Source organism: Helianthus annuus, chromosome 14 (genome assembly GCF_002127325.2).
Source record: "Helianthus annuus cultivar XRQ/B chromosome 14, HanXRQr2.0-SUNRISE, whole genome shotgun sequence".
Taxonomy (NCBI): domain Eukaryota; kingdom Viridiplantae; phylum Streptophyta; class Magnoliopsida; order Asterales; family Asteraceae; genus Helianthus; species Helianthus annuus.
This window is the reverse complement of record NC_035446.2, coordinates 98,000,555-98,072,643: the sequence shown is the minus strand read 5'-3', so window position 1 is coordinate 98,072,643 and position 72,089 is coordinate 98,000,555. Positions and strand designations below refer to the sequence as shown.

At 37.4% G+C, this 72,089-nt stretch overlaps 3 protein-coding genes across 3 annotated transcripts; 2 read left to right on the top strand and 1 right to left on the bottom strand.

The window, feature by feature from the left end:
• Positions 1 to 26,993: 26,993 nt before the first annotated feature.
• On the bottom strand, positions 26,994 to 27,767 carry LOC110942488. Its single transcript, XM_022184266.1, has one exon. The coding sequence runs from the start codon at positions 27,765 to 27,767 to the stop codon at positions 26,994 to 26,996; it is 774 nt and encodes a 257-aa protein (XP_022039958.1).
• A 2,295-nt stretch (positions 27,768 to 30,062) lies between these two features.
• On the top strand, positions 30,063 to 33,775 carry LOC110939712 (ubiquitin-conjugating enzyme E2 variant 1D). Its single transcript, XM_022181286.2, has 4 exons — positions 30,063 to 30,264; positions 32,058 to 32,197; positions 33,158 to 33,283; positions 33,377 to 33,775. The coding sequence occupies exons 1-4, from the start codon at positions 30,231 to 30,233 to the stop codon at positions 33,515 to 33,517; spliced, it is 441 nt and encodes a 146-aa protein (XP_022036978.1). The 5' UTR covers positions 30,063 to 30,230; the 3' UTR covers positions 33,518 to 33,775.
• A 2,836-nt stretch (positions 33,776 to 36,611) lies between these two features.
• On the top strand, positions 36,612 to 37,488 carry LOC110939713. Its single transcript, XM_022181287.2, has one exon. It carries the CDS (start codon positions 36,723 to 36,725, stop codon positions 37,257 to 37,259), a length of 537 nt encoding a protein of 178 aa, XP_022036979.1. The 5' UTR covers positions 36,612 to 36,722; the 3' UTR covers positions 37,260 to 37,488.
• The last annotated feature ends 34,601 nt before the right edge of the window (positions 37,489 to 72,089 follow it).

The following is a 72,089-nucleotide window of genomic DNA, read 5'->3' as shown; positions in this document are numbered from 1 at the left end:
GGTGAGGATTTGGTGGTAAGTTAGAAATCTCTTTGTTTAGGTCACTTGCATAATCTTCCAGTTTCTTGACTTCGCTTAGTAAAAGTTGCATTCGACTTGAGATGCTATTATCACTCTCTCCCTGACCTTCATACTTGGCTTGTAATTCAGCTTGCTTTGCTTTGAGTTTTAAGTACTCATCCAAGTTCTTAGGAGGTCTAAAACCACAGAGAGATGGAAATTTTCTTTTGGCAGGATCATCCACTGTGTAGAATTGCCTCATTTCATTTTTTACTACAAGTAATTCCAGTGGGTAGTTTGCTGCTAATGGAACAACTCTTCAAGGATCATGTCCTTCAAGTGTTTTTGGGTCAGTGATTGGGTTTGCTAATTTTGGAGAAATGAATGGTTGAGGTTTGATTTGATTGTAGGGTTCAGATGAAATTGGAATAGGTGCAGGAATGTCATCATCATTCACCTGGAACTTTCTTTTTCTTGTATATACCTTTTTAGGAGAAGGTATTTTTGTTTGAGGTTTTGGAACAGAAAGGATTATGGCTTGGGAAGGAGTGTTAGAAGTGGTAGATGACTGATTAACAGCTGTTGAAACAACTGGTGTCTCAACCATCGTTGTCATTACAACTGTTGCAGTGTCAACTGTTGTCTTCTGCCTTTTGGCAGGTGGTTTTTGTGGTGAAGATGTAGGTTTGGGTGTGTCAGTGGTTGATTTTTCTGATTCACCACTGGTTTTGAGACCAGCAGTGTTTAGCTTTTTAGGTGTTTATTTTTGTGGTGGTGGTTTTGAGAATTTGGCAAGTGGTGGTTTAATGCATTTCTTTCTGGTGGAAGTGCCAATATTCTGAGTTTTTATCTCCCATTCCTTTCTTTACTTTTATTCCTTTTTCCATTACCTTTCCTTTGTTTCTTTCTGGTTTTGTATTGTCTTTCTGTTTTTCTCCACTTCATCTACAAGTTTATTAAGGGTTTCATCAACTCCCTTTTTCTTTTCCTTAACAGGTGTTTCAGCAGTGGTTGTTTTAGAAGACTTCTTTTCAGTTTCTGGCTTTTGATTTGGCTTTGCCTGGGAGTAGGTCTGCCAAATTTCTTCATGTCATGTTTGTCCCCCTTTTTGGCATTACCATCATCATCATCATCTTTGTAAATGGATGCAGGGGCAGAGCCAGTAATTTGAACCAAGGCCTCTTTGATGGCTTTGATGTCAGCCTGAGTGTCCTTGTATCTTGCATCAACCATATTTCTGAGTATTGCAAGTTGATGGTTGTGCTGAGTTTCTGCAAGTTCTCTTTGAGCTTTAATGATTGGTTGAACTGCATCCCAGAGCTCTTGAGAATACTGTTGTGGTGTAGGTTGACTTTTGGAAACTTCAACCAACTGTTTGATCATATCTTGCATGCTGTTAATAGTGGTTTCAATTGTATTGAGTCTCTCCGTCAATTCCTAATATATAAACCATCACCCAAGTTAATGGGATCATCTGATTTCCCACCAACAGTGGTTGTATCATCAGTTGGACCAGGAGAAGTCTCCAATGGTTCATCCATTGATGCCCCATTTTTTCTTGGTACTGAGGACTTCCCTCTGCAGTAGATACCTTAGTAAACACACCAGTGGTTAGTAGAAACACACTAGTGGATACCTTGATAGCATCAGCAGTGGTTTCCTTCAAGGGAGTCTGATTGATGTAACTACTGTCCATGTGTAGATCAGTGGATCCAACACCTGTAGTAGCTGCTCCACTTGAACTACTAACAGGAATTTCTTGAAACTCCTATAGTGTAACCTCCTCAACTGTTTGTGGGATAACTGATGGGTGGTCCGTAGGACAACCCTTAAGTGCCTTAAAAAGATTAAAAACCCATGCTTTACACGTTTAATTGTTTGAACTTGGTAACTACTAGTTGTTTGGACGTGCAGGTGCAAATGGAGCTTAAAAGGGAAGGAATTTGGAGCATCAATAAAAAATAAAATATTGGAATGGAAGAACTAAGAATACCACATGATAGAGGATGAAACTACGAGAACGTGGGCGAAAACGGCGAAGAAAACGGAGTTGAAATGAGAAAGTTATAAAGAAAACAAGAAAAGAAGTTCAGTCAGTGGCGTAACCTACGGCTTCTGGCGTAGGTTACGGCCCTCCACCTTTTTGCCTATTTGTCCGCCATAGGTCAGACTCAAGCCGTCGTAAAGGATTGATGAGTGCCGTAAGCTACGGTACCTGGCGTAGCTTACGGCGCTGTTTTGACTTTGTAGACTTTGCTGACTACCGTAAGCTACGGCAGGCGCCGTAGCTTACGACGCTGACTGATCTCAAAATGTAACTTACACATTTATTGGCCATTTCATGAGGATTTATGGTGTCTAATCATGGGTTTTCGGTTACTACTTGAGGGGAACGAGATTGGGAGTATAAGTGAGGCACTTGGAAGTGAAAAACATAGCTTTTAACTATCTTTCATCTAATCTCTATCTAGTTTTTGTTGGTGAACTTTGTAACATTATTCTCTTCTACTTTTTGCATGATGATGTCACTTCAAGCCATGAGTGGCTAAACACTTGATGATTGTCCTAGATTGAAGGTTTGGTTGAGACATTTCTTATTTGATTTTTCTAATTTCTAGAATAACAATTTTTATCTTTATGATTTGTTGTTATGATGTGTGATTGTTTGTTAGTAACTTGTTGATTCTTATGTTGAACTAATTAGAAACCATATGTTCTTGGTGTCGTTGGCAATCGAGATATCATGGGTATAGTTAGGCTTGGGTAAGGGTTGATTGATCATCGGGTAACAACCTCACGTTCTAGGAATCTGAGTACTTAGTTCCCTTTCATCACTGCAAGTAATCACACATGAACTATGTCTATGTAGTTCTTTCTAGTGAAATAATAATATGAATGTCGAAATAAACCGGAAATCTAGGATGGTCATTTGTCTCTAATTTGCTTACAACCAACATTTCTCTTTTGCAATTTATTTAGTTAAATTTAGTTCTAAAACCAATTCACTCAATCAACTCTTGGCAATTACTTTACTTACATTTAGTTTAATTTTAGTTAACATAGTAAACTTCAAATAGCACATTTTCCACAAACTCCCTGTGTTCGATACCCACTTGCCACTATCTATATAGTTGTTTTTGGGATTAAATTTGATTGTGACCACGACATCACGTCAAATTTTGGCGCCGTTGCCGGGGAGTAGTGCGCAACGTGTGTTATTTTTGCTTTTCTTAAGTTTGTTATTTTTCTGGTTTACGCTGGGTGTGTTAGTGTGCAGGTATTGACAGGTGCATGCGTACTAGGAGCTCTCACAAGCTATCACCATTGGCGTTTGATCCGGAAATTGAGCGAACATTAAGGGGATTAAAAAAATGAGTTACCAAGAGAAGTACGATTACGGTGATTATTATGAATATTCCCAACTTTCATGTGAAGGCCCTCAGATGTACGATCAAGACTATTATCATGCTCAGTATACATTTGATCAGTATGGTTATGCATGGGTAACCCAACAACCTACTTTGCACTATCAGTCACATAAATCTGAAAGTCTTGACGAGATAATGAGAAAGAGACACATGGTTCATGTTGAAAAAGAATTAATAAAACCTCATTTGTCAATGGAAGAACGAGTAGAACTTTTGGAATGGAAATATGATTTATTACCAAAAGAGGTGAAAGAGATGAGGCCAGGGACGTCGATATTGGAAAAACGTCAAGCAAAACAACACTGGATATCTGTGCAGATTGAACAAATGACACCTATGGGTGATGTAGAAGAAAAGGTTGTGAGTCATCCCGAACTTGAAACTGAATTATTAGGGCCAAATGAGGAATATACAATTGAAATTATTGTGGAGGAACCACCTATGGAGAGCAAAGTTGAGGGCCTTTTACTTGATGAACCAATCAAAGTTGATTACAACTCTCTGGCTGTGGTGGTTATGGAAACCAAGAGTGTTAAGGATGCATGTTTAGAAACTAGGAAGGTGGCACTTCATGATGTGGGAGATTTCATTCATAAGTTATGTTTATGGGAGAGTTTGGATTTGTTGGGCACAGAAAACGAAGTAGTGAAGTGGAGAGTAAACTACCGAGCATTTGTTGGAAATTCGGTAGGAAAATGTGGATTTAAAGAATTTTGCAAAGAAAGATGGGACGTGACAAAGCACACACACGATAGAAGAATCAAACACCGTGCTTACATCAGCAACGAAAAAGGTAAATGTGCATTAGACCACCTTGAGACATATCAGGTACGGTCGGGCTGAAGACCTAAATTTTAGCGCTGCTTGGGAGGCAACCCAAGGTGTTTTTAGATAAGTGTGAGGAAGATGTGCCGAGAGTTGTGTGAAGGTGATGATAGGAAGTCGGATTATCTACAACATCTGTTGTGTCAAACTTCACCAGGTCAATGTACTCTTTCCTTAGTTTTGTTATGTTCTTTAGTATTAAAATATTGGTATTTGTTGTTAAAAAAAAAAGAAATTTGTGGTTTGAGTGTGGAGCCTTTTGGTTGGTGTTGAAAAGGTTTAGCAATCAAGTTTCCTTAAAACCATACAATGGGGTCAATGTATCCCAAGTGTGGGGATGGGGAGAAATTTTGAGGTTTTTTTTAAAAAAAAAAAAATTAAATCAAGCAAAACATTATGGGAATTTGAACACCTTGGATTAACCCCAAATGATGCACCGGCAACCCTTAATACCCTTTTGTTCTTGGTGAGAGTTGAAGCCACACATGTAAATAAATAATGCTTGTCTTTGATGAGAGTGGCAACGGGTGGGGGTGCATTAGAACTTGTGCCATAATACGGTTTGAGTCCCTAGTTGAATGTGAATGTTAAAAGGATAAGGGCAATTAGGTAGCCTCGTCTTGGTGAGTGCGAGTGTGGGATTTGGGGGGTTGGACCTCATCAATTATATATATGAGCATGGTTGCGAGAGGGGCGGGGGTTTGGAATTAGTTGCCCAATTTTGTGCCTAAAAGCCTATCGTTTGTTACCCCTTAGCGTGTTCCCTAAAAATTTACCCGACTTGACCCAGTCTTATAGTGCTAGTAGTTATTTTAGTAGTGTGTAGATACGTTCGATGTTATGTTGAATGTTTGAAAAAAAAAGTGAAAATAAAGGAGAAACGAAAAGAGAAAAAAAATGGAAAAAGCAATTAAAAAAAAAAGCAATGTTGAAGTTGTTTTGTATATAAGTTTAAGTTTGTTTTGTCTATTTCATTATGTAATAAAAGATCGGGCAAGTACTTCGCTACTTCATATATATTCCATGTCCTACCCATTCGCCTAGCCTCGTTACAACCTTAAAAGCCCCTTTGATTTGCATTCATGTTTGGCACTTGTAGGAGGAGGACCGATTTAGGTACAAGCCTATAGTTGTGCAATCACCCGTTCGCCTATTGTGTGTCTAGCTTATCTTTGCTAGTACTTACTTGTAGCCGAGAGGAGAGATTTAAAGAGGGGTGTATTGTTTTGGGTGTTAAGAACGGTTTAGTAAAAGGATGACATGTTTTTGTTGATCGCGTATGTGTTGAAAATAGTTTTTGAATGAGTTGCTTGGGACAAGCAACGGGTAAGTGTGGGGATGTGATGGGTGGTCCGTAGGACAACCCTTAAGTGCCTTAAAAAGATTAAAAACCCATGCTTTACACGTTTAATTGTTTGAACTTGGTAACTACTAGTTGTTTGGACGTGCAGGTGCAAATGGAGCTTAAAAGGGAAGGAATTTGGAGCATCAATAAAAAATAAAATATTGGAATGGAAGAACTAAGAATACCACATGATAGAGGATGAAACTACGAGAACGTGGGCGAAAACGGCGAAGAAAACGGAGTTGAAATGAGAAAGTTATAAAGAAAACAAGAAAAGAAGTCCAGTCAGTGGCGTAACCTACGGCTTCTGGCGTAGGTTACGGCCCTCCACCTTTTTGCCTATTTGTCCTCCATAGGTCAGACTCAAGCCGTCGTAAAGGATTGATGAGTGCCGTAAGCTACGGTACCTGGCGTAGCTTACGGCGCTGTTTTGACTTTGTAGACTTTGCTGACTGCCGTAAGCTACGGCAGGCGCCGTAGCTTACGGCGCTAACTGATCTCAAAATGTAACTTACACATTTATTGGCCATTTCATGAGGATTTATGGTGTCTAATCATGGGTTTTCGGTTACTACTTGAGGGGAACGAGATTGGGAGTATAAGTGAGGCACTTGGAAGTGAAAAACATAGCTTTTAACTATCTTTCATCTAATCGCTATCTAGTTTTTGTTGGTGAACTTTGTAACATTATTCTCTTCTACTTTTTGCATGATGATGTCACTTCAAGCCATGAGTGGCTAAACACTTGATGATTGTCCTAGATTGAAGGTTTGGTTGAGACATTTCTTATTTGATTTTTCTAATTTCTAGAATAACAATTTTTATCTTTATGATTTGTTGTTATGATGTGTGATTGTTTGTTAGTAACTTGTTGATTCTTATGTTGAACTAATTAGAAACCATACGTTCTTGGTGCCCTTGGCAATCGAGATATCATGGGTATAGTTAGGCTTGGGTAAGGGTTGATTGATCATCGGGTAACAACCTCACGTTCTAGGAATCTGAGTACTTAGTTCCCTTTCATCACTGCAAGTAATCACACATGAACTATGTCTATGTAGTTCTTTCTAGTGAAATAATAATATGAATGTCGAAACAAACCGGAAATCTAGGATGGTCATTTGTCTCTAATTTGCTTACAACCAACATTTCTCTTTTGCAATTTATTTAGTTAAATTTAGTTCTAAAACCAATTCACTCAATCAACTCTTGGCAATTACTTTACTTACATTTAGTTTAATTTTAGTTAACATAGTAAACTTCAAATAGCACATTTTCCACAAACTCCCTGTGTTCGATACCCACTTGCCACTATCTATATAGTTGTTTTTGGGATTAAATTTGATTGTGACCACGACATCACGTCAATAACCAATTGAGTTGTTTCAGACACAGCCATTGTAGTGGTTGTACTCGCAGTAATGTGTTGGTGAGAGGGGCTATTTTGTGTCTGAAGCTCAATGGCATCAAACAGAGGTATGATGGATGGTGGAATTTGTGAAGTGGGGATAGGTGTGGAAAGAGAATTTGCCCCGGGAGCAGGGCTATTGAACATACTCTCAAGTGAGGGTAATGTATCATAGAGTGGTGTCCCTGTGCTTACAACCTGTTCCTTTTGTGAGGAAGCATGAGGAGTTGGGGAGATCTGACCAATTGTTGTGAGGAAGTAGCAACAGTGGTTGTTGGTGACTTTTGTGTTGTCACAGGAGTTACTTCTGGGATCTCATCTTCCAGAAGGTCCTTTTTAGAGGGTTTGGTGGGCTTTTTGGGAATTTTCTTCTTGGTCTTTTTGGGTAGTGTTGGTGGAGGTTGCACAGCAGTGGTTGTGCTACTGTGTTCACCAAGAGCAGTGGGCTCAACAGCAGAAACCTGAGGAGCAGATGTGGACTCATCCAAAGTTTGCTCAGGCTCCTCTGTTTGTGTTTTTGAAGGTTTTGACTCTGACAACCTTGTAAAAGTTTCAGCAGATAAACTATTGATTTGAAAAGAAGCACCTTGGTCAAGCACTTGTGCATTGTCTTTTGGTACTCTCTGCTGTAAATAATAGCTCAAGAACCTTAGAAACAATAGAAATGGTTTCTTTTTATCTTTGATATTATTAACATTTTTAACCAAATCATTGAAAATCTCTTGAGAGTAATTAAAATCTTTTTCAGCCATAATAGCATATCCCAGGGTTTTTATAAAGGTGAAAAGTGAGTGCTGACGTGGCAGCGGTTACAAAGATAGGACGGCTAAGAACTGTCCACGTGACAACCTCTGATGGAAATGGATGACAGTTGTTTACAGTGGTGAAAATGAAAACAGTGGCTGATTTTAACTATCAGTGGATAGCCATCAGTGATTAAAGCACTGATGTTTGAGCAACAGTGATTAACAAGGAAAATGGATAAACAGAGGTTGTCTTTCAGCAGTGGATAAACTTAACAATTAGATATTTGAACAAAAAGAGTGGTTTTAACAGACTTTTAAAGGATTAATGAAAACTTTCATTTTTAACTATTTTTAAGGATGGATTTTTGATTTTCTAAAAACATTTTAATGCTTTATTCATAGAAAAAAAGGATTTTGCTTGTTATTCCATGTTAATCATGCAAATTCTAGAGATCAAGCTTTCAAAGGTGGATGTGACTAATGCCTTTGTTAGCACATCTGCCAGCTGATCCTTAGTTGGAACATGATGCAGAGAAATCAAACCTTTTTCATAGCAATCCCTCACAAAGTGATGTCTGATGTCAATGTGTTTGGTGGTGGAATGTGAAACTGGATTTGTGATGATATTTTCTGCTGCTTGACTATCCAACATGAGGGGTGTCTTTAAAGCAGTGATACCAAAATCCAGCAATTGATTTTGAAGCCATAACAGTTAGGCTGTGCAGCTTGCAGCAGCAATATATTATGCCTCAGCAGTGGATGTTGAAACAACTGCTTGCTTTTTGCTTTGCCAAGATACTAAGCAATCACCTAGAAATTGGCACCCTCCTGGTGTGGACTTTCTTGTTGCATTACATACAGCAAAGTCACTATCTGAGAAACCTGAAAGCTTAACATTCCCATTAGCAGGGTACCAGATACCAAGTGTGGGAGCACTTTTTATGTATCTGAGTATCCTTTTCATAGCTATGAGGTTAGACTTCCTAGGGGCTGAGTGGGATCTTGCACAAACACATGTTGCAAACATGATGTCTGGCCTAGATGCAGTTAGGTACAATAAAGACCCAATCATGCTTCTATATAAAGTTTGATCAACCAAATCATCCTTTTCATCAGTCATAACTAGCTTGGTGGTTACCATCGGTGTACTACATGGTTTACAATCATTCATCTCAAATTTGTTTAAGAGTTCTTTAGCATATTTGCATTGATGAATGAAAGTACCATTTTGTAGTTGCTTTACTTGGAGACCAAGAAAGCACTATAGTTCACCCATTGCACTTATCTCAAACTCAGTTGTCATGTGTTTTCTGAACTCTTTACACATTTTGTTACATGTGCTTTCAAAAATGATGTCATCCACTTAAATCTGGACAATCATCAGATCTTTCCCTCTCCATTTTAAAAATAGTGTTTTGTCAATTTTGCCTCTTGTGAAACCAATAGAGAGAAGAAAGGTGGAAAGAGTTTCATACCAGGCTCTAGGTGCTTATTTCAAGCCATACAAAGCTTTATTCAGCTTGTAGACATGATTTGGATTAAATGGATCCTCAAAACCATGAGGTTGACAAACATATACCTCTTCTTGAATCTTACCATAGAGGAATGCACATTTGATATCCATTTGGAACACCTTTATGTTGTGGTTGACAACAAAGGCTAGGAACAGTCTGATAGCTTCCAATCTTGATACAGGGGCAAAAGTTTCATCATAGTCAATGCCCTCTTCCTGTCTGAAACCATGAACCACAAGCCTTGCTTTATTCTTGACAACAATGCCTCTTTCATCAGTTTTATTTTTGAAGACTCACTTTGTGCCAATAAGACTCACACCCTCTGGAAGTGGTACAAGTTCCCATACTTGTTGTCTTTTAAACTGTTGGAGCTCTTCTTGCATAGCTTCCACCCAACTGTTGTCTTTTAGTGCCTCCTGGTACTTGACTGGTTGATGAAGTGATAGAAAGCCAGCAAAAAGACAGATGTTTTGTGATTGACTTCTGGTGAGAACCCCTTCACTGATGTTGCCAATGATTTTGTCTGGTGGATGAGACTTCAGGAAAATTAAATCTCCCTTGTATGGAACAATGGCATTGAAGGGTGAAGGCTACAGATGTGAATCATCTGAGCTAACAACTGTTGGTGACTTTGGTGATCCAACAACTGTTTGAAATGGAGGTGGAGGAATAGGAGGAATTTGTGTGAGACCATGTTGATTTTTATCCACTGATGATAGATTTTTATCAACAGTGGTTGAGGATATGGAAACAGAGGTTGAAGGGCTACTTTGGTCAACAGCTGTTGAGGTAGCAGTGGCTGAGCTTTGGCAGCTGTTTTGAACATCCGCTGCTCTGGCAGTGGATGTGAGTTTCTGTTGTGGAATTATAACTTCATATCCATTGTCTGGTGGAGGAGTTTGAGGTGGGCCTGCACTGTTAGTCTTGACAGAAACATTTTCATAAGTGAATTTATCAAGATCAAATAACTCAGTAGGGTTTGCAGGGATTTTCAGTGAAGAAAGTTCATTGCACTTTACATTCATAGTCTCTTCCACACACCTCGTCCTAGTGTTAAACACTTTGTAGGCTTTGGCAGTGGTTGAGTATCCCAAATGATAACCACAATCTACTTTGGCTGCAAACATTGAAATTGAGTCTTTTAAGTTTAAAATGAAACATGGGCAGCCAAAGACTTTAAAGTATGAGATCAGTGGTTTTATGTTATACAGAAATTCATAGGCAGTCTTTTGATGCCTGGGGTTTATCAAAACTCTGTTCTGGACATAGCAGGCAGTGTTTACAGCCTCTGCCCAGAAAGTTAATGGCAAACCTGAATTTGCAAGCATGGTTCTGGCTGCTTCAATCAATGTTCTGTTCTTCCTTTCAACAACCCCATTTTGTTCTGGTGTTCTTCGGATGTTGTACTGCCTTACAATCCCTTTTGACACACAAAACTCATCCAACTCTCTATTTCTGAATTCTGTGCCATTGTCACTCCTAAAGACTTTTACTGGCAAGTCAAATTGCTTATCAACCTGTTTGGCAAATTCTTGCAAAATGCCTGCAGTCTCATCTTTAGAATGTAAGAAATAAGTCCATGTAAACCTAGAAAAATCATCTACAATTACCAAACAGTATCTTTTCTTTTTAAGGCTCATGATTTTTACTGGGCCAAACAAATCCATGTGCAGCATTTGCAAACACTTGGTTGTTTTGGACTCTTCAATGGACTTAAATGAGCTTTTATGTTGTTTGCCTTTTAAACAGGAAACACAATGCTCAGGATAGGTGAACAATTTTTTGTGGAAGACCTCTTACAAGGCCTTGTTTTGTGTAGGATCGATCGGTGACCCAAACGAGTCAATCAGAAGAGTTCTTGTCTGTTTCAGAGGCGGAAACAAAGAAACAGACTTGGAAAACAGCTTGTTTCACTCTTAAACGTCTTGTTTTATTGATTTAACAGCAATACAGATCACTAGACGCGTCGGCAGCACTTCGGTACCGGAATCACGAACATTGCAAATGATTTCGCTTGAAGGGGGTATTTATAGTGTTCTAATTCCGCTCGAAACAGTCCCAAGCGGAATCTAATTCCGCACGGAATTACACCAACATCACTTTCAATCGGAATTAACCTCTACAAGCGAAATTACCTTTAATTACCCATTTTCTCGAACTACGTCCCCTGATCTAACATTCTTAGTACAAGACTCGATACAAGACACAACTGATCAAGCATGGGTTAAAAAGGCCTCATACTGTTAAATTCAGGCTCAAAATCATATCATGCAAGTTGCCTGTTCAAAGCTGGAAAGGTTAATTTTTTTGCCTTCTGACAAAGGCTTACGGGCCGTAAAGGTCCTGCCTTACGGTCCGTAAGGAGTGCCCAGCGACAGCAAGTTGGCTGATATAAACGTTTTAACCGACTTAAAACGATTTTTACACTCTTATGGGCGACCCCTAACTGTTCCTAGGCACTAGGAAACACTTGTAATGATCTGCGATCCATGCTAGCCTTGCTTGTCATGATCTTATGCAATCAAGAACACTATAAAAGGACCTTGAGTTGCAACATTGTGCTCATTCATTCCATCTGCTTTCTTGGAGCTTCCTGGAGCATAAGAGCAGACCCAAGCCATTCCTAGTCGTGCATTAGACTTTGGTAAGTATGCTTAACCTTTCTTAGTTAAGTTTTTGCTTAGTTTTAGCTTAAAAGTCAAACCGTCGTAATTAACGGTTGACTTAACGATTAATCATTAATGGTCCAGTGATTAGTCGAATCAAAGGTAGTTATAAGTTGGTAATCATGTGGGCTTTAAACCCTTGAAAGGGCACCCTCTGATTCCCAGTCTAATTAGATCAAATGTCGGGTCAAAGTTGCTTAGAAAAAGTCAACAGGAGCTTAATTTTTGAATTAAAACATAATTAACAATGTAGAAGGCATGTAACCTATTTTGTCACTCATATAACTTGGTAATAAGTATAAGAACTGGTCTAAGCTTGTTTGATCCGACAAATTTCTGTTTAGACCCGGTTCGGAACCGAAAGTCGCAAAACTTTGACTTCAGTTCTGACGCATTTTAGTAGAGTTTAAGAATGCCTTAGGACTTCCTTAGGACCAGGTTACATGATAATATAACCCTCTATGACTGATTCGTTGATTGTCCGAGTCATTTGCACATTTCCGTTAAATGCTTAAAAGTTGACCATAATGCCCTTTTGATCATAAAACGAGAATTTTGGGAATGTGAGAGAGAAAAATTCTTTGTTACTGATTTATAAACATGTCCCTAAAGTTTCATAGAAGTTCGAGGTCCAGAATAGGAGTTATGCTAAATAGCGCAATTAAGAAGCTTTTGTTAATTAAACGGCGCACTTAGCATAAAGCCAATCTAAAACCCAATTTCGACACCAAACCTTTTACACACTGATGTAATATAATATTTTGAGATTTTTAAAGATTTTTAATCATTTTTAACCTGCTCATAACCTAAGGTTATGGCGTTGATTCGGTAAATACCGATTATACCCTTTTCGTACATAAAATGAGTTCTACATAGTCTTTTGATACAAATCCAATTGCTACTGATTTTATATAATAAATAAAGTATTTTGAACTATGTAACCTGATCAGAAAACTCAGATTTCCTGTTTAACCCGGAAATCGCTTAAAATGGCTTTTTACGCGTATTAAACGCCTAGTATAGCTTTAAAACCATTTTTGCCATGTAAGGCTTACTACCTACTGATATAACCTGTTAAAATAGGTGGTTTTACTGATTACTTTAGACCCGAACATCAGAATTATAAATAAACTCTTTTATAATCTTTAAAATGACCAAAATACCCCTACGGGGCTTATATTGGGATTAAACTCGTTTTGGGCATAATGGAAGGTATCCTACTGATATCACAACATATTTAGGGCATATTAACTTAGGAAACCTGTAAATGACTCTCATGGTTACCCGTTACGCTCCCCACGCGTTTGGTTCGGTTTATGTAACTAGTTTACATAAATTGGCCAAAATGGGTCAAACCATATCGTTTTTATCTCAAAATCCAGAAGGTGTTTAGTTCACCCATATTATACAAGTCTTTAAAGTTGTCGGGGCTAAAACACATTCTATTCCGGTCTTCGCCTGATCGTGCGTTCGAACCGTATCTTTCGTTAAAACTAACCGGTCTAAGCTTAGGCTTAATTAAAGACCCGTTAGGATTCTAATAGGTTATTATAAACCTTCGTTCCAGAATAGGAGACCCGGTAAAAGCTACCCGCACTTGCTATTTTTGATTGATACTTGCAAAGGTAAATACTTTTAACTTAATTTCCCTTATAAGGGCTTGGGGTACGGTATATAAAATACCGCTTGGTCCAGCATTGAATCTTTGATCGAATAGAGATTAAATCATTGATATGCTTTGTTTTGAAATGTTTTGTTTGCTTAAAGCCTTTGGGGGGTTAATGACCATGTCCCGGATATCCTTGGCATCATCTTACGAGATGGCCACGACCTGAGCACGGGGTGTAGGCGTACACCCGTCGGTGCATAAATGAATAAATAATGTGGTGTGTCTATTGATCTTTAACCCGGTCTACGGATCGGGCTACTGAACGCATAAGGAACATGTAATTCGTTTACAACTATTATATTCAAAATAATTATCCCAAGTTATAAAAGTTTGTGCCACGTGCATTCAAATCAATTTTATTAAACTTTTCAAAAAGAGTCGGTTGAATGTATTTACCAGTGTAAACTGACGTATTTTCCCAAAAAGGTTAAGTGCAGGTACTACGCGAACTAGGCTGGCTTTCTCCTAGCGTCCTCAATAAGTCTCGCAAGCTTGGATATCAAACTGTTGAACAATGTTTCCTATTTATTTTGGATCCCCTGTGGATTACTTTCGACTGTTGTGATACTCGATATTACAATTTATTAAAGTTGAAATATATCTATCTTTTGCTTCCGCTGTGCATTTAAATATTGTGTTGTTTGACTGTAATGTTACCAACTACGTCACGGTAATCCCCCACCGGGCCCACCGGTGAAACGTGGAAATATCGGGGTGTGACATGACCCAAACGAGTCGTTCAGAGGAGTTTCAATCTATTTCAAAGGCGGAAACAGAGAAATAGACTTGGAAACAGCTTGAATATCACTTTAAACTACTTTCTGATTGATTTAACACTGATTACAATCATAGGACAAACCGGCAGCACCTCGGTATCCAAATCACAAACTGTTACATAAGATTTCGCTTGAACTGCTATATATAGACTTGGGATTCCGCTTGAAAGTGTCAAGGTGCATTTCAAGTGGAATTAGTAATGTTGTGATTCCGCTTGAAACTGCATAATGTCATTTCAAGCGAAATCAACCACCTTCAAGCGAAATTAGATCAAACACTTCTAAAATCCTATTTTCTAGAACTTCGTGCCCTGATCTAACAATCTAGTACAAGACTCGATACAAGACGAAGTCGAAAGATGTATGCACCAACATTCTTGTTTACTCTTTGTTTAATTCTTGAAGAAGTGTACTTATTAGGTTTTCCATCAAGATTTAAATCTTTTATTTCAGAAATATTAATTTCTGTTAATTTGAAAACATGTTTGATCATTTCAATTTTGACACTTCTTATTGGAAATTCCTCATCAAAATATAATTTGTCTGAATCATTCAAAGTATAAGCTACATTAATTGATCCATCATTCAAATTAGATTTTGATAACAAGAATTCTTTATTGTAAACCCGCTTGACTGGTGAACTCGGACTCTTTTCTAATGAACTCGAACTTTCATACTTAGACTCCGGTTTTGACTATTCATCCGTATCCAACACCTGATCGACAACTTTCTTTAACAACTCAGACTCATGATCAGTGTCAGACGTTGTGAATGTGACATCAATATTGTCTGGTAATTCATCAATGATTTCAGACTTTAACTTGATGTTGAGAGCCTTATTTACACGTTCCTCATTTGGCTTTCTCGGAGAATAACTCTCTTAGATCGGGGGTGGACATCTGTTATACTTGACACTTTGTTTCTTACCAGTATCAGTATCTTCAGTCTTTTCCTCCTTGAATGCTTCAAGACCTGCAACAGTAGGATACATACGATCAATCAAATAATCACATGTTGTATAACTCAACAGTAATCGTTTAATCCTATCACTCTCAATCTTCTCAAGTTCCAACTCCTGCTTCAGCTTAGCACAGTCTTCGATATACTCATTGATGACGCTCTGCTTTGTCATTAATATAGAGCTCATCATTGTCATAGCAGGATCAACTTCTCGATTTGTTTTGTTCAAACCATCAACCGTCTTGTTCAAAACATCGTATGACTCTTTCACATACTTCACATCAGACAACAAATTTTCTTTCAACACTTCCAGTTCACTAATCTTCTTGTCTTTCTCATCACAATGTTTGCAAGATTCCAAACATTTCTGACAAGGTTTAACGACTTCAGCTATCTTTTCAATCTTGACAGTCTTTTCAACCTCAACAAGTTTCTCAACTTCAACAATTTTTTCTACCTCGACGATTTTCTCTACTTCGACAACTTTCTCAACTTCGACTATTTTTTCAACTTCAACAATTTTCTCTACCACTTTCTCCACTTCAATGATTTTCTCTAACACTTTCTCAGTCACTGCTTCAACATTAGCTTCTCCAGCTTCCATTTTTTCCTTTTCATCAGCTAGCATTCTTGTTGCTTCCAGCTCCCTTCTTAATCTGGCAATCTTCTTCTGATTCAGCAACTCAACTTTATCTGCAAAGAACAAATTGAAACTGTCAGGATCTATGCCTTTTCTAGCTTTGTTAAGATATTCTTCTTCATCATCAGTATCAGTATCACTTCCTAAGTCTGGAAAAATTGGGATTCTTTTCTGACTAGCCTCATCTTCACCCAGAATTCTAGCAACAAGACCTGAACCTGGTGGAATGTACTTATCCCAGCTGAACCCTTCAGCCACTTTCTCATCATCTTGATCAATGATACCAAAATAAGCTTTCTTATTTGCATCTTCGATCATTCTAGCATGAGCTTTTTTTGGTTGAGCAGGAACAGTTTGTGGTGATTGAGTAATCTGATGAAAGATTGATTTCTGATAATAATTGTTCTTCCAAGACTGATTTTGTCTTCCATCAGCTTCTTTGTTTTTGCACTCACGTTTAAAATGACCTTTTTCATGACAACGAAAACAGGTAACTTTCGATTTATCAAATCCAATTGGAGATGCACTCATTTCACGAAAATCATCTCTACCGGTGATTTGCTGAAACTTTTCTGCCCTTCTTACAGCACTAGCTAAACACCACTTCACATCCATTAACTCAAGTTCCTCTGCATCAATTTGATCATAATATTCTTTTGTAAGCATCGGATTTCCAATCTTGTCAGCTATCCAACTTTCGTAAGATTCTAACATAGCAACGAGTGATGCCATGTGTTGCTTGGCTATTTCTGGAGACAGATTTTGACCATTTTGAATGTTCAAAGTGACATTGCATTGAAGATTTGTTGAGTTCTGTCGTTGAGGACTTGGTGTTGTATGATTTGGATCAAAGCTTGAATACGAAGATGAAGATCCACCACTCTGTGTCACAATACCGCCTTTTGTTCCAGAAGAATTAACAGCACTAAAACCAGTTTGGATCTTTGGGCTGGGGCTGGGAGTAGCCTCAAACTTGTTTCCTTTGTAATGTAAACTGACATCTTGTTGAGCATTTGGATTCTTCATGATTGCCGTTTTTTGGATATCCAACTCACGCTCTTCAATCTTCTGAATAAACTGTGCCAGATTCATATTTTCCGATTTTCTCATGTGTTTTATAATCAACAGATAAGTTCCCCATTTTTGTTGTGGTAATGCATCAGCAAGTTTATCAACCCATTCATCATCATCTTTCTTAATGTCTAATCTTCCCATTTCCAATACCAAATGACAATATCTATCAATGGGCATCTTTGTTGTTTCATGATCGAAAGCTGTAAACGTATCAAACGATTTCTTCAATAACGCCTTTTTGTTTTTTATCATATCTGTGCTTCCTTTGAATTTCTAAATCAATGCATTCCAAATTGACCTAGCTGTACCATCATGTTGGAGCAAAACAAAGATATCTTCTTTAATCGCTTGTTGAAGAATACTGATCATCATTTTCTCACTTGTAAATTTCAATTTGTCACTCTCTGAATAGTCACAAATAGCTTTTTCAATCCCACGTTCATTCTTTGGTTTCTCATAATCTTTCAACAATGAACACCATGCATCAAATTTATAAGCTTGCACCCAGTTCTCAAATCGATTTTTCCATCCTTGAAAATCCTCAATGTACATGAGTTTTGGCGGTTTCTGATAAGTTCTTGTCTCATTCTCATTGTACATAGTTTCAGCAGCTGTAACTGGTGCAATCGGTGTAGCAAACGCATTGTAGAATTCTTCTTCCATGTTTCAACAAATTTTTTCACCAAATTACAAGTTCAAATGAAATATCAATCCAAGCGAAAATACTCTTCAAACGAAATTACCTGCACAACATTGGAAAACAAAATTAAAAATTTCAAACGAAATTGCTAATCTCAAACGGAATTACAGATTCCAAGTGTAATTACTTCACACGGAATTACACTTTGACATGGAATTAACTATTTCAAGCGAAATTAAGTAATTTCGTGTGAAAATGTCAAACAAAATTACTGATTCAAGCGGAATTAGTTAATCTCATGCGGAATTAGGTAATTTCGTGTGGAACGGCTTCAAACGGAATTACACACAGAAGCGAAATTATGAATTTCAAGCAGAATTATGTAATTTCGTTTGAAAATAAGCTGGTGATTCCGTACGGAATTAGGCTGACGTCATCTTTTTCGATCTGTATTTCAAACGGAATTACCAATTTTATCAAATTTTGATTGAATTAAGGTCCAATTTTCTCAAGGATTCATTAAAACACAGTTTCGCACTTAATATGTGAAATTCAAGACATTTTGACCGTGAAAACTAGTTCAATTTCAAAAAGAAGGTGTAGAAGACATAAATTATGGTTGTTTTGGCAAGAACTCTTCTTCCTGAGCTCTGATACCACTAGTAGGATCGATCGGTGACCCAAACGAGTCAATCAGAAGAGTTCTTGTCTGTTTCAGAGGCGGAAACAAAGAAACAGACTTGGAAAACAACTTGTTTCACTCTTAAACGTCTTGTTTTATTGATTTAACAACAATACAGATCACTAGACGCGTCGGCAACACTTCGGTACCGGAATCACGAACATTGCAAATGATTTCGCTTGAAGGGGTATTTATAGTGTTCTAATTACGCTCGAAACAGTCCCAAGCTGAATTAGAATTCCAAGCGGAATCTAATTCCGCACGGAATTACACCAACATCACTTTCAAGCAGGATTAACCTCTACAAGCGAAATTACCTTTAATTACCCATTTTCTCGAACTACGTCCCCTGATCTAAGATTCTTAGTACAAGACTCGATACAAGACGAAGTCGACAGACGTATGCACCAACATTTTGACAAAGCAGTGATTGTCTTGAGATTTGTGTGCCCCAATCTTCTGTGCCATAGTTTTGTCTCTTTGTTAGAGGCGGCTGAGAACAGACAGGCATCAGTGATAGGGCTCTCTTTTGACAAATCAACTACATAAACATTGCCACTTCTTTGAGCAACAAGTTGAGTTTTTCCAGTTTTTATTATTTCTTCAATCTTTTTGACCATTTCTGGTCCAACAATCTTGAAACTCTCCTTAATAAAGAATGACCCATAACCTTTGTCACTCATTTGTGAGACACTAAGGAGGTTGAATTTTAGATTTCAATAAGATTAACATTTTCAAACTTGACTTTTCCAGACTGAACTGTTCCAGACCCCAACATTTTTCCCTTACTATTATTACCAAAAGATATATCACCCCCTCCATGAGTTTTGAATTCTTTGAGTAGGGCTCTACTCCAATCATGTGTCTGGAGCCTCCATTATCTACATACCAAAGACTATCTAAGCATGCAGAAGCTCCCTGCACATCAAGTAAATAATTAGTTTAGGAGGGTCTCCAAAGCCAATAAGGCTTTGGATGGGGTCACAACAGTGTCAGAGTCAAGGCCAGGAACATGGACAGTGGTTAGCTCAGGGGTTTGAACAGTTTTTGAAACATTTCTCTCTAACCATTGTTGTGGGCCATTTCCTATCAGCTGTTGATATCCAAAGGGATGCCTGTTCAGTTTTGGTTTAGAAGGCTATTTGTAAACCTCATAAACATGTGGGACTCTTTGGTATGGAGGTTGACCTTTTCCTCTTTGGAATTGGTTGGCAGGTGGTGCATCTGACACTTGCACATCCTTGGAACAGTGCTTTTGTTCAGCTGCTTTGTAACAGCTGTTTGGACAGATACAAATGGTTGTTTCTTGATTGGTTGATTTGATGAACACATGGGTGTTTTTGCAGTGTATTCTTTCTTTTAAACCTCAAAGGTTTGAAGGTACACGCACTCATGAGTGAGATGATTTGATTTTCCACACATGGTGTAGCTTTTTGAAGGCACAATGGTGCTTGTTTTGTTAATGTCATAAGCTTTTAAGTGAAAGCAATATTTTGTTAAATGATTTTTCTTTTCACAAAAGTCACAAAACAAATTTTTAACTTTTTCTCTCTTTTTCCTCTTTTCAGACTCCTTTGCAACAGAGTTTTGAACCACTGTTGGGATATCCTTGAGAGGAATTACCTTGGCCTTTGGTGCTTTCACACCATCCACTGTGGAAAAATCCATTGTTTTGAAATTTTCAAGGATGTCACACTTATTTGACCAAGTGGGTTTAAATCGGTATTTCTCAATCTCCTCAAAGGTTGAGGACCCCTCTTGTTTTTCAAGAGTGATTTTGTTACCATCTTTATCAGTTATTTTTATTTCTTGACCATCCTTGTTTGTTGGTATTATCTCAACAGTGTTTTGAACAGACTCATTTGCAGCAGTGTTTTCAACTTGGTCATTTTTCTTGAAACCAATGCGAAATTTTACATTGCTTTTGATATGTTTTTCAAGCATAATTTCATAACCTTTGCAGGATTCCACCCATTTTTCACATGTGATTTGGGTGGATTCCAACTCCTTTTTACGGGTTTGATATTTTTCTATCATGACCTGGAGTTGGTCCTTAGTTATGCTATGCTCATGCTTGAGGCTGCAAATTTCACTTTCTTTTTCAAACAATTTATTTTTCAGTTCCTTAACAGATTTTTCAAATTGTATTTCATCTGTTAAAATCTTGTCTCTAAGGTTTTCATTCACCTCTTTAACATTTGCAAATGCTATGATGCATTTGTCTGAACACAAGTTTTTTAAGACTTAGGGTGATACCTTAGCTGCAGCCATCATGGCACAGTCACAGACACTCTCACTTTCTTTGGACTTCTTCTCCTCTTCTTTAACAGTCCATGGGTCAGATAGTGGCTCTATCAGTGGTTCAGGTTTGTCTTCCAACAGTTGTTCACCAACAACAGCAGTAGCCACTGCTTCAGCAATTACATCCAGTGTTTCAGCACTGGATCCCCCTTCTTCAGTTTCCAGCCCTTCTAGGATAGACTCTAATGCCGCAAAACAGAATTCATCACTAGAAACATCATTCTTAGCATATAGAGCAAAGTTTTCATCAGCTAAATCTTCAGGCAAACTACTCCAATCAACAAAGCCTTGGGTGAAGAAGCTTTGCTGATCTGCTTAAGCAGATGTTTGGGTAGTTTGTTGAGGTGCAGCTTATTGCACCTGAACCTGAGGAGCTGGGGCCTTGACATACTGTATCTGTGGAACAGGGGTTTAGACATAGTGCACAGGAACAGGTGTTACAGGGTGTGCATAATGAGCATTGTTTACATGAGCAGTAGGGGCATATTGGGAATAATGCACAGTGTTTTGGTTATTTTGAGGTCTAGGACTAGGATGTGTGATGATTGGTCCATTGTTTTGACTCCTACACTCTCTAGCAAAATGACCTAGCCTATTACACTTGTAACATTTTATCTTTGATTTATCCAACCCTACTTTCAAGTTCCATGTAACCCTGGAAATTTTCTCCCTGTTCTCTTATAAAACTTGTTGTAACTAACACTCAGCATTGCAAGTTGGTGCAAAATATCCATTTCCTCCAGATTAGTTGGATTAAAGTGCTGGAGATCATTGAGTTCAAAGGACAAGTTGTCTAAACTCTGGTTTTCACTACTAGCTATGAAAGCATAGTTAGTTGAGTAAGAATCAGAGTTATTAAAAGCTCCACCAGCAGTTATGTCAATATAATGATCATAACTCTGCTCCTTACTACTACCAGAATCCTCTTGACCAAGAATTGTTGTGCTACCAAATGTATAGTCATCAGCAACCTTCCCAGACTCTTGTAACTTCTTTTTCCGGTTCAACTCTCTCTCATAAGTGAGGAGTCTACCATGTAGTTGAGTCTCACTTAGTTCTTTGAACCCAACTGAATTTATGGTTACAAAAGCAATTGTGTCCCATTTTTCAGGAAATGACCTTTGAAACCTACTATTTAGAGTTGATTTTGCAAATTCAGCATTAACAAGTTTCAATTCACTAATGAGACAACTAAAACGTTCAAATTGCCGTGTTAGTGATTCACCTTTCACATGGCAGAATGTTTCATACTGTTGATTCAGAACTTCCCTGTTATTTTCTATCACCTCTTCTGTACCACTGAACTGTTCCTTTAAGGCATCCCATAGCTCTTTGGCACTGTTACAGTGTAACAGTCCAGCATAGATGTCATTTGGAAGAGCTGAGGCTGCTATGCTAAAAGCCTTTGCATCTAGTTCAATTTTTTGAAAATCTTGTTCTGAATAGTTTTCAGGGCTTTTAGGCACAAAGCCTTTGGGATCCTCAGTACTAGGCACCTGTGGAACATGTGGTCCATAGATGACTGATTTCCAATAGCTGTTATTTGTTGTGCCGGTACATGACCCATCCGACGTTGCCAGATATTGTACTCGGATCTGACAAGCATCGATGGTTTGAAAAGAGTCCCGGTGTTGTGAATGTCTTGTGATTGTGACGTCATTCTGGTTGATTTTCACAAAAGTTTTAGAATAACCAACTTTGTACGTGATTACCTTTTTACTCTGTTTTTATCAACTGATACGAACAACTTAAGTATCAATAACTTTGAGCTGAACTTTTATGTCAAATTGATGGTTAGATCGAATTTTGACTGTCCTAGCTCTGATTCCAATTGTTAGGATCTGAGTTTCTTTAGATTGTGTTTGTTTGAATTAATTGATGTAAAATGAAAGAACAGAGATGTAATAATTGCAGTGGAAATAACAATCAAACTTTGCAAACACAGTCACGGAAGAAAAGTTTAAGCAAACATGTTTTCCATTGAATCGAATGATTGTATTTAATTACAATAATCAAAACAACTTGCATGCATGCACAATACTCCCCCTCAGCCTGAGCTCAGTGATTTGTTCGTACAGAATGACTTGTGAAGAAAGAGCTAACAGAATAGTACAGAGTACTGTTCTATTTATAGTACATCCCAAACCACTAAGCATCTTTGCTGACGTCACCATGAAAGTGACATCTAACCTCCTAACAAACTACAAACACTGTTCTATACAACCACTGATTACATAAACACTGATTACATTTAAACTACTGATTCTTCATTCCATTGTTGTAGCCTAAACACTGATGATGAGCATCAGTGCTTTCTTTATTGAGTCATCAGTTCTTTGGTCTTCAACAGCACTTAGGAGAGAACAGTATATAGAGCTTCAGTCTTTAAACAGATCAGGTCTTTGGCTAACAGATGTTGTGTTGATCAGTGTTTTGGAGTCTATCAGTTGTTAGATAACCACTGTCAAGGGGAGAGTCTTTGTACAAGCACTGTTTATGAAGATCAACTGTTCTGAACCTGTTTTGGCTTTCCTTGTCATCTGTTCTTTTATGTGTTTGAAATCATGAACCAACAGTCATCATTACGGAGAGAGTATTAATTAACTACCTTAATTGTCTCATTTGCAATCAATCCTTTGTGGCTTTGCCCATAGATGATCGTCCACCTCTCTTTGTCTTTCTACTTCACATTGTTTCTGCATTTGAATTGATGTAAGCAAATCATAACAACGAAAGTACAGTAAAACCTCTATAAATTAATAATGTTGAGACCGAGATATTTTATTAATTTAGCGAGATATTATTATACCGATAAATTAATATTTTATTAATTTAAATTGGTTTTACATGTGACCTTTAAATTTCTAAACCTAATGTACATTCACAAATTAATTGAACTTATTAAGTTCATTGTTTTTAATACAAAAAGTTAGTTCATGGTACCAAAAAATAAATTACAAAAACAAGTTTCAATGCATATTTCTTAAGTGCATTACAAGCGGCAATGACTGTTCATAGCTTTTTGTTGTAATACGAGAAGACAATGCCCCAACTCTTATATGCAAAGAGGAGATTTAAAGATGAATTCAAGATAGATTCGGAATTCAACAAAAAACAGATAGATTCATTGTTTACTAGACAGTCTTAGAATTTGGAATCTTTTAGTAGTTATTAATTTATACTTTCGTTGGGATCTATATATATACACTGAGATTTCAAAAAAAGTTATTATCTTATTATTTTATTAATTGAGGTCCAATTTTGTACTAGTCCCAAGTTGAGACTAGACAAATTATTAATTTTATCAAGGTTATTAATTTATAGAGGTTATACTGTAGTGGTTTTGTATGCTCATGCGGATTGATAAATTATGCAATCATGAGTTAGTTTTTTGTATGACACACATGTGTTTTTTTTTCTCAACCTTTTGGTGCTAATCATCTACCTGTGAATACTTCTTTTTTTAGGGTATCAAGTTTACAATTCGGTGCAAGTCTTTATTTAGCTTTATAAAACTTTGTTATAATCTACGTCAATTACCCATGATCCTTATAAAAGATGGTAATTTTTTCATACAAGTTTTAAGGTGTTATATCCGATTCATTTAATACGAGTCATGTTAAACATGTTATGTTCTGGCTCACTTGTTTATCCCATTTAATTAAAAAGTTGACCCACCAAAAGAATCAACATGTTTATAACTTAAAACTATCTGCAACCGGTAATCTACCAACTCACTTGACACGTTTAGTTAAACAAGTTGCATCCAGGTTAAATAATATTTATTTTTTTTTTTTTAAATCAAACTTCATTTAAAACCAAAAAGCACAAGCTTTCACCAAGAAGGGGAAAGCAAGGCGAAAACCACCAATCCAAGAACTTACATTACATCAAAAGAACGCCATCTCTCCCACTCTACAATTTCACCTTTAAATCTATGCTTATACCACAAGAAATCCAACGACTTGACATCCGCAACAATGTCCGCCACAGTCGAGTTCTTACCAGAAAACAACTTCTCGTTTCTGGCCCTCCATAACCTTTAGCCGGCGATGATGAATATACCCTGAAGCAGGCTTTTCTTATGCCCTTCCGCTGCACAGAACTCGTGCAGAGCAGCAACATCCTTCACACTGAAAACATAGATCTCTGGGATCCGGAACCAAACAGAAATGCTATGCCAAACGCCTGCAGAAACACTACAACCTGTAATAATATGATCGATTGATTCTTCCCCTTCTTCGCACCACGCACAAATGTCATTGTCCACACGAATATTTCTTTTAATCAACGCTGTCTTCGTCGGGAGCCGATCTAAGAAGGCGCGCCACATAAAAATATTACACTTATTAGGAACCCACTTGCTTCATTTAAAACTGAATTGTTCCGCGTTGTTACTCTGACCACGCATCCATTTCTTTGTCTCAGAAACCGAAAAAACTACGTTCCTACTATCGTTTCATTCCCATTTATCATCTCTATCTTCCAACACGCAACCACCCAGATCCGCTTCCAATTCGCTCCTTTCTGCCAACTCCACATCCAAACCCACAGCTGAATTCCAATTCCACTTAATCTTTAACCCATCTTCGGACCACTCGCATCTATCCGCAACAACACACAACTTGTTTTTTGCTCTTCTAAACAGGTTAGGAAACCTTTCATTCAGCGGTTGCTGTCCTAACCAAATATCAATCCAGAAACGTATTTGAGTCCCACTCCTAACCCTGCCCCGAATCATAGAACTAACCCCGATCCCTTGTATCATAATTTTATTACAAATAGTGACTATCGTTTTCCAAACCCCCATCAAATCATTACGGACTGGAGCCACCCCCCACCTACGGCTCGACCCATGAAGAGAATCAACAACCTTTGTCCATAACGAATGATTTTCCGTGAAGTACCTCCACAACCATTTTATCAGCAACACCTCATTATCTACTTTCAGAACCGACAAACCCAGCCCACCTTCTTTAATTGGTTTCGTGAGAATCTCCTAAGAAACCCAACTTATCTTTTTCACCTCATCCGAGCCTCCCCAAAGAAAATGCCTCATTAGCCCTTCCAAAGTGTCGATGACTATAACTGGAACCTTAAATAATGAAAAATAATAAGTAGGCAAGCTGTCTAGAACAGACTTGATCAAAGTAACTCTCCCTGCTATAGACAAAGTTGACGCTTTCCACTTCGATAGCCTGCGTCTAAAAATATCAACCACAGGATCCTAGTTTGCCACCCTATTCATGTTAGCCCCCAACTTAATTCCTAAATACATAAACGGAAAATCACCCGATTTGCACCCCAAAGCATCAGCTTTCGATCTCACATCCTCACTATTGACTCTGACCCCATAAACATCCGATTTATGAAGGTTGATTTTCAAACCGGAACACAAAAAAACACCCGAAGAATCCTCTTCATATTTTTAAAATTGAAATCTGACGAATTAGCCATCAGCATGGCGTCATCAGCATAAAGCAAATGGGAAAGAATCGGACCATTTCTGGGTAACCGAACCCCGTGGAAAGCCCCTATGCGCCCCGCCTTATTCATTAAGCCTGAAAACACCTCCATAACCAAAATAAACAAGAAAGAAGATATAGGGTCACCTTGACGAATCCCTTTTTCACAATCGAACTCGAAAGTTGGTGACCCGTTTACCAAAACTGAGGATCTAGCCGACATCAAAACACCCTGAATCCAATTACACCACACTGGAGGAAACCCCATCTGATCCATGATCGCGAACAAAAACTCCCAATTAACATTATCATAAGCTTTATCAAAATCTATTTTAAACAGAAACATCTTTTTTCTGCTTTTTCTCGCCCAAGACAAAATCTCATTAACCATTAGAGGACCATCCAACATATACCTGCCTGGCAGGAAAGCCGTCTGCGACTCTGAAACTAACTTCCCGATGACCATCTTTAATCTGTTCGCCAAGACCTTCGACACCACCTTACTTATGATCCCAATGAGATTAATTGGTCTGAAATCACCTAAAACCGAAGGATCCCCTTTTTTCGGAATCAGTGTAATGAAAGAAGACCCTACCCCCTTGCTAAACCTGCCGCACTAATGAAAATACTGCATACAATCCACAAAATCGAACTCGAATAGATCCCAAAAAGTTCTCAAAAACCTGAAATTGAAGCCATCGGGCCCAGGCGCTTTATCAGCGCCACACCCAAACACCGCTTCCTTAATTTCGTGAAGCGAAAAAACACTCACCAAGGCCTCGGCATCCTCGTCACTCAGCTTCCTGAAACCATAACCACACAAAGATGGCCTAATACCCATGGATTCTCTAAATTTATTTCGAGAAAAAACTAAGAACCTCTCTTTTGATCACTGCTGGTTTAGTCTCCCAACCACCACTCACCATAAGGCCCGGAATATGGTTCGCGGCTCTCCTTTTATTGATAAATCCATGAAAGTATCGCGTATTATCATCCCCATGCTTCGCCCAATTGTTCCTTGATTTCTGATTAAGATCCCTCTGATGAAAGTCTTCCAATTGTCTAAGTCTTCTCCTCGTTTCTTCTAAAACCCATTTTTCCTCTTCTGACAGATCTCTAGATTCCATATCCAATTCCACATTATGAAGCTCCTCTTCTAAAACCGCTTTTTCTTGCTTTTCTTTTTCAATTCTCTTCACGTTCCATTCACCAATCACTTTCCGAAGCCATCTAAATTTTTTCATAATCCTATCATCCGGGTTACCAGCAAAAACCTTATCCTCCAAAGCTTTCCTCATAACACCATAAAAATCTTCCCTACCCAACCAAGAATTATAAAATCTAAATGGCTTAGGGCCGAAATTCCGAGACATCGTCTTTAGCACAAGCGGACAATGATCTGATTCTTCACGAGCAAGAGCCAGATACTCCGCATTAGGCCAATCCATGAAGAAATTCCAGTTCACAAATATCCTATCAATACGGCTCATTTTATCTCCAACAACATAAGTGAATCTCCTACCCTTCAATGAATACTCATGCAGATTCGCGTCATCAATAAAACCATTAAACTCTTGAGCCGCTGACAAAGAAAACTTTGAATTCCTTCTATCTGATGCTTGTCTCATCGAATTGAAATCCCCCGCGACCATCCAAATACTATCCCCTACCCCAATGATACTACCAATCTCCGACCACAGATTTCTTTCTTCCACCTAATTCTGAGGAGCGTAAACATTAAGATAGTGGCTCATAACCCTGCTCCCCTTAATAACACCCGAAACCAGCAAACAATTAGCAGACTTTTTCACTTCCACCAAAGAGAAAACCGCTGGATCCCAAATAGTTAGAACACCGCCCGATCGGCCTACGGAACCCACCCATTCGAACTGAAAATCACCCCTACCCCAAAACCGCTCTAAAACCTCCCCGTCCAAATTAGAATTCAAGGTTTCTTGAAGCATAATGAGACTTAGTTGTTGCTGAACACGAAGACGCCTCACCCACTCTGCTTTAGCGCGGAGACCCACCCCTCGAATATTTAAAGACATAATATTCATTAATCCACTACTTGAAAACCTTCATTCGAAAGCACCTGTTGAACTTCTGGAATAAACTGCTCTTTATTCTCGGCCCCTAAAGCCCTCCCAAATGTCACAGTCTCAGACACTTCATCAAGAATCTCATTAGAATCCACCTCCTGACCAAGGTCCCTCCTTTCCCTATTCCTACTAACATCGCCTGAGCCACCTCCTGCCCCAACCGATTTATTGAGATCAGGTGTACAAAACCCCGTTGAAACGCTAGCCTCCCTATCCTCACCAGAGTTTTGTGATGGACGAGAGTTCACAATCCCAATAAGTTTATCAATACCAAACGGATCATTATCGTCCCTGGCTCGCTTATTAGGTCTCTTATTTGACCCCGAAGATCCTCCTCTATTTTTAACCCCATTCTTTTTTTGATACTTTTTACGCACTAACACGTTGGCATTATTCTCATTCACCTCAATGTTCTTCCCGATGATGAATTCGGCTCCTTGTTTCAAAACATTGGCATTTTCGCTAACCTCATTATTTTGAACTATTACTTCTGGCCGTATTTCACCTTTCTCCATATCCGTGTCCACTTCGGTAGTCGGCATACTCCTTACATTCTCCTCCCTTTCCGCGTCATTCCGGAACAATTCACTACTCTCCTCATCTCCTTCGGCATCAAACTCTTCAACACAGTCAGGTAACCATTCTCCCACATCCTCGTCAATCCAAACGTGGAAGGATACACCCCGCCACAAAAGATCTAACCGATCTGAAACCCTCGTGTGAGACTTGCTCAAAACACCAATATACACGTTAGAGAAATTAGCATCATCAGCGGACATACATGCCGGTTGCACCACGACACCATATCTTCCACCTATGAAGTTAAACACTTGATCAATGGCCGGTTGCAGTGGAACTCCATGTACCTGCAACCATGCAATACGCTCATCCTCCACCTTATTATTCCCATTCCAAATTATCTAAAGTCCCAAACATATCTTTCCACATATCAACATTCTCCAAGAAGCGATCACACTCCTCAGCGTCTTTGAAAACTAACATCACTGTAAGTCCCGAGACATACTTTATCGACACTTTACCCCATCCTTTATCCCGCAATAATGCCCGTAAAGAAATCAGCAACTTGAAATCTGCAGCCTTACCCATCAGAGAAGTCCCATACCACCCACAAAAAGCTTCCGGGTTATCATCAATCTTGATTGTATCTATATATTTTTTTTTTGACTCCGGGTGTCTGTTCAGCACCGAATCCAGAAAAGTTCTACCACCGCCTCCAATATCATTCCTAACCACCGCTTCAGCCACCCCGTTACTATATCTCCCCGCATTAGGGTTAGCCTGTTTACCGTGCACCTTATCCTTCCCTTTACCCTTGTTCTCGTCAATGTTCCCCTTAACCTTCTCACCATCAACGAATTTGGCTAACACTATAAACAGTTTATACGACCCCATCCATACATCACACATATCCCCTTCCATCCTTTTTGCATCCCTAACGTCCCTAAACGGCACAAAACTGAACCTCTTACCCCACCTATCAAGCTTTCTGGCGATATAAGAACCCTCATACACTCCAAAAACACGTAGCACATCCTTAAGATTCGCAGAAGAACACTTTGGAGGGAGATTAGAAACGAAAAATTTAATGATTACCTTATCAGCAGCCGCATATTGATTAGAAATCCTACGTCCTTTCTTGGATTGAACATCGAACCATGCATGCTCTTCCAGGCGCCCCGACATCCTCGGAGAAGTTAGGGTTTCTTCACGAAACAATTCTTGATAAATAATATTTATTGATTAACAAAAATAAAAAAAAAGCCATTTTTGATTGTTGAATAATGTTACCTTATATTGCCCCTCTCAACTTGCTATTAAATTATTGTTATAGTTTGCGTTTAACCCCCTCCCCTTTGTTCAGATTCTTCCTCCACCTCTCTTTCTCTGACCCTTTTCGTCTCTTCTCTTCGATCGAACCGATCTAACCACACCGTAGCAGAACAACCCACCTCTTCGTATCCTGAACCCATGACGCTTGGCTCAGGTGGATCGAGTGTCGTGGGTGAGTTTTCTGAACCAAACACACGCTTCATAACATCGTTTATCTTCTGCGTTCTATTTCACCTTTTTTGTTTGCTATATATTGTTTTAAGAATCGGTTTAATTGAATCTTTATTTGGGTTTGTTAGCAGGGATTTTGGGTCTAACCTAGGTTAATTATTAATATTAATAATAATAATAATAATAATAAATACCCTTTTGCTCATATGTTATATGAATTGGGGATTTGTGATGTTTGATGGGTTTTGTTGTAATTTTATAAATCATGTGTTTGTTCTTGCAGGTTAAGTTTGATTGTATCATGTGTTAGGTCTTGGATGTATAGGGTTTTTATATGAAATTAGGGGGCTTTATTCTTGTTCCATGTGAGCCATTGTGTGGTTTCGTTAATGTAGTAGTTGGTGGTCTGTTTGGATGAATGTTTACTTATGAGGGTTGTATAAACAATTTCCAGTTATGTAATATATGGTGGTTTTTATATCATTATAAATGGTTACCACATGGTTCATATTTTGGCTCTTAGTTTTATAAAGAGAGGCACTCCAAAGGTGTATTATTAGGTTTTGAAAGCCGAGACGCCAAGCGAGAGAGTTGACCAATTTTGACCCACATGTACATGAAGCGTGCTACGCGCCTGAAAATTAACTTTTGGTTGAATGTTATGGGCTGCATGAGAATTGCAAGGATACTTGTTCTTATGCTAAACTTGATTTTGAAATCTGAAGCTGATTTCATAACTTATTTTTTCTGACAAAATGTGGCTGATTTATCATTATGCGTAAAATAGAGCCTTTATGAGTTATCTGCTTGAATCTTTATTGTCCAGTGTGGTCCGTTTAGTACAGAAACTGGTTCAATAAATGTTTGTGTTAAGGTTATTAAAACTGTTGTGGGTTGAGTTCTTGAGTCTCATTAATCGGCTATTAGGCTCTTATGTTCCTGCTTGTTCTAATTGCAAGCATAAAGTTAACCTTGAATGTTAACTTTTAAGGCGTGTATAAACGATTCCAGTTGTGTAATATATGGTGGTTTTTAGATCGATATAAATGCTTACCACAACGTTCATATTTTGGTTTTTAGTTTTGTAATATATTGTGGTTTTCATTTCCATTTTCAATATAAATCGGTCACCAGAGGCTCCTCTAGCTGTGAAAGCATGGTTGGTATTTTGGTAATTTGGTTAATGTTGCGGGTCGCATATCTGCATGAAAATTGTCGATCTGCACGGATAATTGTTCTTTTGTTAAATTTGGATCTGAATCTTAAATGAATTGTGTGAGTTGTGTATTTGAGTATTTATAGTGTGGTCCGTTTGGTAAAAGTTAACCGAAAGTTGATATTGCAGTAGCTGTGGTTCCAGTTCCGGTTCGATAAATGGCTTTTATTAAGGCTGTTAGAACTGTTATTCTTACTATGAGTTACAGGCTGTTTTCATGAGTTACTAGTTGGCTATTCGGCTCTTATTATTCCGTTAAGAGTTATGATTTTGCAGTTTGCACCTGTACGAGTTATGAATATGATCTGAATCCTTAGTAGTTCACTAATTCAGTGTGGTCCTTTTCAATGAACATTTATTATTTATATTTCATGCAATCATGATTCATAAATCATAACCGTTGTTCTTAGTATGGTTTGAGTGGTTCAGAAAGTAGTTTTCTCTTACGTAATGATAAGGTGGTTACGGGGCCTTTATTATGGACAAATGGTTTCATAGGAAAGTATTTTTATTGTTAAATCTATATATGTGAAGCCTCTAAATTTAAATTTATTTTGATTTAAAATTTTGTGTTTCAGTGCCTAGAAATTTCAGATTGCTAGAGGAACTGGAGCGTGGAGAAAAAGGTATCGGAGATGGCACAGTGAGTTATGGGATGGATGATGGAGACGACATTTATATGCGTTCATGGACCGGCACCATCATCGGTCCTCTCAACGTAAATTCACTTTATTATTAATCTCAAAGTATATTTTTATTGAAATCCGATTCGGTTACTCTATATATTTGATAATAATAGTAAGTTAACTTGATTTGCAAAATTTAGGATATATGCAATCGTTTATATGATAGCGTTAGGTTATTTATAGAGATATGAAATATTGTGGGCAGAATGGTGGACGTTACGAATTTTTTATTATCAAGGGTTATGATAAAAGATACAGTTAATTTAAATTTCATCAGATGCGGGATTTTCCAAATTAGTTGTCCGGTATTTTTCTTTTTGAGTAAAATGCAATTTCCGTCCCTGAGATTTTGCTAGTTTCGCAACTTTCGTCCAAAGGTTTGTTTTTCTGCATCTGTATCCAAAAGGTTTGAAATCTTGCCATTTTCATCTGGCTCATTAACTCCATCCATTTTTCTCCGTTAAGTCGGGTATTTCTGTCTTTTTTGTCAACTTAAAGGGCAATTCGGTCCTTTTTATGGGTATTTAGTCTTTTTACATAAAGTGAAAAAGACCAAATTGCCACTTAAGTTGGTAAAAAAGACAGAAATACCCCTGACCTAACGGAGAAAAATGGATGGAGTTAACGAGCCGGGATGAAAATGGCAAGATTTTAAATCTTTTGGATCCAGATGTGGAAAAACAAACCTTTGGACGGAAGTTGCAAAACTGGCCAAACCTCAGAGGGACGAAAATGGCATTTTACTATTTCTTCTTTTTTTTTTTTTTGGATTGTTTAGTGGCTTTCTAGCTGTAAACGCGTGTTTTAGTTTGCCTTTTTGGAAATGATTATTGCGATAATAATCAGTTTTTAATGTTTGAATAAACAAATTGTGCTTTTGGTTATCCTGCTGCAAAGATACGCATATCTAGCAATAAAGTAAAATGACCTATTTACCCCTGTTAACAGCCTATGTTTGATTGTGTAATCCAAATCTTGTGTGGGGTTTTCAGTCTGTACATGAAGGGCGTATTTACCAATTGAAGCTATTTTGCGACAAAGACTATCCGGAGAAACCACCAACTGTCAGATTCCATTCTCGGGTCAACATGACTTGCGTCAACCACGAAACTGGAGTGGTAAAACCGTAAATTAGCTATTGACTTTCAAAACTCAAAGGTTGACTACTTTATTATATAACACGTATCATTTTGACCAAATCTTGCGTGTAGGTGGATCCAAAGAAGTTTGGGATTCTGGCAAATTGGCAGAGAGAATACACGATGGAAGACATTCTGATACAGCTGAAGAAAGAGATGGCGGCGCCGCACAACCGCAAGCTTGTTCAGCCACCAGAAGGTTCATTCTTCTGATTGTTTGAAGGAAGTTAACTAAAACATTATTATGTTATATGATGATATTTGATGCACATTTTCAAGTGGTTTGTCAATGAAAATCCTCATGGAAGTCAACAAAATGTAGTGGAGAATGTTTTCTTCTCTTTAATGTTGTTTGATTTGTTATGGGATGTTTGTTTGTTTGTGTCAAGTGTTTAATATATGTAATCCATATTGGCAACTCAATTGTAAGATTTGATTGCTGCTGGTAAAGCATGTTTCATTTCTTTGCTGCTGTGATTTCATTCTCCACAGGTTTGATTAGCTGTATCCTTCTAGGTTACAATACGCAGTGGGAATGAATTGATGATGAATGATAGGTTGTAATATTATCTCAGACATCACTGTTTTAGTTTGCATAATTGAATGAGCGGTTTAAATTTTGGTATTGTGTTTTGTGCTAGCCAACTTGTGCCAAAGAGATTATCTTTTTGACCCGTTATCCAAACCATATGACCCACTCATGTGTGATTTGCACATTATAACCGATTTCATATATTATGTTGCATGTTATTAGAGTAATACACCAAATGTACTTGGTATATATTTAGAGGACATTCGTGTTAATTATCATATTGTGTAACTTGTACTTGTAACCCGTTATGAACAGGATATTCATGTTAATTATCATATTGTGTAACTTGTACTTGTAACCTGTTATGAACACATTTTATACAAATAGGCAATTGGCCGGTGATTATGGCATGAGAGCTTTTGACAAAGCCATCCCTTACAAAGTCGATAGTACAGGGTGTTAATCATGTTGGGATGACGGGTTAAAGGAGTTAAGGTTGACGGGTTAGCGGATGGAATAGGTGAGGCAAGACTCGACCCATATGTTTATTCGTGTCAAAGACATTAATCCTAATCTGAACACAACTAAAATCATATCGTGTTCATGTCATGTGTCGGGTTAATATGTTTAATGTTCGTTTGCGAATATGATTAATATATGCTTACTTACATTGGAGGCACAAATTTACGGCCTAACACCTTCTTGACGCCTTAAAAACTTGTTCATTTCCAACACAAACATGGTGCGATCACAATTGTCGCATGTAAGGGAATTGGTATTTCGATTGTTCTAATCACTAGTACTTAACAGAAGAATTGCCACCACCACCGCCAAATTAGCGACACTTACACTGTGTTTCCGAGTCTCATTTAATAGAGGGAGGGGAAGGAAAATGAATTAAGAGAGAAAAGGAAGGGAAAGATATGATTTTTTTCGTATTCCCGAGTTTAATGTAAAGTAAAGGAAAAGAGAAGAAACCAAACATTTTATGTGTTTCCGAGTTAGGAGGAAAAGAAAAGAAAGGAACAATTTTACCATTATACCCTTTAAACATAAAACATTTTAATTAGATATGAGGGTAATTTAGTAATTAATAAAATTTTTTCTCCTAATCTCTCCGATTTGGGCGGATAAATATATTAACAAATTTTCTTCTCTTTTCGTTCCTTTCCCCTCCCCTTCTATCCTTAAAAAAATCTCGGGAACACGGTTTTTTCATATTTTCAGCTCCTTTCTTTCCCCTCCCCTCCTTTCTTTCCCCTCCCCTGTTAAATGAGACTCGGGATAAAATATAAGAATTTCTAAATATTTGTAATCCCACCCGGTTTTAACGGCTCGTTTTAGAACCGTCAGTTTTAACCAGAACCAAACCGGGAACCGTTTTTTGTCAAAATATAAGAACCCGAAAACCGGCCCTATAATACCACTTCGGTCCAGATCTAGTATTTGGTATAGGCTCATCGGTTCTGATGGTACGAAACCATAAATTGCTCAACCCTAATTAAAACAACCAATTCAATAAACAAATATTAACATAGGATTTTTAAAGAGTTAAATGCCAAAATGGTCCCTGAGGTTTGGTCACCTTTGTCACTTTAGTCCAAAACTGAAACCTATTGAATCTGGGTCTCTGTGCCAAAATCCAAATTGGGGCGGATTTTTTAGTAAACAACATGCTTTCATTGTCATTTTCCCCCTTTTTAATGAATGGTAACATGGTATTTTAACGTATTATTATAACATATTAAAAAACGAAAAAAAAAAAATCACAAAATCCCTTTATAAAACCCTAACCGTCCCTTCTTAAACCCCAGTCCCCACCATCCTTCTTCAACCCTAGCCGCCTACAACTGAAGATTAATACAATGGTGGTCTGCACATGTTGAGCTCCAACCCAACTGAAAACAAATCATTCATAATTATCAATGAAAAAAAATTAGAATTCATGTTATCAACATTGTCTACCTGATCCCCCGCCCCCCCACACACACGTATTCAAAGTCAATTTCATCAGTAAAATCACCACCATTGTCTTAACGATTTTTGAAAAAATAAAAACAGTTCATTCAACACTTTAAGTTGCATTGTCTTAACGATTTTTGAAAAAATAAAAACAAAATTCGAAGTTAACAATCAGAAATACGTATCAAATCTTACTTCAGGATCAAAAGTGGAGCCTTGTTTTCGAACAGACTAGTTCAAATCTTCGTAATCGTCCATGGATTGTGTTAGGGTTCAATCGCAAGAGTTTCGAGGGAAATCAGGAAGATGAATGTTCGTTGATTGTGAACGTCTCTATTTAAAAGGTCAATCTTATTTTTTTCTTCGTATTTTTAGTGTATTATAATAATACGTTAAAAGACCATTTTTCCCTTTATTAAAATGGAGGAAAACGACTAAAAGGCATATGATTAACTGAAAAATCAGACCCAATTTTGATTTTGGATGAAAATAGCAATAAAATTAAAACCACTAGGACCCAAATTTAAAAGGTTTCAATTTTAAACTAAAACAACAAAAGTGACCAAACCTCAAGGTCCATTTTTCGCATTTAACTCGATTTTTAAATATATGATGATTAAAAGCTTATGGATCAAACATAATAGTACGTAGCTTTTACTCCTAAATTAAGTCATTAGATATTCAATTTTAAATATTAGTTACTATTTAGAAAAATTTTCACTCACTAATTTAAACCCAAATAAACTCACATCATTAAAACCAAACAACCATCTTATCCTCCTTAACCAAACTTAAAAACACACAAAGACCAAGTGTAGACCAAAATAGTGGTCCTTGAAGCGTGTCAACTAACCCCCTAAATCCACCTTCTTCCTCATTCACCCACCCCAAAACACACTATCCACTCACCCCCAAACCCAACCCATGGACAACAACGACCACAACAACAATAACCCCCAATCATCCACCTCGTACAAGATCCTCCTAACCCTCATGTCCAAACGTCGTACATGGGTCTTCCTCTTCCTCTTCGTCTACACAATCCTCTTATCCTCATCATGGAACTTACTCAAAACCATACTCTCATGGTACAACTCCGCCGTCTCCTCCGCCCCCTCCTCCTCCTCCGGCTGGCCGGCGATCTACGCATCCGTCGCCCTCGGCGTCATCTTCGGCCTCCTCTCCATGGCCGCCGCCCTCGCCGTTGCGGTTCCGGCCACCCTGGTCACGTGGATATCCGTTCTAGTCTTGTTGACTTTTTTTGGCCGCCCCAGAAAGTCGTTGGTGGTGGAGGGGAAGAAACTGACGGCGGAGATTCTCCGGACGGTGGGGAAGATTTTGATCAAAGAAGGGAATTTTGTGGCGGCTGTTTGTGCGGTTTTGGGCTACTTTTTGCTTGTTAGAAATGGTAGAGAGGTTGAAAATATTGAAAGCCATAGAAATAAAAGTAATTTTGTATGAGTTTAATAAGTACAAGTGTTATTAGTTAGTGATGTTAGTGTTGTTGCAATGTGGTTTTTGTTATTTTTTGTTGTGGGGGGTAGATTTTGGACCTTTTGGTTGCTTTATTTTGGATATGATTTAACATGATATAATGTGTTTTTGTGGTAGTTTTAGATGGGGAAAAAGTTGTGTATGTACCATGATGTAGTGACATAATGAAAGTATATATTCTCTTCTTGCAATCGAAGTAAAGTTTTTTGATTTGTTTATTTTATGTCTTGTGCTTTTTTTGTGTGGTAATATTTAAAGAAGCTTATGTTGGTAAACACAAGGTTTTAGGCAAGAAAATGTGGGACAACCTTGATATGTATGACAAGTGTTTTGTCTTGGGAAGTACAATGTTATCTTAAATTAAGTGCTTAAAGATTATCTCCATGTTTGAGAGTTAAAAACAACAAGACATGTCTAGAAGCGTGTTTTAATTTTTCACTCATTCTTTAAAAAGCATTTATTTTCTCTCTTAATCCTACAAATATTACTATAAATTCTTACAGTTTTTTATTTTTATTTTTATTTTTATTTTTATTTTATTTTTTTTGAGAGTTAACTATTATTCACAAGCCCACCCTCAACCGAGGGCAGCCAACAACGACAAAACCATTACAACAAATTAAACGAGCACCAGTCGTTCCAACTAATGCTTTTATTGTTCGACCTATTAGATACCAAAGGAAACCTAAAACTTTAACATCTTGAAAAATATCAAGAATCTCTTTTCTATTGTTATTGAATCTCCTATCATTTCTAGCCTTCCACACGCACCAACAAGCGACCGAGACAATACCTTGAAGCGCTTCTCTAGCATTCCTCGCAAGCCCCGCATGCTCATGAACTGTCATTAAATCCCTTATGGAGAAAGCGAAAATGGGACTTATTTTGCACCAATTGCTAATGAGATACCAAACACTCGAGGCAACCAAACAAGAACAAAAGAGGTGTTCTGCAGTTTCTTCACTATCCTCGCATAGAGGGCATTAAACATCACCATTGAAACAATTACGTTTAGAAAGAGCGTCGGCCGTGGCAATCCTACCCATCTCTGCTCTCCAAATCAATATATTACATTTCTTTGGAACCCATTTCGCCCATTTAAACACGAAAAAATTGTTGAAATCAATACCACTTCTTAGGAATCTTTTAACCTCTCCGACTGAAAACTCGTTATGTTTACCACCTGTCCAGACCCACCTGTCCCGAGAATCGCTTAACACCTTGCCATTCAATAACGCCTCTAAGTCGTTCAGCTCATTCAGTTCGGAATCCGAGGCCAATGGCCTGGACTAGACCCACATATTAGAGAACGACTCGGAACCGGGATGGAATCTATCACGCACCCAACACCTTTTATCAACTTCCAGACGAAACAAAGACGAGAATCTAACCTTGAGAGGGTACTCGCACGCCCACGGGTCAATCCAAAACCTGATCGAATTTCCACTTCCGATTCTGCCAATGAACTTCTGGGTCAGCTTAGAGTCACCAACCTTTGCTTTTTCTACCACAGATATAATATTTTTCCAAATGCCATTGACACTATTGTTGCTCGGCACCGAATTCCAACAATTTCTACCCCGATGGATCGAGTCAATCACCTTCCTCCATAATCCTTTTTCATCATTTTTATAACGCCATTACCACTTGAAAAGTAAGGAAACATTTATGTCAGCCAAATTTGATAACCCGAGGCCGCCCATATCAATAGGAAGAGAAACCCGCTGCCAAGACACCCACGGGATTTTATAAGCCTCCGAGTTACCCCCAAAGAAATTTCCTAATCATCACTTTTTACGTTTATTCTTCAAATCAAATTGTTTTTCTTAATCCAAATTAAATATTTATAAACTTTTGTATATTCTTCAAATCAAATTGTTTTTCTTAATTCAAATTAAATATTTATAAACTTTTATATATTCTTCAAATCAAATTGTTTTTCTTAATCCAAATTAAATATTTATAAACTTTTATATACATAGTGTAAAAACCAATTGCATAATTTGTTAGTAAAATAAATTAAAGTTTTATATAAAAGAAATACAAATTAATATACAAATTTAAATAATTAATGTTTTAAAAATATTAATATACAAATTTAAATAGTTAATTTTTAAAAATAAAAGCATTGTATATTATTGGTATTTATCATATTACTATACTAGGTTATAACCCCCGTGTATTACACGAGGTTGAATAAATAAATTTTATATACTAAATAATAAAATAATATATCTTTAAAACCTCATTTATTGTACGGGTTGAATAAATATAATTTTATATATTAAATAATAAAAAATTATATCTATAAGAACCATATTGTACATGTTGAATAAATGTAATTTTATATACAAAATAAAAAAGTTATATCTTTAAAACCACGTGTATTACACGGGTTAAATAAATGTAATATTGTTTATTAAATAATAAAATAATACAACTTTAAAAAACCTCATTTATTACACGGGTTGAATAAATGTAGTTTTATATACCAAACAATAAAAAAATTACATCTTTAAAAATATGCGCATTACACGGTTTGAATAAATGTAATTTTTTGTACTAAATAATAAAAATATATATATATATCCTTAAAAAACCCCGTGTATTGTACGAATTGAGTAAATCTAATTTTATATATCAAATAATAAAAAAGTTATATCTTAAAAAACCTCATGTGTTACATGGGTCGAGTAAATGTAATTTTATACAGTGAAAATAAAAATATTTAATATATTAATACAAAGTTTGGTTTTCGTGATAAAAATAGATTATTTTGTTGTTGCAAAATTTGTTAACGAAGTCTCAATAAATTTAACCCTTTATTTAAAACTCCGTAAATGTATAAATGATAAATAATATTAGTTAATTTTATTTTAAGTTTCGTAAAATTTATTTTATACCAAATTAAACAAAACGTTCAAATATAATTAATTCAAATAAATAATATTATAAATGAGAAGGAGATTAAATTAAATAATAATTATTCATAAGATATTAAACTAATAATATTTAGTAGGAGAGTTATCTATAATATAAGATATTAAATTAAATAATATTTTGTAGGAGGATTATCTATAATTAATTAGAAGAAATTAAATTAAAATAATAATTATCTATAAGAGATGGCCTAATATGATGACAAGTGTCCCTAAAGTGGTTTCTTTTATTATAGTAGTTAGATTAGATTAGATTTAAGATGATTTAAAATAAAAAAAAATATAGTGTATAAGTAACTAAATTACATAATGTAGAAATGGTTGAATCACATAAAATCAAATTCGAAACCAATAAACTCAGTTAGGTCCAAAAATAACCCATGGATTATGCCCTTGTACTAAGGGCTTATCTTTGTCCTTCAATCCTTTCCAACCCCACCCCTGTGAAGGGCGATGGCACATAGGCACAAACGACCACTCAAGGATATAGATGGAAATTGATGTATTGCAAAATACATCAATTTATCATGTATAGTATGTACAATTTTAGAGTCCATTTGCGTGATTTTAGGTAGAATATATATATTACTGATTACTTTGTGTTTTCTAGGTCTCAGGTGTTAAAGATTGCTGATAAGGGCGAAAAACGGATCATATATGGAGAAAACCGAGTACCGGATCGCGTTCGGGGGACCAAGAGCTGAAAAGGCACAAGTTCCAAGAAAAAGCACCTGGCCCCGTCGCGCGGCCAAGAAGTGAATGCTCCCCGCGTGATGCGAGGAGGTTATTTTGACCTTATGATCCTCGTGTCGTGCGACCACAAGATCAAATGCTCCTTGCGTGACGCGATGAGCTGATACCACAGAAAGTTTCGTGCTTTGAAGAGGTTTGAGTTATAAAATCAACCTTATTGATCACAATTAGGGAGAACTCATAACCCTAAGAAAATTAGACATCTTTGGACGAATTTGGAGCTCCCGAAACGCAGAAATCGAAGGTTTTGAAGCAAGGAATCAATATGGTTGAAGATCTAAGGCACAGGAACGAAAAATAATGGGTTCCATCTTCCCGATTCCATAGTTTCCTACTTTTCATCTTTTCACCATGAATTCGACTTTTGAACTTTGTGCTTTGATTGTTTTAATCATGATGTTAGGCTAAAATTCCACAAACTACCTAGGTTAAGATGAACATGTGTTAAAGTTTTGATTTTTATCCGGATTATGAACTCGTTGTGGATTTTTCTGTAAAAGTAAAGACTTGGTTTTATTGATTCGATGTGTATGCATGCTTTTACTTGTTTGATTAATGTTTATTGCTTCGCATGTTCCTAGTTGAATGTCTTTCATATAATAGGTTTGTGTTAGATCATTGACTGTGTGTTTGTGATTTTTATGGTTAATTGGCCAATACACTATAGAGGTAATATCCATGAATCGAGTAGGACTAGGTGTCTACTAATCATAAAATCCATGAGGTGCGAGATTGTCGGTATGTCTAGGTTGGTAAATTGCTAGGTTTAGGTGCTTTGTGAGAAGTCTGACTTAGTTGCTTTTCCAATTCTTGCTTATCGAGTTGAATCGGGTTTCCAAGTTACCCTAGACTTTCACGTCGTGAGGTAGATTGTGGTTTATAGGGTACTATATTAGAATAGTTAGATAACCGTGAGGGAGTCTATTTAAACTGGTAATTTAACTTCCTATTAGAGTTCCATAGGTGTCTTCTCGAGAAGGTTCGAGGGTCATGCTCGGTTTCTCGGTAGGTTTAGTACTTAACGATCCAGGTTCCATAACAGTTCGTGTCCAGTAGAAAGCTAACTGGTAACATATGGGATTCTAACCTAGGTAGTCTCTTTATCATCATCTGAGTAGAATCCAAGTTCCAAGTTGCGTCTTAGTTTAGTTAAGCAGTTAGTCTTTAATTAATTTCATTTTCGGTTATTAGAGAAACCCCCCTCTCAAAATATAAAAACAGTTTAGTTGTGTCAGTCAATAGGTCTAGTGAGTCTAGTTAACGTAATCAAAAGAGTCTCGTGGGTTCGATTTCCAGACTTACTTAGCTATACCAGAGTCGATCGATTCACTTGTCAGTTAGTAGTTTGGTCTAGTTTTATAGAGTCTAGAGTTTAACTTAATGTCTAGATTAGGGTAATTTAGTTAGTGATTATTAAACTACTCTTAGCGCATCAGAAATAATCTAACTTTTGTGTGTGTATATATATAGGGTTAGGTTCATTAGTGAACAACCCACTTGATTGTGAACATTAGTGAACTAATCCTAGCCCTTGATTATCAATACGCAAGTGTAAATCAATGGCCATGATTTGATGATGAAAATACACTAGTGTATCTTACGATTTGATGATGTAAATCAATGGTCAGGATTTGTTCACTCAGTTCACAAATACACTAGTGTTCACTCTAGAACCTCACCCTATATATATATATATATTGATTTAAATAAAGAAGGTTTAATTAAGTGTAGAAAAGTGAAAATAACTTTGATCATTGTTTAAATCAATTAAATAATTAAGACTGATTGGATGATAAAATCATCATTAACTCGTTGAAACAAGAAAAAAGAAAATTAAGTTATTAAATCCGACTTTATTACTTGAAGAATAGTATTATTTGTTTATTTAAACTATTAGATACATTGTTTACTATAAGGATGTGTCTATATGTAACACCTCAAAATTTACCTATCAAGATTAACGAAATTGGTTGTGTTTGCATTTAAATTATGGTGTATCGGAGTCTTATAAAGTTGGCCCATGGGTTAAGGTCCTCATAAAACCCAAGTTTTAAACAAATTAAGGAAGGAAAGGCCCATTAAGAGCAAAAGAGACATTTCACCACAACTGTTATGAAAGTCTAGAATCAGTAACCATCATCTCCACTCATCATTTCCATCTTGGGTTTGGGAGAGAAAGTTCTAAAGAGAGAGGAAGCTCGGTTTGCAAGTTTTCAGGTCAGGTTCGAGCAAGGATCAAGAGGACTCATTGGTGGTTCGTTGCTTTCAAATTTCAGTGTTAAGATGGTTTAGACTTTCTAAAGTCAAGCTTTGAAGCTTCAAGCTCGGCTTAGGGTCTTGATCGGTTTCAAGGTTGTCTAAATGGAACAAAGGGTCAAGATAGTATAGTTAACGATAATGTAAAAAAAATTTCACATGTGAGATTCTAGACCCCTCTTTACAATACTGCTTTAGAATGATGTGCATACTTGTTAAAGTATTTTGACAGTAAAGGGATGTATTATAAAGTATGATGTAATTTGATAATGTGTGCTGAAGTTTGTTCATAGTATAATATAGTGTAAAGAAAGTGATAGTATGAGTTATAGTTCCATAGGTGTTAGAGAATATGATTAAGGGACATGTCTAAAGTTAACATTTCTAGATTTACAAACCTGAAACAGGTATAGTTTCTAAGGATAAAGCATTGTAATGTGGTAAAGTTTAAAGCACCTAAAGTATGTATGTTGCATTATCAAAGGCTAAAGGAGATTTATTGCATCCAAAGTTAACGTCGGTGTCTAAAGGTAACTCTGGAGGTTACAACCCCCACTTTTAACAACAGAGGTTACGACCACTATTATAGAGCCCGCTACTTCTGATGCCCATAGTGCATAACCCCCACGTTGGTACACACATCAGTAAAATCCACAAAAGCCATTCCAATCCGAAAAGCCAAACATGCCAAAAAGGTAACTCTGGAGGTTGGGATGCCAGAGGAGCCTGCTGTAACACAAATGCAGTTAACATTTGTTGTAACTTCATCACAACAGATGCAAACATCTTCGCCCATCCAAATTCCTCACATATCCTCATAAAAAGGAGAGTGTTGTAAGCATAGGGGAGCCAAATACATAGTTTGATGATTCACTTGAACATATTTACTCAACCCCTCCTCCTGGGGCTGATTCTCTTTCTACCCCTCCACCCACAGATGTACTCACCACAATGAAACCATTGCTTGATGCAATTGACAAAACTGACATGAACACTCCTAGTTCCTCTCTATCACCAATCATTGAGGGTATGTCCCCTACATGTGACTAGGCTAAGTCCAAAGATCATTGCTAACCCACAAGCAGAGGAGGGTACACCTCTTGTGTCACAAGTGACACTTGAAGGTTTTTCAAATGATGCAGCTACTACAACTGTTGGGACAACAGTCTCACAGTTGGAGAGTGGTTACATAGCTTAGAACTCCTTGAAGGAAACAACTGTTGAGTCTAAAACATTACACTCACTATCAGTTGGAAGTCCCTACAACCAAGAATACGGGGCATTTGGTTCAAAACAAAATAAAACCACTTATGGTGGAAATTCAGATGATCCTATTAATTTAGGTGATGGATTAAGATATCAAGATTCGATGGAGAGAGTAACCAAAATGGAAACCTCAATTGATCAAATCAAAGAAATGGTGACCACTATGGTGCAAAACTCTAGAACTCCACCAGCAAATGCAGAACTTGCAGAGAAGATATGGTCTCATGCGCAACCCTATATCCAACTTCAAAAGCAGTCTGCTGATGCCACTTATAATATGCATATGGAAATGATCAGGAATATGATTGAAGCAAGGTACAAAGATATATAAGCAGATATCAAAGCCATCACCACCTCCTTCAAACAATAGGGACTGTTCCAAAACCCAGGTATCTAGAAGATGATGCCAAAAAAGGGGAAAATGATAGCATGAAAAAGCTTGCCCATTATGTCAAAAGAGCTCAAAAGAAGCCTAACACATCTCTAACCAAAAAGGCTAAAGAAGATGCCATTGAAAAGGAAAAGAGGAGAGACATAAGAGAAGCTAACAACGCTCTAACAGTACAAGAGATCCTTGAAAGAAAAAGAGTTCAAGAGAATCTAGGTTCTTCAACAGATGCCTCCACAAGAAGACAACCTTCAAGACAAGGACCTCAAAGCTCTGTTGCAACTTCCACTATTTCATCAAAACCAACCACTCCTTAACAAACCACTGCTACCATTCAAACCACTGATCTACCTGTCCAAACATATGTTGGAATCCCAAAAATGTAAACAGATGTTACAACTACAACAACATTTACCACATTACCAGAACCAGTCAAGCCTATTTCCCAAAACGCCCCTGTTGGTCTTCTTATCACAAAACACCCACAATACAAACCAGAAAAATAAAAGCTAAATTCATTATCCAAGGTGATGATAAAGAAACACCTCAAGCCTCACCCATCAAAACTACATCATCACTTTCATTATTAATTCCACCAACTACCACCATAACAATTATCACCACTGCATATCCATTGGAGTTGGCAACTGTATCACAAGAAATACACTCCTTCTACTCCACATCTTGACCCAAGCCAACTCTCCTTCCCATCTTTACATGACTTTCCAAAACCTGCAAATGTCAAAGAATATTTGGAGCTAAAGCTAAAAAAACTAAAAGGATTGCTACAGAAAAGAGTAAAGGAAAGGAAGATAAAGAGGCTCAACAAATCTTATCTGATGAATTCAGAAAAGTGAATACTCTAGAAGATTATGCATAGGATGTTAGTAACAAACTTTCTCATGGTCCAGTTAATGACCATGGTCTTAGAAAGGCATTAAGAGAAGACTATCTTGATCATATCATGAAAAAGAAACCATATAAAGTAACCAGAGCACAATTTGGGGGATGGTCAACTGAATCCTTACTTGATGAAATCCTTACTTGATGAAATCCTCAGGATTGAAAAGTTGCTCATAAACCCAGAAATTAAACCAACACCTCCCAACTGGAAAACAGAAAAAAAGACCAACAACAACAACCATATCCAGTATAATCCTACCTATAGCGAAGCTCTTGATAGAGTCTGGGGAGGATAGGATATAGGCAAGCCTTACCTCTATCCCAGGGGATAGAGAGGCTGCTTCGAGTGAGACTCCTAGCTCCATGATAGAAAGCCCTTGTAGTTGAAAAAGATGAAAGAAGAAATGGTTACAGCTAACTTTGGCACTATGAGATCAATGGCAAAATGGGATGAGCTAACAATCACAGAAAATTATAAGAAGCTTGAAATTTTAAGAGAAAAAGATCCCTCAATCCCAAGAAAGCCAAATTATGAACAAATAGCCTTCCCTATCAAAACATTAGTTGATCCCTTAGAGCTTCCATTTGTAAAGAACATCTTAACAACTGCAAGAAACTATCTCAAAAGACAAAAAGATATGTCAAAAGAAGATATGAAAATGTATCAAGATGAGCTCATGAAAGAAGGAACCAAAAATGAGCTAATGTATGGGCATCCAGATGCAAATCGAGAAGATCTACTTGGTAAAAATTTTGGGAAGGCCAGTTTCACCAAACTCATCTTCAATAACTTTTGGTCTAGGAAATCCATCAAGCCTCAAAATTCTAAAATGGAAGTTTGATAAGAAAAACTATGAATTGACTCTACTCAAGGCTAATGGAGAAGTTAAAAAGATTTCCATGAATAGTGCCTTTGGCCTTAAGAATGAAGATCTAGAAGACATATTGGCTCTTGAACTCGAAAGGGATCCAGATAATAGCTACTATCTGAACTTTGAGTTACACTTCAAAGGGCAAATTAGAGAGAAGTTGATGAGAAATAAAAGTTGACCAATAAAGCTGAGTTTTGGCATCATCTATTCTAGGCATCATCTATTCTAGGGGGAGATTATTAGACCGACAAAAGAACTAATGATATCAAAAGCCAAAACATACATTTCTGATAATGAAATAACAAACTTTTGATTTACAACTCTCTCCAAAGATAGTGAATTTTGAACACTAACAAAACATCTATTTAAAGAATCCAAAGATTTGTTCAAGACTGGAAAGCACTATTGGAGAAGAAGAAACATATGTTCAAAAGCCAAAGCCCTGTTGAAGACAAAACGCTGATGGTAAAGACCAAACAAATGTTTGGAAATAGTCAACAGAGGTTTAAAGAACAAAGTTTATTAATATAACCATGTTAGTCAAAACAGATGTTTAGTACATAGTTTTTATTCAATCAGATGTTTCTAACATTTGTGAATCTTTCTGTTAGGAATGTTAGATGTTGCTATCAGCCATGATTGCGAATATATGTTTGTACTTAGTATAAATAGATCTTACCTGTTAGAGATTTATTTTATCACTTGATATTCTTATTGTACGAACAAAAAAGAGTGATCAGGCTGAGGGGGTGCGTAAAATAATTCTTGTAATCTTTTGATTATAATCATTAATAAAAGTTTGATTCCAAATTTGTGTGTCCATATAATTTCACTTCAATTCCATCTTATACTATTATTCATGCATAATTAGTTCACCTAAAACACACAAGTTAAAACTCAGATCCTAACAATGGTCCCTGTAGTTTGTACTTTGTAACACGTTTAGTCTCTAACTTAGACCTGCTAAAGCCTTTAGATTTGTTGGCTGGGGACTAAATGCATGACAAAGTGCAAACCACATGGGCCATATGCTTACTAGTGAAAAGCTAGAGACCAAATCTGAAATTTTGGTAACCGCAAGGACCATCCGTGTACTTTACACCTTTTTAAATTATTAACTTTTTATATTAGTTTAATGAGTGGTAGATAGTGCAACTTTGTGAAGCCATTACACATTAAAGGTGAAAAAAGTGAGCGAAAATTTATTCCTACGTGACAGTAATGTGTCACTCACTTTATGATGTGACAGTGAAAAAGTTGTGAAACCATTACATATGGTCTTAGCTATATAATAATCACATTCAAATGGCTAGCCTAGTTGAAGACACATATGTTGACATGCTTACTACATGGTAGGTTTTGGGTTTAAGAAATATCCAAGCTACAAATACATTATGAACATTGATAAAGGTCCAATAAAACAGTATTAGTACTGAAACCTGATTCTAGAAACATTGGGTTAATCTATTCCGATTGTTTGAGCTATCTGGTTTGAACCGCTCACCTGTCTATTTTTGGTCTAACCGAGTGGTCTAATCCAGTTTTCAAAGTTCATGGCTTACAATTAAAGTACTTTGTATGTTCAGTAATTTCAGTCCAAACATCTTTCAACAACAAACCAAACCAAAATGAATATTTTGTTTAGCTTCTGCTATCTGCTTTACGACTAATTAAATGTTCATAATATATAAAAATTCTCTGCTAGAAAAACTAGAAATCATAACGTGTTTTTATCTTTGTACCTAGTATCACCAAGTCAAATAACATGAATATCAATTTGAGTGTAGATTAAAATTCATCAAAAAAAAGCTACTAAAAAAACTAGTTTATATTCGTATTACAAAAGAGAATAGTTCAGGTCTTATAAGACCATGAGTAGCGGTGAGATATGTGGTTTTAGTGGGTTTAGAATGAAATAAATGAGGGAGAGCATGATAGTTCAAGATTGCAAAGGTTAGGATTACAAAGGTTAGGGAGCGTAGGAGGCAAGATTTAGGAGTAGTGAAGTTAACAAAGGGAGGGGCTAGATAAGTTTAGTCAAGGAACATTACATTAAGTTAAGATGATAAACCTATTTCCAAGATCTTTTGAACGGCGAGAGAGCAAACCGACAAGAAAGTGGTAATCACAATATTCAAGGGTGAGACGTACTTAAATAGTGTAGGAGAGATATAGTGTGCCTGCAAAAGACTAGTTGGAAGGGACATAGAGGGGCCGAGCGCAATGGGTACAAGTTGTTGTATTGGGTCGTATGGAGCAAAGAATGGGGTGGGTTATCTAGTGGCTAAATAATTTTATAATAATTTGATAGAGGTGATAAGACACAATGATAAGATTATGGTGTTCAAGTTAGTACTAGGCGTAGAGGTAGTGGCAGCAGTTTTCGCTTACGCACCACAAGTAGGTCTATGGTATCTTGAGAGGAGAGATTTTTGGGATTGTCTAGATTTAGTAGCGAGGACTATACTAAGGGAGAACAAATTGTATAGGAGGCGATTTTAATGGCTACATTGGTAAGAATAGTGATGGATTTCGGGAGGTTCATATGGTTTTGGTGATAGGAATGACCATGGTAGGGATCTTTTGGATTTTGCAGTGGCCCACAACCTAGGTATTCTAAACTTGTTCTTTAAGAAGAGAGATTCGTAGTTGATTCCTTTAGCAGCAGGGGGCATCACACACAGATTTACTACCTTTTGATGAGGAGACGAGATCGAAGAGGGTGGAGGGATTGCAAGGTTATACCAGGGGAGGTAGCTATAACTCAACACCGTTTATTAGTAGCTGATATAGCCATGTGAGAAAATTTGATTAATGGGGAGAGGAGGATGCGACCTAGGATTCGATGGGGAAATTTGAAGGGCGACATGATTTCAATGTTTAGAGAGAAGGTCATTTCGATGACACTGGCTCGAGTGTGAGGGAACACAAACCAAGTGTGGGAGGATATGGCAACTACCATTCTTCATGTGGTGAAGGAAACTTTAGGGGTCACAACAGGTAAGGCAACTATACATAGGAGTCATGGTGGTGGAGTGAAAGTGTGCAGACCAAAAGAATAGAGAATCATCTGAGTTTTAGGGATCATTTAATGTGCATGACCGATGAGGAACGTTTGAGATTGAGGGAGAGTTATAAAACGGCCAAGAGGGAGGCAAAAAAGATAGCGACTTAGGCAAAGAATACAACTTATAAACGGATAGATGTATGCCTAGAAACAAAGGAGGGTGAGGATGATATGTTCAAGATTGCAAAGGCTATGGAGCATAGGAGGCAAGATTAAGGAGTAGCGAAGTTCATAAAGGGAGAGGATGGATGAGTTTTAGTCAAGGAACATGACATTAAGTTAAGATGGCAAACCTATTTCCAAGATCTTTTCAATGGCGAGAGAGCTAACCAGCACGAAAACGTCAATCATACTATTCAGAGGCGACCACAGAATAATTGCTACTTTCGACGTATCACGTAGGGAGATGTGAGCATAGTACTTAGGATGATGGGAAGGGGTAAGGCAGTGGTCTGGACAACATACCGATTGAAGTGTGGAAGTGTTTAGGAGAGGATGGAGTTCGATGGCTAATTAAATTCTTCAATCTTATATTTAAATATGGAAAAATGTTCGATCAATAGAGAAGTAGTGTCGTTGTGCCTTTATATAAGAGCAAAGGAGACGCCCAATGTTGGAAGAATTATAGAGGGATTAAGTTGCTAAGGCATACTATGAAATTATGGGAAAAGGGATAATTAAGACTAGGATTAGAAAAGAGACTCGAAATACAGTAAAACAATTTGGTTTCATGCCATGGCGGTCGGCTATAGAAGCGATACACATTCTAAGGAGATTGATGAAAAAGTATAGAGAGAAGAAGCGAGATTTGCATATGGTGTTCATTGACCAAGAAAAGGCTTACGATAGTGTCCCACATAGACTGATTTGGGATAGTTTAGAAGATAGGGGGTTCTGGGGAAGTACATAGATATTATTATGGGTATGTGTGGTATGACTGAAACTAGTGTTAGGGCACCAGTTGGGGATGCTGGTCCCTTTCATGTGGAGGCAGGACTTCATCAAAGGTCTGCATTGAGCTTGTTTCTTTTTGTAGTTGTTCTGGATGAGTTGTCCAAGTCGATATAGGAGGCGGTACCGTGGTTCATGCGGATGTTATTGTGTTAGTTGTGAAGAATACACAAATCCTTAATGTGAAGGTAGATGAGTGGAGAGCAGCATTAAAGGGCAAGGGTTTGAAGATTAGTAGCTCTAAGATTGAGTAGTTTTCCTGTGATTTCAGCGAAGTAGGGGACATTGACGACACGCAGCTCACCATTGAAGGTCAAGTGGTTCCACAGGCAACTAAGTTTAAGTATTTAAGGTCTTTTGTACAAAGAGACGGGGAAATAGATAGAGACGTAGCCCACTGCATCCAAGCTGGCTGGTGTAGGTGGAAAGCAACTACTTGTGTGATAGGAGGTTCCCCAACTAAATTAAACAGGGAATTTTATAGGGTTGAAGTTAGACATGCTATGTTGTATGGGACAAAATGTTGGATTATAAAGAAGACACATGCACACAAGATGAAGGTAATAGAAATAAGGATGCTGGGGTGGATGTGTAGGCACACAAGGTTAGACCGGATAAGAAATGAAGTTTTTAGGGAAAGTTTAGGAGTGGCTAGTATTTTGTGTAAGATTAGGTAGAGGAGATTGAGATGGTTTAGACATGTAAAGAAGAAGCAGACGACATTACCAGTTTGGGTAGTGGAAACCCTTATTGTAGAGGAGAAAAGGAGTAGAGGTAGACCAAGATTGATTTGGGAAGAGCGTATTAGGCGGGATTTGCTGGAGTTACACCTCTCTATGGATATGGTCCATGATAGGAGGTCTTAGAGGCGTAGGATTAAGGTTAAGGACTTGTAGGTGAGGGTACTGACGTGTCTTAGTTTTGAGTTGGGTGCCTAGGTTTCTACACACCTTAGGTGGACTTTGCGTATCTATATTTATATCATGTTATATCTGTGTCGTTTTTACCATCTTATGTTTTCTCCACCCCTTGTGTCATTGGTAGCTCTCCGTAAATCTATATACTTAGTTTTTTGTGTTAGTTTGCTATTTATTTGGAGCTGGGGGTCTCTTTGGAAGCGATCTCTCTATCCCTAGGGAGGGAAGTAAGGTTTGCCTACCTCTCATCCTTCCTAGACCCTATAGTAGTTTTGCCATCGGTGAAATTTTACTGGGTATGAATGATTGATTGATAGAATAAAAAAAAAGCAATTGATTGGTTAAGGACAAAGCCCACCAATCTCCTCTCTCTCCATGCTCGTGCCCACAACCACGAGAGAAGGCCAGAATAACCAAACCACACAAGGTGGGGGCGGTGTTCAATCCATGGTGAGCACATGGTTTAGCCAACCACATGCCATTACACATGGTCCAAAGATAATTTTCTTTAATCTTGTCGTTTGTGAGACTTGAACCTAAGGGTGAAGGGGGTGCACCCCTCATGAGATGGGGGAAAATTCCCACCCACCCAATCATGATGTGCCATGTCAATTCCCCTCTCATACACCACTCTTGCCCAAAAAACATAAGGGGTGGTTTCAGTGGCGAAGTATAGAAGGGGCGAGGAGGGCCGCCTGACCTCCCGAACTTTTCGCTCAGTAATGTTATATATATAGTTTTCGTATAGAAATTTTTGGGTATATACGTTTTCGACCCCCCGGTTCTATATAATTTTTTTGGTATATACGTTTTCGACCCCCCCCCTCGGGTCATTCGGGTCAAGCTTCGTCACTGCGTGGTTTACCCAAACCATTAAAAAAAAAGAAAAATGCATGATTGGTTGAAAGAGAGTGGAGTCCACCACTACCCCTCTCCTTCCTTTTCTCCGCATGCGGCAACAAGTCACCGCAAAAGACCTTCACCGCACGGCAAACCCTTGTTGGCGGTGCGGTGGTGCACCCCTCATGCGGCAAACCCTCACTCCGCATAACTTCCCCGCTCCACCCTGTTTCCCTAAGACCTCCAAATCTAAGTATTCCTAAAGGATTTGTCTTTGCTATTAGGCCACCAACCGTATTGATATTTTAAAACCAAGTTTGAAGGCTCAGTACCATCTCCAAAAATTAATCCCTTGATAATTTAAGTGTATTAAATGATAAAAATTAAAATGCATTAATCGTTTGAAATGCAAATTAATAGAACTCTCTTCTCATAAGTGATAACTTGTTAGGGTGTAAGGCTGGAGGGTGTGGTTGGAGCCTCCTAGGGGTTTTATCAAGTTACGTCAACGTCACCTACGATCCACCTCAGCCATGAACCCCCCTTTAATTTGCATGGTGTGGATGGAGCCCCATATTAAACAAAATAAAAAAAAATTAATTGGTGCAAACACAAGTGGGCCCCACCTGAACCTTTCAACCTTGGCGTTACCATGATAAAGCCCAGCCCATAACGCCCCCCCCCCCCCCCCCATTGAATTTGAGGGTGTGGTGTGATAGCGCCCCGGGGCGCTATAGAAGGTGACCTGGCAGGGGTGGCGCCCCCACACCCTCCGGCCTAAGGGGTGCATGCCTAATCCCTTTAAGGAAAGTTTCCCCCTCACCCAATTGAATTGTGCCATGTAATTTGGCTAAACTTTTTGCTTATTACCCAAAAATCACAAGGAGTGTACGACTAAATTGAGATTATGCAAACTAATTTAAAAAAAAAAACTTAATTATTAAAAGTACATTACATTAACTTAAAAAAACATTACAATAAATAAATAAATTAACTACTCTTCGTTTGAATCCACCAATAGGTGTGGTAAATCCATTCTTTCAAGATGCTCAACGAGATCATAACGTTTCTTACTAGATGTGCCGGTGTCTTGTAGTTCGGCGTCGTCGATGAGTTTTTGGAAAAAAACTTATGCTACTATCGGATGAATCACTGCTATCGGGTATGAATAAAATAGGTATTTCTTCCACCATTTTATAAAAAATAGAATAGATTTGGAGTAATGAGGATGTGGGTTGGTGTGAATTTGTTTAAAATGTGTGTGGTTTATAATTTTTTTTTTTAATTTTGTAATAATAACGGTAATATTACCGTTCAATTAAATGCTCCAACGGTCAAAACATGGCTCCAACGTTCACTTTTCCACTTGGCAAACTTCCCCCGATTTTTGAGTGTTCGGCAAGGCAAAAGGAGGTGGCGGCGGTGTTGCCGATAGGCAAACACATTGCCGAATTGAATTGCCTAACCCACCACGTACACATTGAATGGGTGTCCTAAAACATTAATTGTCAGCAAACCGTCATTACTATGTAGCAGAGCACAACTTAACTTTGTTTGGAGTAGGGAGCAAAACCTGGTTACGCAACTCGCAAGCTTGATAGTTTTGGTCTATCATTCGTGTCCGAACGCTGCAAGATTACACAAATTCAAATTTTGGGTCCATTTTCATGTATGAGTAAAGCACAGCTCTAGAGCATATCAAGCACATTGTCTCTTTAGTTATAAACCACTTTAACTTTTACTTTTTTTTGAACGGCAAATTTGGATCACTGACGGACCACTGGAGTACCATCGTGCCACCAGCAGAACCACCCGATCATATCCATCTCCACTAGGCAATAATGCCTATACACCAATTCAGGAGGAAACCCAATAAATCTGGGAAAAACCCCCTTTGTGGGAATCGAACCCATGACCTAATGGTCATAAGCCTTATCCCACCATATCATTATATGTGGTGCAAGTTCCCACTCAATTTCTCAAATCACTTTCATTTCAGATACATCAATCTAAGAATTGTTATCTCATTCGTATTTAGCTCTATTTTGAACACGTTTAGCTTGTTGTGAAGCTCTCATCAAGGATGACTCCAACCTTAAGTAATAAATATAGAACTATATGTATTCAAGGTTAGTAAAAACCCAATTTCCCACTAAATTTTCTGATGGTGTGCCACATCCAAATGTGACAAAGTTGCTAGGCGTTTCACCTTTTCTAATTGAACTCTTTATTTTAGCTAATATGAGGTGACAAAATGAATAGGTCGTGTAGGTTGAATAACATCTCAAGATGGGTTTGGTTTGTAGCTGATAGTAATTTTGGGCAGGTGAGTGATGACCTTCGTTAAGTCATGGAAAAACCTTTGTAGCCTAGGTATATAGCAATGCAGCTAAAGCATTGTATTCAGAGTATTGTATATTTTGATTATGAAACATTAAAATCCAAAGGTTTTTATGGATTTTGAATTAGACTAACAATAAAACAACTTGTTGCCCGACTACCTGCCATTGCTTTGTAATTGTCCTTTTTCGTGTGGAATGATTTTTAATCTTTTGAATTTAATCTTTACTCTCTAACTTCACCTTTCAAAAAAAAAAAAAAAAACCTACAAAGCAATGACACATCAATGCATCACACACACAAAAACAAGATAAGAAACAAGCTATCACTCCCTACTTTAGTTCAAAGCTACATAGACATAACATCTTATACGTAGTGTATTACTTCGTAGGCACGATCCACGCAATACTTCCGTCAATCCCCCCATTTCCCCAAACTAAGTTAAACAATAATGGAATGGAATTGGTGCGAGTATGTGACGATCTCTATAGTTTGTCAATCAAACAACACTTGGACTAATACATATATATACACATGCACAACATTCACAAATAAATGATTAGATACAAGTCTAGGTATAGGAGTGTTCACATGGTAGAACTGAATGCGTGTATTGAAAATCAAACCACAAATCTCCATCTTCAATCAAGTAAATGAATCTATATAATAATTCAGCCCAAACCAGCAAAGGGCTGTCTTGGGCTCTTGGCTTCCTCTAGATATCTAGAAGCCGATTTTCAGTTCTATTTACCTTTTTCCCCCCTTTTCTTTTGTTGGCTGCCATATCAAACAAGTCAATGGATCTATATAATAATTCAGCCCAAATAACTCTTCATTGCAACCCAAATGATCTTTTACGTTCACAGCCCATTTGCATTACTATTAGATCCATTACTCAGCATCACATCTCAAAGACTGCTACAAAATAAGAAAATATATATAACTAATTTTTGCCCAGCCCGCGTTGCGGGGCATTAAGCCAAATATTTCTCTCTCATAACATGTTTGTATTTCGGTTAGTTGTACGTACTTAACACGATCCAAAAAAATTACATCGAGTTAAACAATTAAAACAAAACGCTATCATACTTTTACTAAAAAAAACTAAAACGATGGAGAAACTACCGTTTGGCACGAATAAAAATTATGTCAAGCCAACTACTTAAAACAAAACACTACTATAGTTTTGTCAAAAAAAAAAAAAAAAAAAAAAACTAAACGAATTTTACAATGGGGACAAATGGTAATTTGATAGGGAAAAAACAATGGGAAAACTATAAATTTGAGCTAAGAGCAAAATCGTAGTTTGGCTAGGAGAAGGAAAAAACAAAACCAATGGCAAAATTGTAAATTTAAATGGGGCAAAATCGTTATTTCACTAAACATATGGGGAAGTGTCAGGCAGCTATTTTTATGTCATGCCCGTGTTGTCGGGCGCTAAGCCAAATATTTCTCAAAAAATTAAAATAAAACACTATCATAGTTTTGCTACAAAAAAAAAAAAAAAAAACTAAAAAGATGGCAAGACAATAATTTTAAGCTGGGGTAAAGTTGTTATTTGTCAGGACCAAAGAGCGAGTGCTAAACAGTTGTTTGACACGAATATAAATTACATGAAGACAACCAATTAAAACAAACACAACCATAATGATGCAAAATTGTAATTTTGAATCAGGGTAAAATCATAAGTTTAATTTTAAGCTGGGGGTAAATTCGTAGTTTGGCAAAAGCCAAAACGTTGGCAAGATTGTAATTTTGAGCTGGTGGCAAAATCGTAATTTTATATATATACATAGACCATGGAGGGGAAGAGTGTTAGGCATCTACAAAGGACAAAATCGTATTTTTATAAGAGCGGGCGAAATTGTAATTTAATTAGGGTAAAATCGTAATATTTCTCGACCAATGGAGCCTGGTACTATTCCCCTCCATGGTCGATGTGTGTGTGTGTATATATATATATATAATGGAATAATGTTATAGTGACTTTTTCCTCTATTTTGTTCTTTAGTGTAAACTTTCATTTACAACCCGTGTAGTTTAATCATTGTATTCTTTTTCCTTTTCTTTTACTTTTAGACCACCAATAGCGGGCGAGTTTTGGCGTTTTCCCCTAAAAACACCCGATGACACCATGGTGACTGTCCACAGGGCCTTTTTTTCAAAATCATTGTCCCAACGTTTTATTTAAAACGTCAAAATCGCACAAGAATCAAGATTGGACCGTTGCTTTCATCGGTAACAAAAATAATTTTATCTAATTTAAATAAAGTTTTTTACCTATAAAACCCCCACTTTCCACTCTTTTTTTTTATAAACTTTACCATCTTCTCTTCAATACTACTTCAAATTTTATAAAAAAAATTACGTCATGAATCCCTTCCAAGTCTAGACCCGATAACCAAACTTGATATCGCCTGAACACCACCCAACCGCAACCAAACTTCAATTTCCAAGAGATGGACTCGAGTATGTTGGCATACGCACAGATATTAGGCATGTGCGGTTCGTAACCGTTCTTTCACGGTCCACACGACTTTGCATCAATGGGCAGTTCGCAACCGTCTCAAGAAGAATTGGGTAATCATTAGTTGGGGCATTATACCACTACACCCATTTTAAACAAATGCCCCATAATGCCCACATGCTGACTGGACTGTCACATGGCGGATAATGCTCAAGGGTGGGGCATTATCTTCACCCTCCCACAACACATGGTCTAACCAACTTACTTTTCTACTATAAATAGTTTTCTAACGAACACGTTAATACCGTTATAGACATATTTTTTAATTTTTCTTTTTCTTTGTGATAACGCGTGCACCGAAACCAACCGAGTTCCTTTCGTTTTCTTTTTTGTTTACCTTTTTTTACCTTTATTGTTTACTATATTGTTTTACCGTTTCTTTTTATTATTTTGATGTTCTGAGCCGAGTTACAACGCAAATAGTATAACACATTTAGATATCATTTTGTTTATTTTTCCGAATTTATTTATCGGTTGTTATGGTGTGCTATACATTCTCAATTCCAACCGTGTCTCTACACAATGCGTGGGTAACTAAAACCCTAGTTGGTTTATAAAAATATGGTATTATAGTCCTATCGTTTTGTTTAAATGCGTATGTGCATATATATATATATATATATATATATATTATATGAACATATGCATGTATCCACGTTGTTATACCTTTTTAAAATATTTCTAAAGAGGAAATAGATTATTAAAGTAATAGAGGGAGAAACAAACTATTTTTGATAAACTGACTAAATTACACAAATCAATATTTATGTTATACCTAAACTAAATTGTACTTCATACATTTCATTATGAAATCGGTAAAAACCAACCTTTATGTTCATGTATTGCTGCATGGTCAACCTTTACCACTAACATAGTCTAAAAAGTCAGTTAAACACCCCTCACATGCTTTGCATGTGAGGGAATTATTGTCATTTCATTCTATTTTTACTTATTAAGTAATTAAAGTTGCTCTATAACCCACAACCTCAAAACTCACTCTCTTCTATTAAAGTTATAACCCACCATTAGAGTATTAATTGATTCGGACAAAGATGGTAGAATTCAATTTTTTACTTGAAGTAGCAGAGGAAGAGAATGATGATAAAGAGGATGATGATGATGTTTCAATAATATTTTCAAGATAAATCTATAAGCTGCACACACATAAACAAGATGTCAATTCAACCCAAAGTTCATGTATCCAGCCTCAAATTTCAAGATTTAGTTTATGCATATCAAGATTCATGGCCATGAAAAGCCCTATAAATCTTATATAAATCATTAAATCTCCTTGGCCCATTGGTAGTCGGAATTAATGTCAGCCACTTCACCGAATTTCATACCTTTTTAACCTAACTCAACCCAAACAAACACCCTTTAACTAATATCTTTGTCGTTGTGCCGTCGTACCGCCACCATGACCTTGAACTTTCTCTAGTGAAATCTCAAGATTCAAAGGTGTTTTGTGCACCAGATCATTCTTTATACACAGGTAATCACTTGTACACTTTCTTTACATTTGAAGAAGCCCTTTTTTAAAACCCACCATCTCTGTTATTTGAACTATCAACATCGCATCGTTGGAGAGAAAAATTAGATACGGTTCTTTTCCCCGGTCGGAACTGAAACACAACAACCCACTTCTGCAGATTGTATCAAAAAACTTCCAATCGTAACTGAATCGCAACGAGGCGCCCCACTTTAAAGGCATAGATTTTTGGGTTTTGAGTTCATTTCAAGACCTCATTGTTATGGGTCTCTATAATTGATGTAGCAAGCTCCCAACTCGTATTATTATTTATCATGGTTTTGGTAAGGTTTGAACTTTGGAGAATTAGGGTTTGGTTATAGGAAGGGGATGAAGATGAACAACTTGCTATTTTATTTATGGTTTATATAAAACAAAAAGACATTAAAAGGATAGGTGAAATGACTCCAACATATGTTAGGGCATTTAACCCAGATAACAAACGAGGTTAGTGGTAAAGGTTGACCCTGTAGCGAAACATGAACATAAAGGTTGGTTTTTTTTTTCCGATTTCATAGTGAAAGGTACGAAGTGCAGTTAGGGTATAACATAAAGGTTGATTTCTTCAATTTTGTCTTATCAATTTTACACTTCTTAATTCATATTGAAATATAATATTGTGTGCATACACACACTAAAAAAAGAAATTGTAGTTTTCTACCAAATTTAGGAAGTGATTTGGACCCATGATAACAAATGAACTTTTGGGACCCGCGTATTGCGACGGAATCATTCAACCAATCTGAAAATAGACGTTAAAACGTTGAACCACTTACATACATTGTGGGATGTTAACTTGCTAAAATTTTACCAAAACGTAAAAGTCAATGTCTATTGAGATAACAAAAAAAGTATGAAAAAAATATAAGCAATAAACTAATTAAATATTTTAACATGTAAAGTAAATAGAAACACAATACAACATAGTTCAATTCACAATGAAAGGTAAAATAAGGAAAAGAATAGGCCTTTGTCTTGGAAGAAAGAGAATTAGAGAAAGAAAGACAGATGGAGCGTGAGAGAAAGAGAGAGCAGAGAGAATAAGACGGTGCTAGACTAATCAAAACAAACTAAATTGAACAAAAATTTAATTGGATACAACTCTGAATTTCGAGAATTTGTAATTGAACTAGAAGAATGAGACCAAAAAGGCATTTTCCATAAAGCAATTTAATTTAATTTGGCTCGACCCCTGCCAGGGGCTGCCGCCCCTTGGAACCCTCATTTGGTGCTCCGCCCGAACACTTGAAATTATAACAACTCGAACAAGCGTGCACTCCCGCAGCTCCAAACTTGTTCGATGTATATAATAATTCTCTTTGGTCATCAAGTTAATTCCGATTACATTAAAATATCTAACAATCCTCCCCCATTTTAGTGTAATCCTTGATTAACCTAAACAAATTTACAACATTTACTATGAAAAAAATGAAATATCGGGACAATTGAATTTCACATTAGTATCTTACACATTCCAAATATTCGAATATAGAGGTGTCGCTAAGGATTGAACCCTTTCTATACATAGTGAATACATGAAGATAATATACACACAAGTTTACATACTCTTTTTTTTTTCTTGACACTATTTTTACTAGCATGTGTCCTATCCTTCAATAAATATATCAAAGCCATGTCCTAGCTTCTTGAAGCGGCTAAACTTCCTACTCATATAGGTTGTAGGATCGTTTTCTGACCCAAACGAGTCGATCAGAAGAGTTTTTACTCAATACAAGAGGCGGAAACAAACGTATTGAGGTGATTCAGCTTGCAATTCACTATAAACTATCTTTTGATTGATATAACAACGTTTTACAGTGAGTAGACACTTCGGCAGCAGTTCGGTACTGAAACCGGAAAAGTTACAAATGATAAGGCACACCTAGTATTTATAGGGCTGGCTATTTTGCACGAAATATCCCATACGAAATCAGTTTCATGCGAAACAGTCATTTCGTGCGAAATACCCTCCAAACTCATGTTTGACATTTTTCTCGAACTACATGCCCTGATCTATCAATATACACACAAGACTCGATATAAGACGAAGTCGACATACATATGCACCCATAGACTCCCCCTTGGATGTTGACGAAGTCTTCAGTGTCGAGTCTTCAATCTTCAGCCTTTATCAGTCTTCCCGTACTCTCCTGAAATATCTAACAATGTAAAGCATCCTCAATCCCTGTCTTCTTTTCATTTCCAGGATCTCGACCTGGCTCTTTCTTCACTCTAATTCTCTTGATCAGATCCCTTGATTCCTTCAGTTCATCAGCATCAACAGCTTGCGAGATCCTCAGGATTCGAACCTGGCTTTTCACCATTCAAACTCCCCTTTGCTAACAGACTCCCCCTTAAGTTGTGCTTGGGATCATAGACATGCTTTCATAGGTTCAAGATCGAAATCTGGCTCTTATCTTGCTCAGGATCAGAAACCTGGCTAACCTGCACATTCTCTACCTCAAGATAAATTTGACAAATTTAAAATTTGACAAATTTATACACCACTTGCAGGTATTAAACAATCAATAAATGATTTTACAATGTTCATCTCTGATGAACCACTTGTAACAATAACATTTTTCTTTTTCAAACAAATTTCTTCTCAAACAAATTCTCCCAAACCTTTTGTTCATCATGTTTAGCACTTGGAATTTTGAATATCAGCCTTTCAACACCGGTTGTTAAAAATCTTTTGGATTTTCAAAAATTTATGCTAAAACACACTGAAAATCTTTTTGGGTTTTTTTTATTTATAAAGAAAACAGCAAAGAAATATTTACATACAATATTTTGTGAGTTTGTGTAAGAGGATCATATATTTTTTTGAGACAAATCACTAACACCGTTAAGCTTTAAACATTTTAAGTTCTAAACAATTCACTTAGATTGTCAGTATACTAATCCACTTAAATTTTCACACAAAGTTCAAATGTTTCGAGATACAAGATTAGTGTTTTAATGAATTGAACTTATTCGCGTGTCCCACCTCAGAATATACTCCCATATCCAAACTTCAATATTCAGTCTTACAGGTGAATGTACACTAATGATATCTGTAAACGGGTAACACGAGACCATGAGAGCTCAGGTTAGAAATTCCGTTCTTACAGAGATGATGGCTCGTCTTTAGGTGTGTCCCGTTTGGGGATCTTTTCTTCAACAACACATGATTAGCATTTTTCAATGTTTCATCATTTTTTGTACTGAGGGTTGGCTTTAAGATTAAAGCTTATGCAAAGCATTATACGAGGACTAGGCTATTGCTCCCACAAAATCAGAAGTCCTGGTATAAAACCTGATGTGTGTAAAATGCAACATATAAATTACATCAAATGAGGCATAAAACTAACCCTTTTTAAGTACTAATGTTGGAAAAAGAGTGTTTTTTGTCTTCCTTTTGTATTTTCAGGATTAAATGAGCTCAAATTAACAAAAGAAGCAAAAAGACAGCTAATTCTAACATAAATACAAGAAAAGGAACATAAGTGGATTGCCCGACCCCTCGACAGCATCCTCCCAAGCAAAATAGAGAAGGCAGAAGACTGAACACGCCCCGTGCTCAGCCAGCACGGGGCCGTGCCCAAGAAGCAGCAGAAAAGACAAACCAGTAGAAGCCTCTATTGCCCACCACAGGGCCGTGCCCAGTGAACACGGGGGCGTGGCGAAAGTACTGCAGGCGCATTAATTGTAATTGCGAATTACAATTAATGAAGAGAGAGAGTGTCAGATAGGCACGGGGCGGTGCCCAGCGGACACGGGGCCGTGCCCAGCCTTCTGTTCAGCCTATAAATAGGAGTGCTTGGTTTCATTGCAACTCATCCCTTGGCACACCACCTCTCTCACACTTCATCCACCACCCACCACCACCATAACACCATCATCCACCACCATCATAGAGTGTGTGAGTCGTTTCGGGATCCAAAATTGATCGTAAGAGTTCTTGACAATCAAGGCCATGTTTGCCTAAGTCTCTTACATCACTTGGTGAAGACAAGTGTTTAGTATAATAATTTTTATTTTTAATCTTTTGCACTTTTTATTTGGTTTTGTATTAATGACTTTAATAACTAGTTGCTTATGTTGAAGGTGATCTTTCCTTATCGTTTGTCCGTGGTGTCTTGGCATTATTTTACTGTCTATATAAAATAAAATATTTTCACCATTCATATCTCCACGGTCTATATGGAGGTATGTTGGCTACCTGGTCGGGGCGTAAGGGAACGGTTTGGTAAGGGTCTTGCCCTTGTTCAGCGTTTAGAGGTCCTGCAAGGGACCTAGGTCAAATTTAGTAGGATCTCCTTTAATGCCCATAGGTATTGGATGGCGGGGATCCAAACTCTTTGACCCCCTCATAAGTTAACTACTATTAATACTATAACCCGGCTATTTAGGACTGTATCCCTGCTGACTCAGACTACTTAGTCGAGGGTAACGTCACCTCCAAAAGAGGGGCCTACCATAATTTGCATTAATAACTTAATTCATTATCTTTCAATAATTCGACCCTTTAGGATTGTATCCTTGCTGACTCAAACTACTGGGTTGAGGGTAACGTCGCCTTCAAAAGAGAGGCCTACTACAATAACTAAGATAATCTCTTAAACAAGTGCAAAAGTGCGAAAATAATCAAAGGTTATACTAATACACGAGTCGGATCCAAGTGATTCATCTTGTCTATCTGTTTTTATTTTTATTTTATTTTCAGCATTTAGTTAGTTTTTATTTTCTTAGTTTAAAAATCTTTTCTAATATTTTTGATTTGATTAAACGTTGAGGATAAACCGGTACTAAAAGCTCTTGTGTCGTTGGACGACCTCGGTATCTTACCAACACTATACTACGTCCACGATGAGTGCACTTGCCCATATGTGTGTTTAGTGTTAGTAAATATCGTGTTTTATAAATTTAAAACTTGGCTAAAAGTGTAAAAAGGGCTTAAAATATACATCTAAAACATATTACACCTAACGCACATCAAGTCTTCGGCATCGTTGCCGGGGACACAAGGATTTTAAGAAAGTTAGGAATCAACGGCCTAATCATATTTTTATTTTTCTTTTTTAATTTTTAGGATTTTCTTAGTTTTTCAGGTTCTGCAGAGCTCAGCACGGGCCGTGCCTGCTGAACACGCCCCCGTGCTCAATCATTGGAACTGGCAATCCTGTTTTAAGTCAGACAGTAAGCTGAACACGGGGCCGTGCTCACTCAACACGCCCCCGTGCCCAAGATTCACTTACTGAAAACAGAACCGTTAGATCCCGGCGGTTGGTAATTTCTGACACAAACATGAGTGATGGTAATTCTTTTTACTTTCGGCACTCTTATGGTACGTGGTGTCAATTATGTGGAGGCGAACATAAAGAATTAGAATGTTACTTTCTAAATTATAGGCCCCACTACATAGATCCACCGACTCCTTATAACCTTAAGAGGGGCAAAAGTAAAAATAATCACTATCTCTCCCTCGAATGCGCCCAGCCAGATATTCTAGGGGAAATTCTCCTTGACGAGTTATTTCAACTAGAAGAGCTAATTTTAAATTGGTCAAAGGAGCTTAGGAAGGATTTTATTGATCCACCCCAAGACGATGACCTTGAAGAAATGTTGGGATCGCATTCCAACAACCTTGTTGCTCCCAAAAATACCTTCATACCTAGCAAAGACTTGGACGATAGTCGTCCCTGTGCCGATTGTGCCGTGAAGGACTCTCCATCGACTTTGTTCGGTGCATACATAGACCTGAGCGATTCGGCATATACCTTCTTTAACGAGAGCCCGGGAAAGGGTTGGACTTGTCCACCTAGAATGAAAATAGGAATTACCCTCACCGACAACCTCTTGCGTTCTCGCCTTAGTCTGGGACAATTAAGGTACCTTAGGCACTTTGGGGTTGTTCCAACCAGTCAAGAGCCACCCGATACTATTAAGTTCCTCAAAATAAGACAAACTTCATAAAACAGTCTCTCGACACGGGGCCGTGTCCAGCCAACACGCGCCCGTGCCCACCAAAAGATTCCCTTCTGATCCTAACGTCAGAATACGGACAAACTGTGTCAGAATTCCATCTGCACACGGGGCCGTGCCCACTGAACACAGGGCCGTGTCCAGGATGCTGTCGTTTTCTCTAAATGCAGCCAAGAATTCTGCACATTTGGACCAACTTGGGACAGAGATTTGGAGGAATCTTCTCTCAACTATCCTAGGTAAGTTCTAAAAGAAGGTTCCAACAACCCATCTTGTCCTTTCCTCTTTTAACCATTTCCTTCTTCTTCATCTTTCTTCAAGAACCTCCATTAAAGTTTGAATTTTCAAGATTTGTGGTAGGGATTGATGAGTTTTGTTCAAGGAATCTTAGTAAAAATATGTTGTAAAACATTGTTTTAAGTTACTAATGTCTAAAAAGACACCACAAGTTCAGAAAGTAACTTAAAACCTCAAGTTTCCTTGCTTCAAAACTCTGCAGAAAGATGAACACGGGGCCGTGCTCAATGAGCACGGGGCCGTGTCCGGTCTACTGTTTCAGCAAATAAACTATCTTTAGTTTGTTTTTCGTAGAATGTCGAGTGAAAACAGCGAAACATCTTCCGTGCATTCATCAGACAACCGAAGAGGAAGGAGGCCCTCCATTGAAGCTACACTTGTGCATTATGTAATAGCATTAAGGGAGGCTCTCGACGAAATGACGTCAGTAGAGGAGGTCTTAATCGACCTTATTAACGATCTTACGGTGGGACTCGAGAGTAGCTTTCAAGAGATTAACCTCTTGCACCAGAGGTTAAATATTCTTGTAACACCCCCGATGGAACCAGTCCTCCCTCAACAGGATTGGAACCTGGCACTCGGAGTTAACAACCCTACCGGGTGGGACGACTTGCCAGCGGAACCTCCCATGGAGCACCAACAGGAGATCCCGGTGGAAATCGCAACTCCTCAAACTAACGCTAATGAGCCCTCTTTTCTCCTTCTAAGGGAAGTGGAGGAGTGGCTCGCTGACATATGAGGAAATCCACACCCGGAAGAAGGAGTTCTATAAGGCCATATCTAACCAAGACTACTAGCTTCTTGGAAATTTTGCTAATTAAAATAAAGTATAGGCTAGAACTCCATGGTTTAATGCTTCTTGTGTTTTCTTATCTAGCGTAATATAATTTTAGGACTATGTAAAATCTCTCTATGGTTTAATGGAATGATGGTTTTAAGGTTTGAATGGTTCATAATAAATAAAACACACTCATGGTGGTAAAAGGATGATAAGGGAAATGAGAAACATGGCCCCATGCACAAGAACAAGGCCACACGTCAACAATTTCTCCGTTACAGTAGATTCAGCACGGGTCGTGCCCAACCCACACGGCCCCGTGCTGAACCCCCTGCAGACAAATGCCCAGTTGAGGTAACTGGACACGGGCCGTGTTCACCAGACACGCCCCTGTGTCCAGGCTTCTGTTTCTTTTCTTCAATTATCGTTACTGGCACCTGAACACGGGGCCGTGCCCAGTCCCCACGGGGCCGTGTCCAGGCTGCCAGTAACATAAATTTTTGCTTTTAACACCATGTTACACATCTAATCAACCTAAAAATTTATTTTTGGGACACATTGAGGACAATGTGTAATTTAAGTGTGGGGGAGATGCTAAAACCTTGAAATTTTGCAAGTCCTAATAACAAGCCTTACACAAAACTCTATTGGAACCGCTAATCACCCCAAATTTTTTCAAAAATTTTCATTTTTTTTACTTGTCTAAAGTTTAAGTTGGGAATTCTAAGACTAACAAGGTTATATTTTTACACATTTACAACCGATAGCGTCGTGATAAAAAGAACTAACATAAGAAAATTATGAAACGGCATGACAAGCTTAGTTAAAATTCGATTATATATACTTGATCACATAGAAAAACCCATTCCCACAAAAAGTGAGTTTTGAGCCTTTATTGAGCATACAAATATACATCTTTACGCCAAATGCTCATTTTTCGTTTCTTGTGTGAATAGCCGCTTGGTTCTTACGACTCTAGAACTTGTCACGACGATTCATTCCCGGTCCTTACCAACTTAAACCCAAGTAAGTAAATGATGGAGGCATTAGGACTAACCCCTTTTCCTTTCAAAACCATTATTTTTATTTTTCTTTTCACCTACCCAAAAACTCCCCCTAGTTAACCCCTTTGAGCCTAAACCTTTCATCTCTTTACCCTAAAAACCCTTTTACCCACCAAAAGCCCTTTTTTATTTTTTACCCTTTATTTTAGTAACAAGCTCGGTTTTTGTGTGACTTCAAAAAAAATGAATGAAGTTAGAAATAAACAAACAAAGCTCTTAAAACAAAAGCTTGTTTGAAGAAACACTTCATTAAGAATAAAAAGTCACTAAAACAAAATGTGTTACGAAAACCGACGCTTTTTACGCTTTTCGCCCTTTTACTAACCACTAACCCAACTACCCACCTTTAGCCCAAGCCTTTACCCAAAAAGTCCTCTTGATATTTACAAAGGTAAAAAGTTAAAAATGAGGAGGATTGATTGCTTGGCAAGCCTATGGTAGGAATAAGTTCCATGCCGCTCTCGAGTGATTCACTAAAAAAAATACACCTTCGGCCGAGTGTGAGTGATTTCTCCCGTGAGGTATGTGAACTTGTATATAAATGGAATTTTAAAAAAGGCATGCTATGCCCAAAGAAGTAATTTATCTTATGAAACGTTCTAAATAAATCGTAACGAATAAGATTGTAAATAAATAAAAATAAAACCCAATAAAGACCTTGGATTCCCGACACTCTATGACAAGCCAAAACCTTCTCTTCTACCCATTCCATTTGGGAGTGAAAGCCACATATTAAAGAGTTTTGCTTGAGGACAAGCAAAGATTCAAGTGTGGGGGTATTTGATGTGTGTAAAATGAAACATATAAATTACATCAAATGAGGCATAAAACTAACCCTTTTTAAGTACTAATGTTGGAAAAAGAGTGTTTTTTTTCTTCCTTTTGTATTTTCAGGATTAAATGAGCTCAAATTAACAAAAGAAGCAAAAAGACAGCTAATTCTAACATAAATACAAGAAAAGGAACATAAGTGGATTGCCCGACCCCTCGACAGCATCCTCCCAAGCAAAATAGAGAAGGCAGAAGACTGAACACGCCCCGTGCTCAACCAGCACGGGGCCGTGCCCAAGAAGCAGCAGAAAAGACAAACCGGTAGAAGCGTCTATTGCCCACCACGGGGCCATGCCCAGTGAACACGGGGGCGTGGCGAAAGTACTGCAGGCGCATTAATTGTAATTGCGAATTACAATTAATGAAGAGAGAGAGTGTCAGACAGGCACGGGGCCGTGCCCAGCGGACACGGGGCCGTGCCCAGCCTTCTGTTCAGCCTATAAATAGGAGTGCTTGGTTTCATTGCAACTCATCCTTGGCACACCACCTCTCTCACACTTCATCCACCACCCACCACCACCATAACACCATCATCCACCACCATCATCCATTGTCCATCACAGAGTGTGTGAGTCGTCTCGGGATCCAAGATTAATCGTAAGAGTTCTTGACAATCAAGGCCATATTTGCCTAAGTCTCTTACATCACTTGGTGAAGACAAGTGTTTAGTATGATACTTTTTATTTTTAATCTTTTGCACTTTTTATTTGGTTTTGTATTAATGATTTAATAACTAGTTGCTTATGTTGAAGGAGATCTTTCCTTATCGTTTGTCCGTGGTGTCTTGGCATTATTTTACTGTATATATAAAATAAAAGATTTTCACCATTCATATCTCCACGGTCTATATGGAGGTATGTTGGCTACCTGGTCGGGGGTTAAGGGAACGGTTTGGTAAGGGTCTTGCCCTTGTTCAGCGTTTAGAGGTCCTGCAAGGGACCTGGGTCAAATTTAGTAGGATCTCCTTCAATGCCCATAGGTATTGGATGGCGGGGATCCAAACTCTTTGACCCCCTCATAAGTTAACTACTATTAATACTATAACCCGGCTATTTAGGACTGTATCCCTGCTGACTCAGACTACTTAGTCGAGGGTAACGTCACCTCCAAAAGAGGGGCCTACCATAATTTGCATTAATAACTTAATTCATTATCTTTCAATAATCCGACCCTTTAGGATTGTATCCTTGCTGACTCAAACTACTGGGTTGAGGGTAAGGTCGCCTTCAAAAGAGGGGCCTACTACAATAACTAAGATAATCTATTAAACAAGTGCAAAAGTGCGAAAATAATCAAAGGTTATACTAATACACGAGTCAGATCCAAGTGATTTATCTTGTCTATCTGTTTTTATTTTTATTTTATTTTCAGCATTTAGTTAGTTTTTATTTTCTTAGTTTAAAAATCTTTTCTAACATTTTTGATTTGATTAGACGTTGAGGATAAACCGGTACTAAAAGCTCTGTGTCCTTGGACGACCTCGGTATCTTACCAACACTATACTACGTCCACGATGGGTGCACTTGCCCATATGTGTGTTTAGTGTTAGTAAAGATCGTGTTTTATAAATTTAAAACTTGGCTAAAAGTGTAAAAAGGGCTTAAAATATACATCTAAAACATATTACACCTAACGCACATCAATACCCCAGATATCACCATGCACAAAGACTTAGTATGTCAGAAATAGAAAATCTTTCAAACAAGATTTCGGGGGTTACCCATATATCCGAGAGATGTTCCCCACGAGATAAGTAAGTATTTTGTATTTAGGTTTGTATCTCGAAAACAATCTACTAAATGTATAAAAACCTACTGACACATCCTCCGTGAGATTGTTTATCACATTTTTGACTTTACAATTCTTTAGCGTGTTGTGATAGTCCACTGATGTACTATCATTTCCTCTTTTTACACTAAAACACTTTTTCATTTTATCATGTTTTTGGATTTTTCAACTTTTCTAATGTTTTTGGATTTTCTGAAATTTCTTACTCCCCCTAAAATTGAAAAACATTTAAAGAAAATTTTGAAAATAAACTGTACAAGTAAAATGACAACTGTTGTGAATTGCTTCAATTCACCATTCACTTGGCATAAACAATCAGAACTCCCCCTTCCAACAAACTATTTTCCCATTATGATTTCAAAACACTTAAGTTTTTTTAATCAAAATGGTTTTTCCGAAAAATAAGTTTTGTTGATTTTACCACTTGTAGGTTGGGGATTACTTCATCACTTTGTTTTTCTTCACAACCACTTGTATGAGAATTACATCAAGTTCAATTTAATGACCTTGATTAACCACTTGTAGGTGAAAGCCCACTTTTCTACCACTTGTAGGTTCACAAACCAAACATACCACTTGTAAGATAAGATATGACAAAATCAAGAAACACTACCACTTGTAGATCGAAATTTCACAGTTGTTAATTTCTCAAGAAAGATGCCGATTCATACTCCCCAATTACCAACCTGGGAGTTCCGGCAAGTCAGGTTTTTCAGTTAAAGAGATTCTCCCAAGCCTGACATTCCTTGGGAGATTCCGAGTTATCAACACTCAGTTTCTTTCGTTTCATCTTCTTCTCATAATATTCATTTACCCCTTTGACTTTCCCATCAATCATTTTTCAAAAAATATGTTTCACTTTAGGGTTAAAGGCTTTTTCAATATCAAATTTTTTCTTTTCAGAAAAGAATTGATTTGAAATCTCAACTTTGCCAATTTTTTGTTTAAAATTTTCAGCCCTTAATGGTGGAAAATTTACATCATCCATAGAAGGAACTAATTTTTCACCTTTTGATTCAACTTGTGGCTCCTCTGATTTTGTGGAATCGGATTCATCGCCAGAAGATAGCTCCTCTGATTTTGATGAATCAGAATCATCACTAGAACTATCATCAGATTTCTTAACAACCCATTTTTGGTTGTCAAGATTTGCTTTTCTCTTGTAAAACCTTTTTGAACATTCACCAACCTCAAATTTTGAATTTTTGAAAACTATAAAAGGTGTGGTTGGTGGTTCATTTTCAACCATCTTTTCTTTCATTTTGAGAGACACTCCCTGTTTTGATTGAATTGCCTTAGGACAATTCTTGGCAATATGACCAATTGATTTGCATTGAAAACAAGTTCTTGTCTCTTTCTTCTGAACAGCTCCATTTTTCATTTCATCTTGCTTCTTCGCAAGGAATTCTCTGTTGGTCTGTTTCCAGAATGAATTCTTCTCCTCTTCTTCCGAGCTTGCTCCTGAAACAAATACAGTTTTTGTTTTAGAAATTTTCTCATTTTTATAATTTTCAGGTGGAATAAAACCAAGACCTTTCTTTTTGAAATTATCGTTATGGTTTGGTTTCTTTCGATAACCTGAACCAGAACTGTAACCTTTTTTCTTGTTTTCTCTTTGTTGTACTCTTGAGGTGTATTTTTTAGGTATATCAGAAAGATTTACATCTTTTATTTCAGAAATATTAATTTCTATTAGTTTGAAAACCTTTTTTATCATTTCAGTTTTGACACCTCTTATTGGAAATTCTTCATCAGAATATAATTTGTCAGAATCATTCAAAGTATAGGCTACTTTGTATGCTTCGTCATTCAAATTAGATTTTGATAACAAAAATTCTTTATTATAAACTCTTTTGCCATGTTTGACTTTTGAACTTGACGTGTCGGATTCAGACTTTGACTCTGATTTTGACTCCTTGGTTTCATCGTTATCCAACACCTGATCGACCACTTTCTTTATTAATTCTGACTCATGATCAGTGTCAGATGATGTAAAAGTGACATCAATATTGTCTGGAAAATTTTCTGAAGACTCAAACTCCCTTTGTAAATTTGTTGCCTTTTTGACTCTTTCTGAATTTGGATTTCGTGGAGAATATCCATTTTCAAGCGGGGGTGGACACTTGTTGTAACTGACACTTTGTTTCTTACCAGAATTTTTCACTTTAGTTTTCTCTTTTGTCTCAGAAGTCTTCTCTTCAGATGTTTCTTCTTCAAAAGCCTTCATGCATTCAACGGTTGGATAAATCCTGTCAATAACATAAGAAGTACATGAGTAACTTTTAACAACCTGTTTACTCTTTCTGTTTCAATCCTTTGGGTTTCCAGTTTTTGTTCCAGCACAGCACACTTCTCAATGTAATTGTTGACGACTTTCTGCTTTGTCATGAAAGCTCCTTGAAGTGTCGCTGTTGCTTGTTCACTGCTTGATTGATTGTACTGATTCATTACTTTGTTAAGAACATCATAGGATTCTTTCAATCTGTTCATGTTATGAATCAAAGTACTGTTTTGCTTCTTCACTG

Excerpts from the sequence above, each read along its gene's own strand:
- LOC110942488 (XM_022184266.1), bottom strand. The coding sequence starts at position 27,767 with ATGAGACAAGCATCAGATAGAAGGAATTCAAAGTTTTCTTTGTCAGCG.
- LOC110939713 (XM_022181287.2), top strand. The coding sequence starts at position 36,723 with ATGGACAACAACGACCACAACAACAATAACCCCCAATCATCCACCTCG.
- LOC110939712 (XM_022181286.2), top strand. The coding sequence starts at position 30,231 with ATGACGCTTGGCTCAGGTGGATCGAGTGTCGTGG. Across the intron at positions 32,198-33,157 it reads CCATCATCGGTCCTCTCAAC|TCTGTACATGAAGGGCGTAT; the intron begins GTAAATTCACTT and ends TGGGGTTTTCAG. Across the intron at positions 33,284-33,376 it reads TCAACCACGAAACTGGAGTG|GTGGATCCAAAGAAGTTTGG; the intron begins GTAAAACCGTAA and ends TCTTGCGTGTAG.